Below are 72,089 nucleotides of genomic sequence, written 5' to 3' on the forward strand. Positions count from 1 at the left end.
CAGTGTGGGAGAGCCCACCACCTTCCTAGGTAATTGGTTCCATTGTCGTGTTGCTCTAACAGTCAGGAAGTTTTTACTGATGTTCAGCTGGAATCTGGCTTCCTGTAACTTGAGCCCATTATTTCGTGTCCTGCACTCTGGGATGACTGAGGAGAGATCCCGGCCTTCCTCTCTGTGACCACCTTTCAAGTACTTGAAGAGCGCTCTCATATCTCCCCTCAGTCTTCTCTTCTCAAGGCTAAACATGCCCAGTTCTTTCAATCTCTCTTCATAGGGCTTTGTTTCTAGTCCCCTGATCATCTTTGTTGCCCTCCTCTGAACGCTCTCCAGCTTGTCTGCATCCTTGTTAAAGTGCAGTGCCCAGAACTGGACACAGTACTCCAGATGAGGCCTAACCAGTGCTGAGTAGGGGGGAACTAGTACTTCCCGGGATTTGGAAGCTATGCTTCTATTAATGCAGCCACAAATAGCATTGGCCTTTTTTGCAGCCACATCACATTGTTGGCTCATATTCAGCTTGTGATCTTCCACAATTCCAAGATCCTGCTCGCTTGTAGTGCTGTTGAGCCATCTTGTAACTGTGCATTTAGTTTCTTTTTCCTAGGTGCAGAACTTGGCATTCATCCCTATTAAATGTCATTCTGTTGTTTTCAGCCCAGCGCTCCAGTCTATCAAGATCACTTTGAATTTTGTTTCTGTCTTCCAAGGTATTAGCTTTCCTGCCCAGTTTTGTGTCATCTGCAAATCTGATCAGCATTCCTTGCACCTCCTCCTCCTCCAAGTCATTCATAAAAATGTTGAAGGGCACTGGGCCCAGGACTGAGCTCTGCGGTACCCCACTCATTACCTCTCCCCAGTTTGAGAAGGTCCCATTGACAAGCACTCTTTGAGTCTGATTCTGTAGCCAACTGTGGATCCACTGGATCATTGTTTCATCTAGCCCACTTTCTAGTTTGCTCATCAGGATATCATGGGGCACTTTGTCGAAAGCTTTGCTGAAGTTGAGGTTCACAGCATTCCCAGAGTCCACAAGGGAGGTGACCTGATCAAAAAATGAGATCAGATTCATCTGGCAAGATTTGTTCTTGACAAATCCATGTTGGCTTCGAGTAATCACTGAATTGTTTTCAAGGTGCTTACAGACTGATTGCTTTATCATCTGCTCCAGAATTTTCCCAGGGATTGATGTCAGACTGACTGGTCTGTAGTTCCCAGGTTCCTCCTTTTTGCCCTTTTTGAAGATAGGGACAACATTAGCCCTCCTCCAGTCATCTGGCACTTCACCCATCCTCCATAATTTCTCAAAGAGAATAGACAGTGGTTCTGACAGTTCTTCAGCCAGTTTCTTTATTACTGTAGGATGCAATTCATCTGGCCCTGGAGATTTGAATTCATTCAAAGTAATTAGGTGTTCCTTGACCATATGCCTATCAATCTCAAGCTGCAATCTTGCCCCTTCAGCCTGTACTTAGCCTTTGCCAGGGGGCTCATAGACCCTATTTTGGGAGAAGATTGAGCCAAAGTAGGAATTGAGCACTTCTGCCTTTTCTTTGTCATCTGTTCTCATTTTGCCATCCTTATTTAATAGTTGAACCACCATTTCTTTCCTCTGTCTTTAACTATGCATGTAGCTGAAGAAAGCCTTTTTGTTGCTTTTAGCATCCCTTGCTAACCTCAGCTTGTTCTCAGCTTTAGCCTTCCGGACGCCATCCCTGCAATTCTGTGCTATCTGCCTGTACTCTTCCTTTGTTGCTTGTCCTTCCTTCCACTTCCTATATGTGTGCTTTTTTTGTTTTCAGGTCATCTCTAAGCTTTTTGTGAAGCCACATTGGCTTCTTCTGTTGTCTTCCACCTTTTTTTTCTTGTTGGAATTGTTTGTCATTGTGCCTTGAGAATTTCCTTTTTTAAAACTCCCACCCATCTTGGACCCCTTTTCTGATTAGAGTTGCTTGCTATGGGGCCTTACTTATCATTGGTCTGAATTTAGTAAAATTGGCTTTCCTAAAATCCAGGGTATGAGTTTGGCTGCACTTGGCTTTTGCTTCCTTTAGAACCAAGGACTCAAGTATAACATGGTCGCTTTCTCCCAGAGTTCCTGTAACCGCTACTTTATCCACTAAGTCATCTCTGTTGGTTAGGATCAAGTCAAGGATGGCCGATCTTCTAGTTCCTTCCTCTACTTTCTGTAGGAGGAAATTATCTGCCCCACAAGTCAGGAATTTCCTAGAGGGGCCATGTTTTGCAGAATTTGTCTCCCAACAAATATCGGGGAAATTGAAGTCCCCCATTACTACCACATCATGCTTCCTTGAAACATTGGCTATTTGCTTTTCAAAAGTTTCATCCTCATCTTCTCTTGGGTGGCTGGTAGTAAGACTCTGACCACCAGGTTCTATCTATCTATCTATCTATCTATCTATCTATCTATCTATCATCTCGCAATTGCCCATCTGGCCAGTCACCCAGCCACTCTGGGCTATGTACAACAATAAAAACAGTTAAAAACAGTCAATAAAAACAATAAAAATGCAATAACATTCAACATTAAAAACATCACATTTCTAAGATTACCCTAGCCCACCCCAAATGCCTGCCTGAACAACCACGTTTTTAATGTGTGGCAGAAGCTCATTAAAGAGGGGGCATGGCGGAGTTCCCTAGAGAGGGAGTTCCACAGAGTAGGGGCCACCACAGAGAAGGCCCTCTCCCTCATCCTCACCAGCCTAGCTGTCCTGGCTGATGGGACAGAGAGAAGGCCATCCGAGGCTGATCTTGTTGAGTGGCCCATCTGGTGTTGCTGGAGGCGCTCCTCGAGGTAAGCTGGGCCGGAACCGTATAGGGTTTTAAAGGTCAAAACCAACACCTTGAATTTGGCCCAGAAAACAACTGGTAGCCAGTGCAGCTCCTTCAGCACTGGAGTGATGTGATCTTGCCGGCGGCTGCCTTTAATCAGGCGAGCTGCCGCGTTCTGTAGCAGCTGCAGCTTCCAAACCGTCTTCAAGGGTAACCCCACGTAGAGCGCATTACAGTAGTCTAAACTAGAGGAGACCAGGGCATGTACTACCGATGGGAGCAGATGATCGGGAAGGTAGGGGTGCAGCTGCCGTATCGGATGGAGTTGGTACAGCACTTTTATTCTTTGCTCCATTTATTTTATCCCAGATGCTCTCGATGGGGCTCCCAAGCTCATCCTCCTGTATATTTCTGTGCAGAGATGTATTTTTAACATATAGTGCTACCCCACCTCCCTTTCTGTTCCTCCTGTTCCTTTTGAACAAGTTATACCCTTCAATTGCTGTATTCCAGTCATGAGAGTCATCCCACCAAGTCTCAGTTACACCTATCAAGTCATAATTTCCCTCCTGTATTAAGAGTTCAAATTTGTTCTGTTTGTTTCCCATACTCTGGGCATTAGTATAGAGACATCGAAGATGATTACTCTTATCCACCTCCTGTCCTCTATTTCTACAGACCGCCAAATGATTGGTATTACAGTTACTTAGGTGTATGTGTGCTCAGAGCTTCATTCAGTCCAATCTTTCCAATATTTTAATTAAAAAATTCCCAGAAACATATTGTCCACAACCTAATGCAGACTTAAGAACCTGCAAGTGCATTGATTTCAACTTAGCACAATTAACACTGTGTTAGATTTGAAAATCTTCCACAAGTTATACACATTAATATTTCTGCATATCTCCAATACTGCTTGGCAGTACACATGCTCTAAAACTGAAACTGGATTTGGAACTTGAACAAATGGAATTTTTAAAATCAGGTTTGTTATCCACTCAATTCATCATTCCCTTTTATATACGTATTCTTTAATCTATTGCCTGACTCATAGGCATTATTCGACTCATCCATTAATTTCCTAAGCACACTGGGAAGTTATAAAAAACACCTACATATGTGGATGTATACAAAAGAGGCTTTATCTAGGAGGACTAAAAAAACAATAATCAGAAAATTTCAAACAGTTGGATTCTTTCCTTCTAGTTATGGAATGCAGATTGGGTAGTCATTGGTAATACTTTTAAAGTACTGGACTGTTTGTGAAACTGTTGACTTACTCATGGCAGTGACTTGGAACTCATTTGCAGCTGCAGTGCTATAATCTGGATTGTAAATTAGATTACATTCCTATACTCATGTACCATTGAATTCAACAGGGCCTAATTCTGAGTAGACATGTATAGGATTGCACTGTTAAAGTGGTATTCTTGAATGTTATGTACAAAACCTGTAATTACTTTTTAATGTTTTTAAAAAACCTGGGGGAATATAATATCATTTCAAACACAGATTCTGTATTTTACAGTGGTAAATAATGCCCCTTTTTTACTAGCCTCTGAACTCCAACTTCTTACTATATCAGTCAGTTGGTGCAATGTTGTTATATTTATTTATATCCTGCCTTTTCCTCAATACTGGGACTCAAGGTGGCTTTACAAGATTAAAAATGTATACAGTTAAAACCTATTAAGGGAGCAATCCTATGGCCACTAGACACTGTCTAGAGGGCCATAGGATATGCTTCTTTCCAGGAACCAACTTTGGAGTTGGCGCTCCGAGGTTGCTTCCCAGAAATCCGGCCTCTCCCCTCGTCCGTGCTGCCTCCGAGGCAGTGCGGGGAAGCCCCATCCTCCACACTCGGAAGATGAGCGTGGAGCAACTGAAAAGGGGCGGGGCTCGGGGATGTTCCGGGGTGGGGAGAGCAGAGCTGCACGTACGACACATCCTATGTGTCATACGGCAACTTCCTCTCCCAGTCGTCCCTCCCCCGCTACGCTGTTTTAGACAGAAAACAGCTGTCTAGTGAAAAAAAGCAAGGCAGGAGAGGCACAGAGGGAACGATCCCCCTGTGGCTCTCCTGCCTTGCTTTGGATAGTGGTCGCCTCCGAGGTCAGAGGTGGCTGCCTATCTACTTAGGATTGTGCCCTAATAGAAATATACAAAAGTTAAAAATATAATTAAATCATCCATAATATTAAAATTATATAAACTATCAAAATTTTAAAAACAAGAAATAGAAACCATAGTATCCATCATATTATTCTCACAGGTCCAGACTAGCTATCTCCAAAGGCCTGCTGGAACAAAAAAGTTTTTACCTGCCTCTGAAAGCATACCAAGGAGGGTGCCACGCTTGCCTCCCTGGGAAGGGAGTTCTGGAGCCTAGGGGCAGCCACTGAGAAGGCCGTCTCCCACGTTCCCACCAGACGTGCCTGTGATGGTGGCAGGACCGCAAGAAGGGCCCCCCCTGAAGATCTCAGGGCACAAGTAGGCTCATAGGGGAATATACAGTCTTTCAGATAACCTGGACCTGAGCCGTATAGGGATTCATAGGACATGACCAGGACTTTGAATTGTGCCTGGAAACAGACCGGGAGCCAGTGAAGCTGTTTTAGCAAGGGAGTTGTATGCCCCTTCCAACAGTCTAGCAGCAGCTCTTTGAACCAGCTGAAGTTTCCGAACACTCTTCTGAAACAGCCCTACTTAGAGTGCATTACAGTAATCCAAATGGGATGTAGTTAAGGCATATGTTACTGTGGCCAAGTCAGACATCTCAAGGAACGGGTGCAGCTGGTGCACTAGCTACTGTGTATCTTTAATAATAGCCTCTCTCTCTCTCTCTCTCTCTCTCTCTCTTTCTGTGTGTGTGTGTGTGTGTTCACAGAAGACTCCTATCTGATCAGAGTAACTTGTCAAATCACTATGAAGTGATGAGAAAAGGCTAGGAAAGAGACAACATATGTTGATTCTTACAGTTTTCCAGATGTGTGTGGTGTGCTTACAGTTTTCCAAGGACAGCTTTTAAAGAAGTATGCCATTTTTGTACTAGGTGTTTAGCACAGGTTGATACCAAGAGCGATCTGCACTAGACTTGCCAAATCTATCTTATAATGTGGCCTTGCCTTTTATTATACACAGTCAAGAACAGAGTAATCACTGTCAGTGCAGAGACGAAACAGTGACCTGGTTCGCACTGTTAATTCACCCATGGGGGCTCAGCTACCATTTTGCATATGTAAGCCGCAGCATGGGTGTGCTGAGGTTTGTCGTGTTGTCTGAACCCAGCAAGGTTGGAGTGGTTAATAAACCACCCAGAACCCATGACCTGTTTTAGGGTTGTGGGTGGTTTGTTAACCATGATAACAACCCACTGTCACTGGGTTTGCACGACATGACAAGTCACCATGTGCCCCTGGCACAGCCTGCATATGCAACGTGGCAGCCAGCATGTGTCATGGAGCCCCATGGGTGAATTAACCCACTGTAGCTTGTTGTGATATGCAAACAGACCCAACATGATATTGCTCTAAGATTAAGTTCACACTTCAGCTGTTCTCTATTTGGAAGGGTGTCAATTTGGGGTGTTCGTGGTTCAAACTGGGAGGAATTGGCAACAGATATATTGACACAAGGGGCCAGTTCACACAATCAAGCAGCCTGCGGTGGGTCGCAGCCACACTGCAACATGTGTGAGTGGCCATTTTGAATATTCAGGCCACGACTGCAGCTTGTTGTGATGTCCAAACCTGGCGAGGGCAGGTTGTTGGCAGGGTTAACAAACTAACCACAACCCTAAGACATCTCATGGCTTCGGGGTGGTTTGTTAACCCTGCCAACAACCCACGCTCACCATGTTTGGTTGTCATGACAAGGTTCGGTCATGGCCTGAATATTCACAAGTCACCTGGTATGTGCCCAAACCCACCATGGTTTAAATAAGCCACAGTGGGCGATCATGCAAACTGGGTCCGTGTATGTATGGCACTGTGAATTATTCTTGTACAACTGAGAAGTTCACACAAGCATATTCTTCATTCAGTGACCTCAATATTCTTATTGCTGACCATTAGTAAATTGCTGGTCAATAATCCAGCATGGTTGATCATGAATGTGAGTGACCAGTTAGGCAATGGTGTCCTGATAGCTTTGTGTTTTTGAATGAGAAACCCAATCCCATGGGAGCTTGAAGAAGGTGATAGCTTTCCAGCTGAGGAAGGACCTTCCACAGAAAGACAGCATTTGGCAATTTGGCAAAGACAGAATCAAAGAGAGAGAGAGAGAGAGAGAGAGAGGAGAAAATGGGAGTGCAGCCTAATAGCAGATTGCTCAAGTCTATCTCTAGGGGATCTGCTGCCTTGTCTTTTTGCCTCCACTTATTCTTTTTACCAATATACAAGCAGAGCATATTACCTAAGACATCTTAAGTCTCCAGTGTGGTTCCTTCCAAAGGACACTAAACCTGATAGCATTGTCCCTCGAATTTCTCATTGCTTGGGAAAGTGGGGAATGTGTAACAATATCATGAGATTTATTTATTTTTATTTGTTTATTTAAAACATTAGTATCCCACCCCCTATCATTAAGATCTCAGGGTGACATACAGATAAAAACAATCCAAACCATATAAAAAAGTAGATAATATAAACAGCTAAAAACATAAACCATTAAACAAGCTAATACCAATTAAAATCTAAAACAATCAAACAATTAAAACAGTGTGCTACTTTAGGAAATGCATTTAGTCCTCAAAGGCTTTGGTAAAAAGCCATGTTTTTACTTGGCACTGAAATGAAACGTACGCACCAATTGGGTTTCCAAGGGGAGGGCATTCCACAACCGGGGTGCCACAGCAGAGAAGCCCTCTCTCACATCCCACCATGGTTAGGGGTGGACGAAAGTCCCTTACCTGTCGTCGAAGGACGTTCGCGGTGGGGGGGAGGCGCTTCGCTGCTCCCCCCGTGAAGTTCAGGTGGGGGGGAGGCTTCCCGCCTCGCCCCAGCTGAAATTCAGGCTGGGGGGGAGGCTTCCCGCCTCACCCCGGCCGAAATTCAGGCCGAGGAGGAGGCTTCCCGCCTCGCCCGGCCGCGAACGCAAAAGTTTTTTAAAAAAACAAACGCCCCCTGATAGGCTACGTGACGATTCACGTAGCCTATCACGGCTAGATCTGCAAAGTCAGCCGTGATAGGCTACGTCAATCGTCACGTAGCCTATCACGGGTGACTTTAAAAAAAAAAAAAAGCGCGTACGCTAACGGCGGCCCCCATAGGGAGCCGCCATTCGCGTTCCTTATTTAGTCGCTGTAGTCTACGTAAATGTTTACGTAGACTACGGCGAAAATAAGGGCAACGCAAATAGCGTTGCCCTTATTTTCGCCGTAGTCTACATAAATCTTTACGTAGACTACAGCGACCAAATAAGGAACGGGAATGGCGGCTCCCTATGGGGGCCGCCATTATCCATACGCGCTTTTTTTTTTTTTAAAGTCACCCGTGATAGGCTACGTGACGATTGACGTAGCCTATCACGGCTGACTTTGCAGATCTAGCTGTGATAGGCTACGTGAATCGTCACGTAGCCTATCAGGGGGCGTTTTTTCTTTTTTTTCTTTTATTGCAATGGCGGCGGCGGCAGCCGGTCGAAAGACCAGCTGCCGCTCCTGCCCCGCTCGAACACCCGCCGAACCCCCGGCCGGACCCGCCGCCGGGAGGGACATTCGGCGAAGGTAAGTCCCGTCCCGGGGGGGTGCGGGGGGTGGGGTGGGGTTCGGAGGATTTCTCCCCGAAACTTGTTTGGGGGGCCGAACACGTTGGCACTCAGCCCCCCGAAGTTTCGGGGAGAAATTCTCCGCCATCCCTAACCATGGTATATGTCTCGCACTGGTGGGATGCAGAGGAGGGCCCCTCCAACAGCTCTCAGTCCTCGGGCAGGCATACATAGGGAGAGGCAGTCCCTCATATATCGAGGTCCGAAGCCTCTCAGGGCTTTAAATGTCATCACCAGATCCTTGAATTCCAACTGGAGGCATATTGGAAGCCAGTGCGATTCCTAATAAAATCAGTGTTATTGGATCTTTATGAGATGGTCTGGTCAACAGTCTAGCTGCTGCATTTTGCACTAGCTGCAACTTCCGAGTCATCTTCAAGGTCAGCCCCACAGCAGATCACCACTCAAACTTCACAGCAGGTAGTAGTTTCATTCCATCTCCTATGATTTCAGTTCAGCCATGTTTTTTAAGTGGAAACCCTCCACATATTCATTTGTGAATCACTGAACAAAGGGCCTTCAGTGATGTACATAAGTCTGCAAATCAGCCCTGGCCTGTCCCTTTCCATGTGCCAGTTTCTAGGAACAACAGTTTTTGACTGAGTACCATATAGAGATTACCCAGTGACTCTGGCTTGTTAATTGTCTTCCCCTGCATCTACCTTCTGTCCAGCCTTGCTATACATTATGTAAGGAGTCAATTGCTCCAGCAATGTAGGAACAAAGAAACAAGGTGAGAAGAGCCATAATAACCTCAGAAGCCCAGTTGAGGAAGAGGTCTGGTAGTGATATGGTTCCCTCCCATCAGATCATACCCCTCTCACTTAGTTTCTGTATCCCGATTTCCTACATTTCCAGGGTGGTAGGGATTGGAGCCATAGCAACCATACAACCACACACACAGGTCTCACACATGAATATGCAGGACATTAACTATGTTATTTAATGACAGGCATAATTCCCTCCCTCCACCATCTCACTTACTTAATTAAGTATTACTGTAGAGGGTCCCTTAGGTCCTCTTGTTATTTCAATCTATTAAATGCCAGCATGTCACTCTGAGATAGGTTTTCTGGCTCTCACTTGCTTCAGGAATGTACAGGTTAGAAGATGAGCTTGGTGACTCAAATGATGACTTCCTGGGGCTAAGCACACAGACAGCTGCCTTACCTCTAATGGGAGCGTTAGCCACCCTGAAGTCATCAGATGGAAGTTATTAGCTCCTTGGTAACTCCTGCTGGGTAAAATCTCCAGTCAGCCTGGAAGATTTAATCACCTCTGGTTGAGTAAGTATTAACAGTTAATTTGCATAAGCACTTGTCATTACCATTAAGCGCATTTGCTTTCTGATCACTTTTTATGTCCTTCTTTACAGTTTCATTCTTGATTTTAATGCTGGAAATTCTTCTGCTTCTGAAGAGATGGCACATGTCTAGCTCAGTTACTACCGGTGCTAAAAAGAAAGCCATGCTCATCTAAACAGATACTTCAGTTTAACATGCCATTTACTTAGTTTAAGTCCTGTTTCACTCTCACTGAAGCCCAGGTCATAATCTTTCATGCTCTCTACTTCTTAAACCATTCTAGGGATAGCATTTTATAGGGACATTTATACTCCTTTAAAAAATATCTTTATTTAGAAATATACTACTTGAGATTGGCTGCAATGGGAAAAGGAAGCACCCTATCAGACAATGCTTACCTCAAAGCAGCATCAGTTTCCCCAAAGCAAACCACCTATACTTGGAGCCTTACAAGGCTGTGTTTTGCCAGCAGTGGCAAACTTTTCAGATTCCTCTCTACATCACTGGCCAAAACTGCTTGGCTCCATACTCCAACCAAACAGGGGATGTTGTATCTACTAGCTAGGAGTAATCAATTCTCATTTAAGGAAGCATTATCTAACCATCTGTTCCTATTTCCAAAGTTCTTCTGGGGGTTCTAAATGTGGCACTCTTGAATGCCAGGTCAGTAAATGGGAAGAGCACGACCACGTAGGATTTGATCCTGGACGAAGGAAATAACGTGGCATGTATTACAGAGACCTGATTGGATGAAGGGAGTGAATTGGCCTCAACTCTGTCCGCTAGGATTCCCTGCATAGCAACAAGACTGGATGGGATGAGGAGATAGACTTGCTGTGATCTGTTGTAGTTCCAGTGACTGCCCCTGACCAGATGCCCTGTTTAGCCATCTTTCAGTTTTGAGTGTTTCTTCTTGAGGATAAGTGACCAGGAAATAATGGATATTCTATTGGTGTACTGCCTGCCCCACGGCCCAAGTTTCCTTTGCCTGAGCTAGCTAGGGAAGTCTCAGGCATGGTGTTGGAATCCCTGAGACTAGTGGTGCTGGGAGACATAAGCATCCATGTGGAGGCCTCCCTGTTGGGAGTGGCTCAGGACCATGGCCTCTAAGGCAACTGCGCGGCTGTCCAAAATAATATTAGGCTCCACCCATATAGCAGGACATACCCTTGACTTGGTGTTTTGTTCTGGGCAGGATGATGGTGAGGCCATGGGTGTGGGTGGTTACTTAACCAAAGCAACAGCCCAGCCTTCACCTTTTAGACTGGGGAAAATCTCCACAGACCTGGGAAAACACAAATGATAGGTGGTTGGGGAAAAAGGGGAAGGGGGCGCAGATATCTGGGGAACTCTGGAAGGCCATACAGGGACCCCTAGAAGGCCTGAGGTTCACCACCCTGGAACAGAGTCTCCAACTTCAGATGGAAAGCCTGGCTAGAAATCAAAACATTGGATTGACAGAGGGAGATCAGGGGATGGATCATAGCTCTGGTGGTAAGAGCACATGCTTTGCATGTAGGACATTCCAGGTTCAATCGCTCAATAGTTAAAGGCAACTCCTAAAAGAATCAGATAGCAGGCATGCTAAATACTTCTTCCTGAGACCCTGGATGGACACTGCCAGTCAGAGTAGACAATACTAGTCTAGATGAATAAATATTCTGATCTGGTATAAGGCAGCTTCCTACATTCCCTAAAATTTGCACTGGCAATCAGTAATGTAGGTCTAGAAATGGCACAAATCTGACATGCTACATAATGTGGAATAGCTAAGAATGGCTATTCACTGAATCCACATCCAGCACCACTAGCGTTGACAGGGAAGGAGAAACCAACCAAGACGGAGATGTGTTTCTTTCTGACTTCCTGGTGGAAGGCAAGGGAGTAGCAATGCTGTTTGTAAGGGGGGAAGAGGAATCTAACCCAAAGCTCCATAGCCTAGGGCCAGTAGCTCTGATTGGTTACTTTAAACCAGGGTTAGGCAACCTGGTGTCCTCCAGAGGTTTTAGATTACAACTCTAACAATCCCTGACCACTGGCCATGCTGCCTAGGACTTAGGGGTGTTGTAGTCCAAAGCATCTGGAGGGCACCAAGTTGCTGATCCCTACTCTAAACAACTTCTGCTTTGAGTGAGTCCCCACTAGTAATATGGCCTCTTTGTTATTTCAGGAGGGGAGAGCCAGTGTGGTGGTTAGAGTGTTGCACTGGGACACAGGAGACCTGGGTTCTAGTCCCCACTCAGCCATGAAACTCACTGGGTGGCTTTGGGACAGCCACTGAGTCTCAGCCTAACCTACCTCACAGGGATGTTGTGAGGAAAAAATGGAGGAGGATCATGTACGCTGACTTGAGCTCCTTGGAGAAAAGGTGGGATATAAATGTAATAAATAAATAAATAAATAAATAAATAAATAAATAAATAAATAAATAGACATCATCTGCCAGGTTCATCTAGTTTACAGAATGCAAGCTGAATTTACAAATACCTTAGTATGTTTTCTGAATTGGTTATTTAGAGCCTATGCTCCTACATAACACCATATTTATTTTCAAACATTATGGGAGGCTCTTTTAAAAGAGTATTTCTGTAGTATTTCTGTGATTTCAGTTAGTGAATGTACATGTTTGTTCATAATATTTACCAAACCAGACACTTTTCCCAAAGTGTTAAAATGCTATATTCTATTTTGTTACTTGAAGAAGTTGGTGAACAAGACTGATAAAATCTTATTTGCATTTTCTAGTACAGGTACCAATGTGAGAAGAATAATATCATCTGTTACTATTTTTATGTGACTTACATGTTAACATTACCTTATATTTGATTTAACATACACTAAAGTACCCACTTTCATTATTTATTTAGGAAACAACATATGTATTGTTCCCCTTATTTCACAACTAGGATTTTGTTGTATGCACATGTGTCCTGGGAACGAATGCTTTGAATAGTAAATATTAACATTTAGCAATTTGCAATCCATTGTTTTCCATGTCTTTAATCCAAAAAATCTATTTTGGTTGGGAATAGAGTGGTTGTACAAAGAGGCCTAAAGCTTTATTAGCTGGGTAGCCTCTATTTCCATTCAGAAAAAACTGAGATAGGCATCACCACGAAGACCAAAGTCAGAGGGTAAAGAGAAACATGATTGGAGAAAATGAAGAATACTAACTGGAGGAAATATATTGATTATAATCTATGAACAAGATAAGAGATAAACTCATATTTCTTTCAAAGAGAAGAGATTTGTCAGTGACCATGTTAAAGAAAACCACTTATACTGACATTCCTAATTTTAGAAAATGAGAGGACTGAAGTCAGTGCTGTTAAGTATGATGACTGTTTCAAAGTTCTTCTGAGAATTTCTATTTACAGAGCAATCCTACACGTAGAGGAGGGAAAGCCCTGCAGGGCAGAAGGGAAGGAGGAGCAGTGGTTGGTTCTACATTGGTTCCAATGACTTTCTTTGCTTTGGGTAGAATCCAACAAAAGTTCTATGTAGAGTAGACCCGTTGAAATTAATAGGACTTAAGTTAATTCTAACTTAAGTCCCAGTCATTTCAATGGGTCTACTCCACATAGGACTTTAGTTGGATTCTACCCATTGGACCCACTATAGGGAGGAATTAGGCACACCAGCTCCTCCTGGGCCAGTTTACATTTCCCCCCTGTACCAGGGGCATGTCTGAGAACCAGGATGGCTTTGGATTCTGTGGATCCATAGCCTCCCCCGGTCAGTCAGCCCACAACACACCTCCTGATCTGACCCCTTTTTGCCTCTAGCAACACTAGAGCTCCGATGTTGGAGAGCCTTGGAGGTTTCTGTAGGGTATTTGGGATTACATCACCACTTGTGAGCAGACCTCTCTCTCCAGCCTTGTCAGGGGAGAGCCAAGCCATCCAATGACCCCTGGGCTGGGGCATACCCATTTGACAAAGAAGGAGTCTGTTGATAGTTGCTTCCTGTTGCAGTATGCTCATGTTAACGTTAAAAATCTGGACATGTCTTTGCTTAACTTAGTTTATTTTACAGACATGAGTAAATGCAGCCTGTAAATATATATCTGATTCTAAAGAAACCGTACAGTCTGAAAATCAGGCAATACATTTTAAATGTTAACATGGATTAAGCCGCAAAATACTAATGATGCAACACTTTTGGAAGCTTTCCATATTGCTGTATGTTTTAGATCTAGAACAGTGTAAAGGTGAACATGTATAATTTGCTTTATCTACTATTTGCCTTTACAAGTGAAATTTCTCACTGGGCTTGAGCTAAACACAACTGAAAACGGAAGTAAATAGAGACACTTTTGATGCAGACCAAAGTGCCTCTTATGTAAGTTTCTGCAAATGTGCTAAAAAGGCTACCAGCTGAGTCACTTCCACAACAATTGGGATTACTAATACCCTACAGGGAAGCATGTACCAAATGGTGCCAGGTAGCAAAGATTATAACCAAACCCCAAACCCTGTGATGTTATTAAAATACCTCAAAGTGGAGTTCTGGGTCCTAAGTTACTGCTTTCCAGTTTGAAGCAATGTGACTCATTAAATGACTGGAGTGTGCCAAAGGAATGATATGTGCAAAAATACAGTTGTTCTGATTGCTGTAGGTACTCACTGTCAAACATCTTATATGCTGCTGCTGATCAACACATAAATTTTATGTCATGCTTTAAAAATTCTCATGATATTTCAGCCACTATGAGAGAGAAGTTAAGAGATTAAAACAGAATGAGAAAAAGAAGTCATGGTTGTAATACTGCTTTCAAAAATTGTATCCAAATGACTTTACATTTTTTTGCTTAGATTTTGGATGATATCCTCAAGCTAACTATATATATAATCCAGATTTAGTCATACTTAGAATAGAACCATTGAAATAAACAAGACCTAATTTAGTCATGATTAAATTAAGTCCAATTTATTTTAACAGGTTTACTCTAAATATGACTAAGTTTGGATCCAACCCATATGTACATACGTACAGTCAGGGCCAGAAATATTGGAACAAGGATAACTGTTTTGGAAGTTGGCCTCTGTACACCACCACATTGAAGTTGAAAGGAAACACACCCAGATGGGAGTGAAGTCAGCACTTTCAGCTGTAATTCAAGGGGTTTGACAAAAGTGGGGCACTAACCATTCAGGAAGTACAGCCAGTGGCATACACTGCCCCCATCATTGGTGGCTCATAGGTAATGGAACGAATGGCTGACAAGCAGCTGCATGGCCAGGTGGGGCCTGTTTCCTGGGTACCCCATGACCAATCAAGCAGAGAAAAGGCCTGGAGGTATTTCTGAGTGTTACATTTGCATTTGGTAGCTGTTCACTGGAACCCCCAACATGAGGTCCAGAGAGGTGTCCATGTGAGTGAAGGAGGCCATCATTAGGCTGAGGAAACAAAATAAACCCATCAGAGAGATAGCAAAAACAGTGGGAGTGGCCAATACAACAGTTTGGAACATCCTGAAAAAGAAGGAATTAATTTGCAAGCTCAGCAACAGCAAAAGGCCTGGAAGACCACGGAAGACAACTAAAATGGATGACCACAGAATTCTGCTCATGGTGAAGAGGAACCCTTTCACAACATCTAACCAGGTCAAGAATGCTATTGCAGAGTTAGGCATGTCATTGTCAACATCTACAGTCAAGAGACGGCTTTATGAATGTAAATACAGAGGCTTCACAACAAGGTGCAAACCATTGGTAATGCTCAAGAACAGACAGGCCAGATTAGCCTTTGCTAGCAAACACCTAAGAAAGCCTGCCCAGTTCTGGAATAAGATTCTTTGGACTGATGAAACCAAGATGAACTTGTACCAGAATGATGGGAAGAGAAAAGTATGGAGAAGGAAAGGAACAGCTCATGATCCTACCACATCATCTGTCAAACATGGTGGAGGCAGTGTTATGGCATGGGCATGTATGGCTGCCAATGGAACCGGGTCACTAGTGTTTATGGATGACCTGACTGCTGATAAAAGCAGCAGGACGAATTCTGAAGTGTACAGGGCTATACTTTCTGTTCAGATTTAGCTGAATGCTGCCAAACTGATAGGATGCCGTTTCATATTACAGATGGATAATGGCCCAAAACATACAGCAAAAGCTACTCAAGAGTTTCTCCAGGCAAAGAAGTGGGATGTTCTTCAATGGCCAAGTCAGTCACTTGATCTCCACCCAATAGAGGTTGGGTTTCACTTACTGAAGGCAAGACTGAAGGCAGAAAGACCCACAAACAAGCAGCAGCTGAAGGCAGCTGCAGTAAAGGCCTGGCAAAGCATCTCGAGGGAGGAAACTCAGCATTTGGTCATGTCCATGGGTTCCAGACTTCAGGCAGTTATTGACTGCAAAGGATTTTCATCCAGGTATTAATGGCGATCCTTAAGTTTGAAATGATGTTGGTTTGTTCCATTACTTATGAGCCATCAAAGATGGGTGTGTGTGTATGCCACTGGCTGTCCTTCCTGAATGGTTAGTGCCTCACTTTTGTCGAACCCCTTGAATTACAGCTGAAAGTCCCGACTTCGCTCCCATCTGGGTGTATTTCCTTTCAACTACAATGTGGTGGTGTACAGAGGCCAACTTCCAAAACAGTTATCCTTGTTCCAATATTTCTGGCCCTGACTGTATGTGTGTGTGTGTGTGTGTGTGTATGGTATTCCATCAGTGTAAGCAAAGGCAGGCCCCACTGCAAGGAATTTATAGTATACATTTTGAGATTGGGGTGAATGTCCAAGAGCAGGAAAAGACAAGGATAAAAGGATGAATTTGTGCAAATGCAGATATACATACCTAGGCTTTGTTTCTGCTGAAAATAAGTTTCTGTTGGAGATAAGGAATGAGAGCCAAATTCCACTGGTGTGAATGGGAGCTTTCCTTGCAAATAGGAAGTGTAGGCTCCCCAATCTGGATGGGACCACAGAGGGGGGAGTCAAAGTGTTAAAGCCTCTGCCCTCTCCCATCATGGTCCTAATCCACATCAGACACTCTATGCCTGCTACTTACACTTAAAAAATCATACACCTAATTTAACTGGGTGAATGATGCTACCTTTAGCTTGCCCTAAGAAAGGTGGCTTGTAAGGAGAGATTTGATAGTAGTCATGGATAGTGCCTTCACATAGCTGTATACTCCACCACAGTGTCAGTACTAGGGTTGCATCAAATTCTCCTTATTTCTATTTTCAAGCCAAAAATAGAACTTTTGTAATTACTTCCCACAAAACCCTTAATATACTCACTTTGACTAAACCTGTTTTCTGAAGCAGAAGGAATGGTTTGACTGACCCTGTTCTAGACATAGAACACAGCATAGCAGAACAGGAATAGAGAGAGTGGGGAGATGAACTTAAGAATCTCCTAGCCTACCTCCTTATTCCAAGAAATGTGTTTTTCATTTGTAGGCTGAGCTGGCCACAGAGTACTTGAACTAGCTTGCTTGCTTGCTTGTCTGCTTGAGAGATGGTGGGAATGTTACTACCAAGTTCTTTAATTAATTCATGTAGTTCCACATTGGAGACTAATGTAAAAACAGCTGTCCATATTACGTTTATATTACGTGGTGTCCCCCTACCCCACGCCCCACACAGTTGTCATAAATAGTCTATAATATTAGAAGCTGTTAATATGAATCATTTTCATCATGTTCTTATTTTACATCACAATAATGGATACTTGTTCAGCTCTAAACAGTGAAATGCATTAATATTTTATAGTGCAAAATATTAAAAGACAGTTGGAAGATAAGGATTTGGATACCTTGAAAGATATTGGTCACCATGCAGAATCCAGATAAAGTTACTCCCATTGAAACAAACTGAAAAAGTTAGTCATACTCATAACTAACTCCACTGCCATTGCTTTTAATGAAAAATGCAGCCTAGCCCCTACTTATTTGGAAGTAAGTCCCACTGACTTTCAGTGGACCATATTTCCAGAGAGGTATGCATTGGATTGCATCCTTGGTAGTAACTAACTTGAACTGGATCAGGGCCATGCCTTGAAATTATTTGTTTTCAGTAGGTTTGTTTGTTATATGCTGCAGGCAAATGGCTGCCCTCCACTGTATTTTACTGTAGCCTTTTCATACAATACTTTCAATGCTCCAACGAACTACCCAGAATCTTTTTATGAAGGCAATCTACTGCATTAGTACATTGGGTCCATTAATTTCAAAGCCTTCTGTTCCTTAATGGACTTTGTATAAATATTTTATTACGGTAAGGAATCTTACTTGGCTATGATCTTTCTGTTATTTTATCTTACTTTTTTATTAAATGCATCCTATGTAATTCAAGTAGTCCAGCAAAGATCTTTTAGATTTATGTTTTAAAAGTAAAACTTTGAATGAGAGCCACTTACCATCCTTTTTGTTCAGATGAGTTCCTTACATAAATGGAACAAATAGAAAATGAAAGAACTGCTGATTTTGAATAAAAAAATGTATGTTAGAATTTCCTTTGGAATTTTCCCAACAGTTTGCAGTCAGTGTCACTGGTTAGAATTGATCATGACAAGATCTTTATGAATGGTGGAGTATCCCAGAGAAGTTTGTTCATAAAGTAATAACACTTTCTATATATGCAACAATACAGAGCCAGCTTGGCTGGTAGCTTGTGGCATTTATCACAAAATCGTACTACCCAAACACACACACACAGTCACAAAGTAAAGAAATCTATACCTAAAAATGCCTATCTATGCCCCTTAGATCTATATACCAAAATAGATCTTACCAGTCTAAAGCTAATGGTCTTGAACAGTTGGCCAGAGCTCTAACAGAGCTTGAGGTCAATGGTCATCAGTGGGCAATATGCACCTTGTCTTTGAACAGGCACATTCTTCTCTTTTCAAGGACCCATAATCAAGGGTTTTTACAGCCATTAGCCAAAGTCCAGGAGGACTCATGGACCTTCTGCTATCTCAAGACAAGCATTGCTGTGGTAAATAACCTCGTATTCAGGAATTATAACATGCTTTATGCTGTGCCCAAATGCCCATATAAGTCCTAGGATTCTGAACTTTCCAGTTCATTATTTGAAATCTATTACTAACAGTCCTCCACTGAAACCAGCTTGATTCACAGCCAGGGCCTGTGCCAGATTCTAGTGAGCCTTTGGCGTAGTGCTGCCAATGGGTCCCTGCCACTAGTGTGCCCCCCCCAAGCATCCCGCCCACACAGTGAAGCTGCTTGCCTACTTGTTGATGGCCCCCACCTGCTTGCTCACCTGCCCAAACCGCCCACTGGCTGGCTGAAGCTCGCCATAGATATAATTTTCATATTACCTTGAACACACTGGGTTGGATCCAAAGGTTCACTTCTAGCAGCAGGAGTCCCTCTGACCAAAGAAGTCTTTCTATCAGACTGTGATTCATTCTGCTGAAGGAAGGGAAACTTTGGATCCTGTCGACTGGCTTTCAGTGGAGTCAGTTAATACGTTCAGCTGCCGGTCATTAAGTGCTGTGTAATCATGACAATAAATGAAGTGATGTATACAAATGTGTGAATCAGCACAAAGCGGACTGAACTGAACTTACCATGGTGTGATTTTTGCACACAGAACACACGCACACAAGTTTATGAAGACATTGGTGAAGAAGTGAAAAGTGTGCTTTGTAAAAAAAAGTGCACTAAAAGTACACTGAAAAGTACACTAAGGGACCACTCCACTTCTGCTGGTTCTGTTGCACTCGCAGGAGCGGCCACTCATGCAATAGGGCTTTCACCCTTCAAAAATAACCTGGGAAATGAGTGGAAACCTCTGCAAGCTCCGGTGATCTGCCCCGTTCTGGAAAAATGGTTTCTGCTTGTGTTGGGTTATTTTTAGAAGCACGAAAAACTCATTGGGTGAGTGGTCACTCCCGTGAGCATGTGGGTACATTAGGATACTACCCTAAAAAAAAGCCCACTAAACAAGTGTACTTAAAAAAAAGTATATCCATTTATTTGTTTCAATAACTGGATAGGCCTGTTCTCTATCACTTTACTAGATAGGGGAAGACAAGAATATTTTAATTTACCTAAGAGAAAAGATAGGTTTGGTTAGACTGTGGTTGTCATACTTAGTAGTCTTCAACTCTATTTTCCCAGGCATGTTCAGAAGGGAAAAAGGGAAGCATTAACAATATCCACCATTCAGTCCCCCTTGCCCCCTGGGGTAACTTTTATAAGTCAGGATGGACATGGGTCTAAGGAGCATGTGGTTAGCTTGACACTTTTAAGCAACTTGTCCACCTCCTCAAGCTGAACAAACTAAAATTCATCCACCAGACAAAACATTGCTGGTAGCCTGTGGGACAGTGCCACACCAGACACACCGTGAACATGATGTTTGTCTGTGATCTTTACTGTCATGGAAAATAACCCCTCAACAGATGGGATTCTTCAAACATATATAAGTATCATATTTTCATTAATGTACTTTTCTTTCTACTAAGTCAGACTATTTGTCTATCTAATGCAATATTTTTACTGGAGACACCAGGATTGAACCCAGGGTTTTCTGTATGCAACCCATTTGTTCTACTGAGCTGTGGAGCTATGACTGCTGCTGTGTCCTTTATGAAACACTCAGGTTACTTGAAAAGAAAGACGCAAGTCCACCCCAACACATCTCTGCCAGACCACTGATCCTTGCAGTGAGGATCTGTCATTTTGGGGACATTTCATATGAGGCACTTGCAAATGACAGGAACTGTTTGAAATTCACTGGACACTATAACGGATTCATAGCTGCTCAATTCTACAACAGTTTACTACAATAGATTACAAGATATTAGGAATGCAGAGCTTCACTAATGCAACCAATTCCATGGAAGCCCATGGAGAATGTTAATAGCAATGGACCATGCTTGTACATTGTATATAGACTAGTTAAACTCAAAAGAGAATTATTGTAGTACTGCATTCAGTACTCATTAGAACTGTTGTCAGAGACACCCCCCACCCCCTGCAATTGATAGAAAAAAACAGCCTGTAAGCATCAGGGGAGACATGCCGTGCAATAGATGGAAATATTCCCTACTTCAAGGGACTGGCCTTGTTCATTGCTATCACACACATGCATAAATATATGAGTAATCATGATTTTGCTCAGCTACTTATCTTGTAGTGCTGCACTCTAGCGAATATTCACCGTTAAGTCCATATGCATTATACAGTCAAAATACAACAACACTACAAAGCATTGAAGGCTGAATTCTTACTTGGAATGCTATCATAAACACTTAATATTACACTGATTCCCCTTAAAGATGATTTAATTTAGTTACACTAAATATTAATGCCAAATAATTCAGGACTGAATCATGATTTAAAAAGTTAACCCATGAAAGTTCAGTGTGTGTTTAACATATATCCTATAGCTTGATGCATTTTATATCTCCTACTGAAAATCAGAATAAGCAATACCACAGGGAATTTAACAAATATTTATAATTCAGAAGCTATTTATGGGGCATGGTCAGAAATCCAACTAACCTACCAAAGCAGGAAAATGCCAAATGAGTCTTGACTACTGGATTATAGAGGGTTTTTTTTTTTAAAAAAGCACATACAATATTAAATTCTATTCCTGATAAACTATGTCACCTTTTAACCTCTTCAGAACTGAAAAGTTAAATCCATTATTGTATCACCTTGAACAATACGGAGTCTTCGGGCACCTTAACATATCATCTTGAAAATGTACTTCATACTCACACTACCACAGTTTACACAAACACCCGTAGATTACTGATTACACCAAAAATTCTTCCTTCCCCAATCCAAGGATTGTTAAAGCATGATACCACACATGCGTAGCTTGTCCTATTTTCACATGGAGGGTGCAATCCTATCTTGATAGTTGGAGGCTGCTGAGTATCCAATGCAGGGTGTCCAGAGCATGGAGGCAATCCTCACCTTCATGCTCTGACCACCCTACATTTCCTCAATTTTCCCATCTAGGCATTTTCCTGTCTGGGTATGTTTTTGGGGAGGGGGAGGGAAGGAGGCTAGGATGTACATAGGAAGCTGTGTAAAGCAGCTTCCACAGTCTCCTCCCCTCCCCACCCCTGGGACCTCTTCCTTTTCACTGTCTCCATGCTTGATTTCTGAGCATGGAGGCATAGGTGGTGCAGTGAGAACTGTGCCAGCTATAAGGGGATGGACGGGGCAGGGAGCACAGTTTCTGAGCTCTGAGGTCAGAGCCCTGGTTCCAACCTTGGATCCCAGAAACCGAAATATCCTATGTCCCCCAGATGCTGTCTAGGGGACATAGGATTGCACCCTTAAGTACCTGTTGCATTTAAGTTCCTAATCTGAAGACTTCCGGTTGGAACCGATGTCGCTCTGGCAGCTTCTCCATGGGTTCTCCATGGGAGCTTTCTCAAACAGCTTTTTAAAAGGTTGAAAAACCTTTTCATCTCCCCCCTGGAATTAAAAGGGGGGGAAGGCAGCTCTGGATAACATCTTGGAGAAAAGTATCCTGCACGAGATAGTGGGGGGGCTGGATTCCAGGATTATCTCTCCAGAGCTTTACCAATGCAAAAAGCTGTACTGAGACTCCTATTTCAAAGGAGAAACCAGTAGGGATGTCAGAGAATTCCGCCATGGATCTCGGGGAGGCCGAATGCCAGCACATTCGGCCCCCCGAAATCGGTGGCGGAACGGTCTGCCCCCCCTGCGCCCCTGGGACGGGACTTACCTTGGGCGGATCCTCCCGGCGGCAGCGGCTCTGGCAGCGGCTCCGGCGGCGGCGGCCGGTCTTCCAACCAGCTGCCGCTGCCGCCATTTCCAGTTAAAAACAAAACAAAACAAAAAAAGTGATAGGCTACGTAAAGATTTACGTAGCCTATCACGGCTAGATTTTTAAAAAACACTGTGATAGGCTACGCAAATGTTTACGTAGCCTATCACAGCTGATTTTTAAAAAAATCCGCGTACGCAAATGGCGGCGCCCATGCGTTCCTTATTTTGGCACGTCTTAGTCTACATAAACATTTACGTAGACTAAGACAGCGAAAATAAGGGGAACTCAAATAGCGTAGATGCTACGCTATTTGCGTTCCCCTTATTTTTGCCGTCTTAGTCTATGTAAATGTTTACTTAGACTAAGACGTGCCAAAATAAGGAACTCAAATGGCGGCGCCCATGGGTGCCGCCATTTGTGTACGCGCGTTTTTTTCTTTTAAATCAGCTGTGATAGGCTACGTAAACATTTACGTAGCCTATCACGGCTGACTGCAGGGACGCAAAAGGCGGTGGCTACGGCCACCGCCATTTGCATCCCTGCTAGCCAGCGGCTGGATGTCCGGCCACTGGCGGAGCTGGCCGGCCAGGATTCGGGGGGGAGGGACGGAGCGCCTCCCCTCCCGGGCAGAATTTCATGGGGAGGGACAGAGCACCTCCCCCCCACCGCGAATGTCACCCTTCGAAAAGGTAAGTGACTTTCGTACATCTCTAGAAAACAGGGCTGACGTGTTCCATAATAATATATGCTTTAAGAAATATCAACAAATTCTGAGGGATGATTTAAGGAATGTTAACAATATTTGAGAACATCTGAGGACCTGTAAGATCTGTTTGGCGTAGCAGCTGCCATTTGCATCCCTGCTCTTTGCTGTGATAGGCTATGTAAATATTTACATAGCCTATCACGGCTCAGAGAAGGGATGCAAATGGCAGCTGCTATGCTGGCTGCCATTTGTGTCCGCAGACCTGCTGCAGCCGGATGTCCAGCTGCAAATGCACCCAGCCGGCAGCTCCATGGAATTGCCGTGGAACGGAGCTGGCTGGGGAGGATTCCGGGGGGAGGGACGGAGCGCCTCCCCCCCCACCGCGGATGCCACTTACGAAACAGGTAAGTGGTTTCGTACGTCCGTACCAAAGAGAAGAAAGGAGCTGGCATCAACTGCCCCCGTACCCCATGTGTCAAAAGTTTCGAGAACAGAAGATATAGGGGAATTATTTACTCTGATAAAGACTTTATCATCACAATTAAGGATCAAGCCAAAAGGTCGGATGTAATCCAAATTCCATCACTGCCTTGCAAGGAGCTATAGATTTAATTAATGCGTCATGGCAAAAAATGAGATAAAAATTAATGAGCTAGAAGACCGAGTGGCAGGAAGTGAAACTACGACACAAATTTGTTTTAAAAATAATAGAATTCCTCAACTGGAGGCCTTCACGAGGAGATCCAATGTACATATTATTGGGATTAAAAATCTGTCTAATGATATAACATCACCTATTTTTGTGGATAAACTTTTGCATGAGATACTCCCTATCCCATCTGATTATTTACTAGACATTGAGCAGCCATTTTGTTAGGGGTGTACGAAACCCTGCTTACCTGGCTCCGCTGGGTTCCGCAGGTGGGGGGAGGTGATCTGTTCCTCCCCCCGGAATCCTCGATGGGGGGGAGGCGATCCGTTCCTCCCCCCCAGAATCCTGCCCGGCTGGCTCTGCTGTGTGGCCAGGCTGTGGAGCCACTGGCCAGGCCAACCCACAGCAGGGCCTCCAGCCGCTGCTGGGCTGCTGCGGACGCAAATGGCATCCTGTGTAGGGGACGCCATTTGCGTCCCTATGCTGGCCCATGATAGGCTACATAAATATTTACATAGCCTATCACGGCTAAAGTGGGGACGCAAATGGCGTCCCCTACACCATTTGTGTTCCCGCTTTAGCTGTGATAAGCTACGTAAATATTTATGTAGCCTATCACAGCAAAAAAAAAAGGGAACGCAAATGGCGGCCAACGTAGCCACAGCCATTTGCGTTCCCTTTTTTATTTTGCCGTGATAGGCTATGTAAATATTTACGTAGCCTATCACAGACTCTACAGGGATGCAAATGGCGTAATTTATGTGAATTTATGTAGCCTATCACAGAAATTTACGGAGCCTATCACGGCCATTCGAAAGACGCGAATGGTGGCTGCAGATGTGGCTACCATTCGAGAAGCACTGGAATGGCCGACAAAGGTAGGCTCCATTCTGGGCCCATTTTGCGGTGGGGTGGTGGGCTTCGTTCCACCACAGATTTTGGGGGGCCGAATGCCCTGGCATTCAGCCTCACCGAGATCCGTGGCAGAATTCTCTGCCATGCCTTCATTTCCTGTGCCAAATAGGGATGTATGAAAGTCACTTACCTGTTTATGGATTATGCTGATGCTGGGGGGGAGGCACTCCGTCCCTCGCCCCAAAATTCTGGCCGGGGGGGGGAGGCGCTCCGTCCCTCCCCCCCCGAATCCTGGCCGGCTGGCTCTGCTCCGCAGGGATTCTGCGGAGCCACCGGCTGGCTCCACCAGCGGCCGGACATCCAGCCGCTGGCTAACAGGGACGCAAAATGGCAGCAGCCATAGCCGCTGCCATTTGCGTCCCTGCAGTCAGCCATGAGAAGCAATGTAAATGTTTACATAGCCTATCACGGCTGATTAAAAAAACCAAAAAATGCACATACGCAAATGGCGGTGTCCATGGGCGCCACCATTTGCGTTCCTTATTTTGGCACGTCTTAGTCTACGTAAACATTTACGTAGACTACGGTGAAAATAAGGGGAACGCAAATAGCGTTGCCCTTATTTTCGCCGTAGTCTACGTAAATCTTTACGTAGACTACAGGGACCAAATAAGGAACGCGAATGGCGGCTCCCTATGGGGGCCGCCATTAGCGTACGCGCTTTTTTTTTTTTAAAGTCACCCGTGATAGGCTACGTGACGATTAACATAGCCTATCATGGCTGACTTTGCAGATCTAGCCATGATAGGCTACGCAAATCGTCATGTAGCCTATCACGGGGGCGGTTTTTTTTTGTTAGTTTTATTGGAATGGAGGTGGCAGCAGCCGGTCGAAAGATCGGCTGCCGCTCCTGCCCCTGACGAAGACCCGACGAACCGCTGCCGGGACCCGCCGCCGGGAGGGACATTCAGGAAAGGTAAGTCCCATCCGGGGGGGGTGCGGGGTGTGGGGGGGTGCGGAGAATTTCTCCCCGAAACTTCTTCGGGGGGCTGAACACGTTGGTGCTCGGCCCCCCGAAGTTTCAGGGAGAAATTCTCCGCCAACCCTATTAACATCCCTATATTGTTTCTGAAGGTCAGATGAAGAAATTTCAAAATCATGCAATGGCGGAGGCATGGCTGAATGTAAAGATGCATGAGAATTCTGTTACAACCCCATGAACTGGAATCTTTAAATAAGCTTTGTTAACAGTTTGTGTTTAGTCTACATGATCCAGGCTAGCTCAGTAGATAAATGATTATACATATATTCGTTTACTGTCTTTCATCTTTCATTTTTCTTGCTTTTCTTCATATTTTTTATTTCAAAATAGATAATATATCTAGTATAAAATATATTACTGACTGTTGAAGGTTTATATTGAGTTTTATGATTATATAACACTATATTATTATTATTATTATTATTATTATTATTAATAATAATAATATAGGTTTCTGGGAATGAATTGTAGACCTGTCTCTTTGATATAAGATTGATTATATGATATTGAAATGTAAGATTGTTTATTAAACTGTAAGTTTGTTAGGTTATAGACATAGTTTTAAAAATAAAATGGCATTGGAGGCTGGGGGGTATTGAAGTTTACACTTAATTCTTTAAAGGGGAGGGAGAGGGAGAGGGGCAGGGAAGGGGAAAGAATCTTCTTTTTTCTTTACTTCCTTTTCTCTTCTCTTTTCCTCCCCCCCCCCCTTTCCTTCTCTCTTTGTTACTGTGGTGTCCTCATCAGAATATTGTATTGTTGGGAAATTATAGTATTGATCAGGTTGCTGGTAATTTTAGTATTGTTTATTTCATTTATAAAGATAAAATTAATAAAAATATATTTTTTAAAAACATATTTCAGATTCTAGTGTAAGGTGGAGGTGGTTCAGTATAGCAGAGATTTTTTTTTTTTAAAAAAACATTAACTGATTATGTTGTTGTTCAGTCGTTCAGTCGTGTCCGACTCTTCGTGACCCCATGGACCATAGCACACCAGGCCTTCCTGTCCTGCGCTCTCTCCCGGAGCGTGCTCAAGTTCATATTCATTGCATCCGTGATGCTATCTAGCCATCTCATCCTCTGCCGTCCCCTTCTCCTTTTGCCTTCAGTCTTTCCCAGCGTCAGGGTCTTTTCCAGGGAGTTTTCTCTTCGCATTAGGTGGCCAAAATATTGGAGCTTCAGCTTCAGTATCTGTCCTTCCAATGAGCACTCAGGGTTGATTTCCTTTAGGATGGACTGATTTGACCTCCTTGCAGTCCAGGGGACTCGTAAGAGTCTTCTCCAGCACCACAGTTCGAAAGCATCAATTCTTCGGCGCTCAGCCTTCCTTATAGTCCAGCTCTCACAGCCATACATTACTACTGGGAAAACCATAGCTTTGATTATACGGACCTTTGTCGGCAAGGTGATGTCTCTGCTTCTTACTATGCTGTCTAGGTTTGCCATAGCTTTCCTCCCAAGGAGCAAGCGTCTTTTAATTTCATGGCTACAGTCACCGTCTGCGGTGATCTTGGAGCCCAAGAAAGTAAAATCTGTCACTGCTTCCATTTCTTCCCCTTCTATATGCCAGGAAGTGATAGGGCCAGATGACATGATCTTAGTTTTTTTAATGTTGAGTTTCAAACCAGCTTTTGCACTCTCCTCTTTCACCCTCAACAAGAGGCTCTTGAGATCCTCTTCGCTTTCTGCCATTAGGGTGGTATCGTCTGCATATCGGAGGTTGTTGATAATTCTCCCGGCAATCTTAATTCCGACCTGTGATTCATCCAACCCGGCATTTCTCATGATGTACTCTGCATATAAGTTAAATAAGCAGGGTGACAATATGCAGCCTTGTCGTACTCCTTTCCCAATTTTGAACCAATCGGTTATGAGTTTCTGTTAAATAAAACCTGGAGATTTTTTTGAAAAAGTTCTTAATCTGAGGTTGCTTTAAGTGAGTGGGGAACAGGGGAGTTATACAATATCTGGCAGCTTGTGGGTGTGGGGTTTGCTATTCATGAGGGCAGTTCTGATGATGATATCATCAGAAGATTGTGACTTTTGAATTTGAAATGGGGCTCAGAAAAACAGCTGTTTCCCCAGTCCTTGGGGAAAACAGTTTGGTTTCTTGACCCCAATTTGGAATCCCTAAACTGAGCCCAGAGTTTCACCCCTTACTATTGGTAGATTGGTATCTAATGTGTACATGTTGTGTCTGGAGAGCTTTGTTAAACATTTAAAACATATTCTAAGTTGTCTTTCTAGCTAGTTATAGAGAAACTAATTATGCAATTATAAAGCTAGTTATACAAACAGCTATTCTGTTCCTAAACTCAATAACAGAGGTAAAGTCCACTGAAAATTGCAGTGGAGGTAGTTGTAAATGAAAAGTCTTTCAAAATGAAATTAATAGATAGAAGATCCTGTAAAATAATTGCTGCTAAGAAAATATGGTGTATAGGATCTCTTTCTGCAGTTTAAATATTTGCATCAGTGCATACCTACATACCAAGGAATCACGAGCGTTACATAATATTTAGGAGAAGAATATTCTATACCTTAATTTAACCACAATGTCATATGATTATTCATAAAGAGAGTAAGTAGCATTTCTGTGTCTCCATATCAAATTCTAGTAGATATGAAAATCCTAGCATGTTACTAGGTAGAACTGGCACCCAGAAAAGCCTTCCTGAAAGATTTTCTAGATACCCACCTCCTCTCAAGCATGTGCCATTAAGTTATTAATTAATTAATACTGTAATTGACATGCAACCGAACTATTAATTCCAAAAAGTTGTTGAGTCCAACAACTTAGGCCTCTCTGCCACTCCTCTTACACCCTGCCAATTCCTGCCTGCAAGTGGTGCCCACTGCTTGTGAAATGAAGATTTCACAATTTCTGAGCAGCCAGAAAGAGTGAAAACATGCATTTCTGGAACTGAGCAAGTCAGATAAGGGAGCTCTGCTGACCTGTTCCAATTGAGAAACGAGTATTTATGCTTGTTTCTAGGGATGGACGAAAGTCCCCTACCTGGTCCCGCAGCTGTTTTCAGGGGGGTGCTCCGTTTCTCCCCCCGAAATTCTTGGCGGGTGGGGAGGCGCCCTGTCCCTCCCCACCGAAATTTTGGCCGGGGGGGAGCACCCCGCCTCTCCAGCCGCGAAAGAAAAAAGTTATGTAAAAAAAAAGAAAAAGTGATAGGCTAGGTAAAGATTTACGTAGCCTATCATGGCTGACTTTGACAATCTAGCCGTGATAGGCTATGTAAATCTTTACGTAGCCTATCACTTTTTTTCTTTTTTTTTACTTTACTTGGAAATGGTGGAGAAATGGCGGCTGCTGCCGCACCGCCGCCGGGACCCGCCGCCGAAAGGGACATTCGCACGAGGTAAGTCCCATCCCGGGGGAGGTGGGGGGTGTCGGAGAATTTCCCCACCAATTTCAGGGGGCCGAATGCATTGGCATTCGGCCTCCTGGAGATTCGTGGAGAAATTCCCCGACATCCCTACCTGTTTCAGGGCTTCCTCTGTGAAGCACTAAATCTCTGTTGCACAAGTGGTGGGTCCCGCTCGCATAATGGAATCAGCTGGACCCACCACTTGTGCAACAGAATCTGCGTGGTGCAAGAGAATTGGCAGGGGCATAAGTGCCCCGTTGGATTCCGCCCCTAGAGCATGAAAGAAGCTTACTATGAAATCCATCAGAAATACACTAGAAAAACAATCCACTGGAATGTTTTCCAGAACTGTCATTGATTTCAGTTAGATTGTGCAGGAGAATTTTCTGGTGCATTGTGCTGTGTCTTAGCTTTGGCCATACATAGCCCACTGCAAGCTATATAAACTATGCAGTCAAATAAACACCAATATCTATGAAGAGGAAAACACAATACGAGGGACAGTCTGGCTTTGGAATGCTAAAATAATCACACAACGTAATAGACACACCGACTTAGATTTATGTGGATCACTCTTCTTATGTTAGTCATAACAGAATCTGACTGTAAACTTCAGCTTTACTTTCTGGCAATGTCATTTCACCTTAGTAACACCCAGTATTGTAAAAAACCAAAACCCTGTATTGGCAATAATATCAAACAGGAAATGAGAGAGGCTAATTTTTAGCATATCACATAGATTAAAAGGCAGTAATAGAGAGACTAAGGGTGCAATCTCATGCTTGGCTGGAGCATGCTGGGAGTTGTAGGTCTTTTTTCTGTCTAAACATGCATAGGATTGTGCCCTAAATAGTTTAAACCTATTTGCTTACTTCTCCTAAGAGTATGAAATTGTCTTTCTTGGATCCTTTGGGAATATGTACTTACTCATTTGCTTTATGTTGCTCAGAATTGTTGAATTTTCCCATGACATTTCTGCCTTTAAGGCACATTTTTAAAGGCTTTCTAAGCATCAGCAGAAAGTACCTATGTATGACATCCCACTTTTATTCTCTAAACTGAAAATTGCACTGATGGGACCATAAAAATTAAAACTTATTTTTCTTTATTCAAGTTACAGGGAAATTTTCTTCACCTTTATTTTAATTGCATGTAGCTAAAAGATTCACAAGGTTGTGATTTCAAAACTTATCAATAAGCCAGTTTCAATTGCCCCTTCCCAATCTATTTTGCAGTATACAAAACAATGGCCAGTAAAACAAAGATATGTGGATTATAATATTATATACCCTTTTAATATGGCCTTTTTATACCATTTGGAAAATAAGTCACACTGATTTCCATCTAAGAGAACAATCCTATGGCCCCTAGACAGTGTCTGACTCTGAGGGGCTAAGGATGCTGCGTGTCTCGTCCAAGGTCAGAGCTCTGACCTTGAAAGAGATCTGATTGTATATCTCCCTCTGCCCTTCCCAGCCACTCTAGAAAGCTCTTCAGCAACTCTCATTCCTAAGGTTGGGTGGGGATGGAGAGGCTGTGGATCCCAGCAAGTGAGTGAGTTAGATGAGCTCAGAGGCCTGTCCAACATCAAACACACTTTTAGAGGATGGAGAGGCTTAAAAAGTGTCTGCTGTTCCTCCTGCCCTACCAGGCTCTTGCTGGCAGGGCTTGGGATGGATAGAGCATCCTATAGCTGTCTATAACATAGGATTGCGCCATATGTGTATACATATGTGTGTGTATGCATCTGTCTGTCCGTCCATCCATGCTTAAGTTTGTGGCCTTGAGCATATTCCTCATATACAAGGCACAGCAATCCATCCCCAGTTAAATTGCTTTATGTTCCATTGGTTTTCAACTGGACAGAGTTAAGCACATGACTGACTGTGAATAAATCACTGTGATAACATACTAGATCAGTATGATAACAACAGCCCTGAAGAGACCATAAGGGGGCCAAGCTTCCATCCTACCAATCTCCAGCTCTGGCTGATTTGCAGCAGTTTGCATCGCTGCACAGTGGTGCTGTCATGTTCCCCAGCCTTGACCATCTTCTGGCTTTGAAGAGGACTCAGAGGCAGAGGAGACTCCCTCCATTAATCCCACTCCTGCTATGCCAGGGCCTTTGAGGCCAGAGGATATGTCTCTACCTGACTCCTCAGATGCAGAGGACACTCCCCCATTACAGCCTTCACTATCCTCACCCCACAGGAGCCAGCGGCTACAAATCAGGCAGTCCTTTCAGAAACAAACTAGTTCTCCGAGGGGGTGTAGCTAACTGCAGGTCTTGAACTGCTGGCCTTTATAAGGCTTCAGAAAGCCTTTGTTGCTGGGTGAACAGCTCACCTTGACTTAGTCTCAAGCTAACGGAGTTGGCCAAGGTCCTGAAAGACTCTGCCTGGTCTAACCTTGCCTGGCTATTTAGCACACCAAACCTGACTTGATCTGATGCCATGGGATTTGACCCCACTTGACCTGACCTGGTTGGATGTGACCAGACTTGCCCTGAGTGGGGTCCTGCATTGACCCTCCTTTCTTGTATGTGCCTTGCTGGTTTCAGCACCTCTGGGCACCTTGAACCAAATTAGACAGGACAGGTGCAATCGAAGGGGAGCTCAGCTCCAGGCCTTTTTTCGGAGCAGGGGTGGTGAGGTCATCTGCCAGAAGGACTCTTCTTGCTCTGGCAAGTGAATGAACTAATAAGGCTTTCATGTTTTACTATTGTCTGTGACAGATGAGCATAGAAAAAATCAGAAAATGAAAACAATCAAGCAGAGGTAGTATACGCCTCTCCTTTTCTTTTATGGAGCTTCTACTTCATGCTAGCATCTTAAATGGTCTTTGCAAGATTGATTGCATTGCTGATTAAAAGCTAAAGGTTGCATTTAATTTGGCTGAAGAAGCGCATTTGTTCAAGCTCAGTGTGTTTTACAAGTTGACCCTATGCAGTCAGAAGTAAGCACTGTTAGGTTCAATTGACATTACTGCCAGGTAACTATGCATAGGATGGCAGTCATGCTGATCCGTATAAATAGGGTATTGTGCTGTGTACTGCTACTCTGGGGGTAGAGTCACATGCACACACACAGACTGTCATGATAAGCTCCTACACTTCAAAAGTTACACCACTGTCATGGCATCAATTTTCTAATCTAGTTGTTACATAAACCTAAGGCACAATCCTATGCATGTTTAGACAGAAAAAAATCCTACAATTCCCAGCATGTCCTAGCCAGCCATTCTGGATGGGGCATGTTGGAAGTTGTAGTGCTTTTCTTCTGTCCAAACATGCATAGGATTGTGCCCTTAAGTGATAGAATTGGCTTTGTTCAGGTAGGGACAACTTGTGGAATTGTTGGGACAGGGGTGGGGTGGGATAAGGTTACCAATAGCCTCTTGATCAAGTTCCATACATGTTGCTATACTTTCTTATCATAGAAGGAGCCAGGAAATGTTAATAGGGCTTGCCTACCATGAGATGCCTTTTCACTGCAACTAGGATGTCCATTGCTTGGAAATCAATTTCTGTTTTTGCTCGATGGAGTTCTGCAGCGTGCCTGACTCATTTGCATTTGCAGGCCAAACTGCAGCTTTCCCCCTGAGTTTCAGGAACTTCTTACATATTTTTCTGTGGTGAGCCAAAATTTGCACAGATTTGTGCAAATCGCAGCCAAAATTTGCACAATTTGTGCAAGTTTTGCAAATTTTCACAAAATTCAGCAGTAATTTGCACAATTTAAAAAGAAGGAAAATCCATGAACTTGCCTGATTTGCTGCAGATACAGTCAGGCTCTGCAGCAGAAAACAGACTGAAGTCCAGGGGCAGGGGCAAAGTAATGAAAGCTCATTGAGGTCCACCCTTCGAATGGATTGCTCTGATATTCCTAACTGCAACACATGCAGCACATAATATGCTTATGGGTTCCACAAGATGTTGTGACTGCTTTAAAGAAAAATTGGACAAATTCATGAAGAATGAGGCTGCAATCCCATACTCACTTGCCTGGGAGTGGGGCCCATTAAATTCAATTGGACTGACTTCTGAGCAGATATATAGAGAATTTGTGCTGTTTGTCTAGCAGTAGTCCAAATAGTTAAGAATAGAACCTTCATGGGGAGAAACTGTATACCTCTGGACATCATACGATGGGTATTTATTTATTTAATTTGTAGCTGGCCTTTCTACCAAAAATGGCACTCAAGGTGTATCCACAGCTATTTCTGTCACATTTTGCTTGAGAGATTTGAAGTGGCATCATGCTGGACTAAGATGGAACTTTAGTGTGATCTAGAAAGGTGGCCATTGTGTACTATGGCACAGCACAAACCTTTCCTTGGCCTATAGCAGATGAACAGTATGGTTAGGATCATGTATTTGTTAACTTTCCAATCGATGTGCAGTTCTGCCCAGTCTTTCCACTAACAGTTTGGATGTGAAACTAGTTAGGTCTAAAGATTTTTAAAAGTCAGGAATAAATATCCCAGTATGATGTTATCCATCTTCCAGAAATCTGGTTTTGACATTTCAAGTTTTAATTGCAAATATTTATTGCTTCTAACCTAATCTCACATCAGAAACTCTAGGCATCATAGCTGATGGACCAAGATTAGCACAACTGCAAATGTCTGTGTGGCATACAATAAACAGGCAATCCACACTTTCTTACTGCTCACAGTTAATCATGTTTTATAGATATATGTGCTTGCCTGCTGGAGTGGAACATTCATTCATTTAAGGTAGAAAGTTTCACAGGTGGGGCTATTTCAAAACACTGCATGTTTTTCTCTTGAATGTGTTATTTTCCAAGAGCCCAAACAAAGAATAGTCACATGATTTGGGCACATACAGATCATTAATTTGGCCTTCAGTTAGAGTGGACTGAATTGTGTATACTGTGTTTCAAGTGGGCCTATCTTTGGGTGGGATGGACATAGGGCTGTCGGGGCTGTACATAGCATTATATTTACTGCTTCCTTGGTGAAAAAAAAATACACAGGCTAGTAAAAAGAAGACTAACTGGTTGTACATTATATTCTCAGATTGTTGCTTGTTTTCTCTCTCTTCTCTGAACACACTGCTATTACTGAGTATAGCAGAGATGGTATAATACTTTAATTTTCAGTAATAATAATATTTATATAGGTGTGACTACTAATTTCTACTGTTGTATTTCTCTTTTTCAATACTTTATTTGGTACAGTTTGCCGGTTGAAAACTTTTGTTTCAGCCCAGAATGCTAATTTATTTAACTATGTTATTGTAATTATCTTTCCATTTATTTTACAGTTCCACCTTAAGACAGGAAGAGGCACTGTTTTCGAATGTGGGTTTGTTTGTTTTTTAAATGCCTTTTGTAGCCAGTATAATATTATGTACGATGAAAACCCAGTGAATGACCCACAGGAAATGAAAGATAAAAATAGAAACAAGTGGTATGGCTCAGACAGAGAGTGCTTCATGCAGTAGAACTAGGCATATTTTCTTCAGCTGTCCACTGCTTCCACTGACTGAATGATGTGCGGTTGGTCTGTCTCCCAGGAGGTACAAGAATCAGAAAACAGCAAGGAGATATCTGCCACCTGACAAATTTGCCACCTGGAATCAGGTCTTCTCCAAGAAAGGGTGGGAGTGGGCTATATAAACAACTAGTGTTTCTGGAGGACCAGTTTGAAACAGCAGTGAATGGTGGAGGACTAGCACCGTATTCCCCCTTAAAGTGCCTGCCAGCAAGTTCTGTTGCCACAGATGCCATTTTTCCCTAGCCTAAGTTGGCAACTAGAGCTCGTTAGAATGCTGTTTGTACCCTACAAAATACCAGAAGGATGCTTAGTCCAGATTCAGAATAAACATATATTTCCAGCACCATATAATGTCACTTAGTAACTAATCATCTCCTGTCCTGAGGACTCTGCTAATTAGATGACTAAGGAGCAAAGACATTTGTAGTTTATTCGTTTAGGCATTGTGTCAAAATCCATTGGGTTTGGATACTACATTCCTAATTTTGACAGCACTACTTTTACACTGATAACTGTAGAGAAATAGAAATAGAAAGTTGCTTGTCGCCACTTGTTACGCTACAAGTAGTTCTATTTTTTCAAAGTAAATTGTTTCCTTTCTATGTGTGCAGAAAAATGCTGAGACCTCTGTGAAGAACACACACACTCACATCCATAATCCCTAAGATAATGACATATTTGAACATTTAGTTAATATAATTCATTTGCTATTCCCACCACATACACCCAATTTTTTCAACATAACCCTGTGCTCTACCTTTGCTTATATCCTCAGATGATGGCTCTCAAAGTGGGAGGCCAGGTGAACTCTGTCCTGTACCCTTGTGCCTTTAATGGTATTCAGGATCCTTTCAAGGGTTCTGGCTGCTGTTTTGATCTGCTGGTGTGCTGGCTTTATTTTCCTATTTTACTCTTGTTATGACACCATGCTTTTACACCTACGGAAACAGACATGTTCTCTTAGGGCAATATACAATGTGGTCTGTATGCTAGTGGGGCCTGATGCTAGTGCAGTGGGAAGCTAGCAGATCCTGCAACCATTGCAAACAAGCTGAAACACTAATTTCCAGAATGGGACTGGTCAGTGGAGCTTGGAGAAAGGAGGACCTTTCCTGTTCAGGAAATGAGGGTTTGGAAGAATACTAGTTCCTGTTGCGCTTACAGTGAGTCCTACTAGCGCAACTGAAAGGGTGGGAGTGCAGTGGCAGTACTGGATACTGCCCTTAGTATTTAAATGCTTTTACTAGACAAATAGGCAATGGTACCGTTATGGCAACCCCAGACTGAGGGATGTAATGTACCTAAAATACACCTGGTGGTAAGGATTCCTTCCCATTGTTAAAGTACTATACACCTTTAGGCAAGGGTGATTTTGCAAGAAAAGTAAGTCAGTCCACCTAACTAGTCATATATCATCCACACAAAAATAGTACCCATGCTGGGCTTCTCTTGGAATAGCAGCTTTCAAGTAGTAGATTTTTCTGCAAGAATATGTTAGGATGATTGCTGTTGGTAGCACCTCCATTCGTTTGAATTAGAGTCTGTATTTTCTTTTCTTAATCCAAGCCACACTCCCCATCAAGAGATGAGGGAATGTTATGTTTACAGTATCAAGAGCAGACAGACTATTTTTTACTGATGTTGATCATTGGCTAGTGGCAGGGAATGTTGTAACAGCTGTCTACTGTCTACTTATTCTATCCTTATCAGAGGCAGTTTAAAGCCTCAACCCTCTATTTGCGTGGCTGGAGGTTACCCGAGACTTTCTCTGGCAGACATAATAAATCAAAAATGTAGTCTTCCACAGCATTCTTGGGATTTAGTTATTTCAGCCTTATTAGCTGTATATGTAGTGAATGATAAGATCTGCAATTCCTAATTTTAGCCAGGAGGTGTCTCAAAAAATCAAATTGTCTGAGATACATAGGAATATTTTCAATCAAATGGAATTGATCAACTTTGACCATTTCGTACCTACACAAGCAGACTGTCCAACCCCAACTCTGATGCCTGGGTATTTGCAAGATCATTTAACCCCCTCCCCGCCTGCCCCATGTTTTATTATAAAATGTGGAAAGCATTAGAGAATACCCCCACACACACCACCACAATACTTCCTGTGAAATACATGCTTTCACCCAACCACATTACTTGAGACTTGAGAAAAGTAAAGGGACCCGCCCCACTCCTGAGATTATCAAGATGTATATTTGCTTCAGCATCTATATTCTGAACTTGGCTAGCAAATGCTTTTAAAAAGAGAAAGTGTAATTAAAAATAGCTGCACATTTTTCAGTATGATAAAGTGCAGCCAGGTTTTTAAAAACCAACTTTCCTAAGTAAATTTAAGGCCACTGACAATAATTTGGTAGTCGATAAATACATAGCAATACTGGCCATAAAGATATGAGGTAGATGGTAGCAAATCAGGAACAAAGCCAATGTAATGCTAGTAAAAAGCACATCTTTACAGTAAATAATGCAATATATAAGCAGACACAGAAAGTCTCTGTGCAACATTTATAAGATTAATAGATGGCAAAGGCAGTTCAGTGCAGACAAATGTATTACCATGATGGCTTTGAGGAGTCCCTATCACATAGCTCTGTGCACCATAAAATATAAAGAATACAGAAGTGTATGAAATCATTATTAGCTTATATGTATCACTTATGATGAACAGGAAATAGAAAGATTAAAGACAAACTGCAATACATTTGCGAAACTCTTTCTGCACTGTCTGTACTTTATGGAATACGATGAATGAATAAGTACTGCAGAGAATTGGATGAGACAAGGACCAAGCTATGGTGTTTTGTTTTTTTTTAATATAAGAAACTTTCTACTGAAATATCATAGTTGTACCTGACAAATGAAAAACTGATAGGAGTGCCACACCTCCTCTGGAGAAAACAGCTCATGTTCTGGGCAGCGGAGTGCAAAAATGTACCCCAACAATTGCACCCAATCTGAATGTTTCTCCTGCTCCTTTTTTCCTACTGTATATTTAAACTGAAGACAATAGGCCAAGACAAGAAATGCAGGAGGCAGAAAGGCACACTGTTTACTGTATAATTTAAAATATGGCTATTTTAAACTCATGTGCATGCATTTAATTTATACTAAAATTTTGTGCCTTGTGATCTTTGTGTGGTGCAGCATCTAATTGTGTCAGTGCAGCAGATGAAATGGGTTATTAAATTGGCCACAACTTGATTAATTTTGAATAGGATGGTGGAGGCATAGGGCGTGGATCCCACCATCAGGCAACCTGACTGCTGTCTGATATTCCTTCCTTGCCCACCTGCCAGGAGTGTTGGTGGTGGGTGGAAGGGTCAGAGGCCCACCACAGCGCAGACCGCTAACGTGAACCCCTTTCCCTCCACCATGGATGTTTCAGCCACCATGCTGGCCTGGCCTTGGTGTCACACCCACCCAGATCCCTTAAGGGGATCCCACCGCAGGGAAGCAGGGAGCCCAACCCTGCTCTCCCTCCCAAATTGATCCAGCCCAATGCCTATCACACCCCACAAAGTTGTGACGTTAACAATACAGTTCCACCAAGATAGCACACAAGTAGTTCAACTTATTTACACATGGACTAATCTTGCAATGAGGAAGGTGAAAATCCTGCCCCCTCTTTCTTGCCAATTAGAAGGCAGGTAAAATTCCTTCCCAACCCTGTTAACTGGTGAGTGACTTCTGTTCACTGCAAGATCTACTATTACCAGGTGTACATGGTGGAGAAGCTGGCAATGGCACCAGCTGACCCATGAAGCCCTGCTCTTTTGTGTGCTAGGCGGACCAGAGAGGGAATCGCCTGCAGCTGCTCCCATTCTGTTTGTCTCCTCACAGCCCCATCCCAGCCAAGCCAATCAGCCTTTTGATTGGCTCGATGCTATTGGGCTGTAGGGAGGTGCCAGCGCCGCTATGCAGGCTCCTGCTGGCTCCTTCCTTTCTCGCCACTGGACTTGCCTGTGCCCACAATGGCAGCTCCCTGGTAAGCAGGGAACTCAATGTACCATTATTGTGTTGTATTGAAATTTTTCATTTTGATAGAAAGACCCATCCTAATTTTTAGTTAGTATGAATCTCAGAATCAGTCTTGATTTGGGCTGTTGCTTTTAGTTTGCCTTTGTTCAATACATTCCCACATACACAGACAGGTTCAAGAGATGTAGTTTGCTTCCTACTGATCTCTTGCTATGCAGTGCAATCTTTGGAATACATGTCCTGGACAATATATCCAACCATGCAGACTGGAGATATGTACTTGGGGGCTGGGAAGTGAGAAGAACAATTTGATGTGATGGTACAGGCACGGAGCAATATTTGGGGGGCATTATGGCAATGGCATTTCCAGAGAAACAGCATGGAGACTTATTCTCACAAGACCAATGGACTACACCAAAACCAGTGGAAAAGAACAGAGTATGTGGGGCTATTTCAGCTGAGAATAGAGGTGCAGCTGGACAGGATGCTCATGGACGTCTGGGCCAAACATGGGCCCAGTGGAAGAGGGGAAGAGCCACAGGTATTATGACTGCCAGACACTGAAGAAAGGTAGTTAACACAGGGTTGTGTTAACTTTCTTCCCTTCTGTGGCTCTGTCAGCACACCCAGACCCCCACAACAATATCCATGGGATGGATGGAAAACTGATAGGAGTGCCACATCTCAGCTTCAGAAAAAATACAAAAGAATTTGTGGCGAAGTGTGCTTCACACCACTTTCCTGGGAAATGTAATGTGTCCATTGATTGCTGTAAGCCAATACAAAGTCTGAAACCATATCGATATTTCTGCACTTTAAAATACAAAACAAATATGGAACAAATGCTTATGGGCATATAAAAGGTGTTAAGAAGAAGGGGAAAACCCCCCTGAAAAGAACATTTATGTTACTGTGAAAAGTATTTGACAAGCATTAAAAAAAAAATGCAAATACATACTTATTTACACACTGATAAAAATGCATGTTTTAACATGTCTATCTCTAATGGAATCAGCAAATTGTAATATTCATAGTTTTTAGTAAACAGCCTGGGACTAAGAGAGGTATCTACACCAAGTCTGTATGCAAAATATGAATACATCTGAGCTATTTTAGGCCATACTCAATATGAATAAAGAATACATTATGGATACCAAAGCAAGGGTGAGTCTTGAGAAGAAGCAAAGTGCCATCTTTTCTCCCTGGCAGGAAATAAAACTCCTGAACAAGCTATTAGGGTGGCCATGTGTCAGCTTTAGAGAAGACAGTCCTTACAGTCGTCTATTTAAAGATGTCCTCTATTTGCAGGGCTATCCAGTCCAAGTCTGGTTTAAAGATAAAGAACCTTAAGAAGGGAGCGTGGGGCCTTGAAATTGCCCATCAACTGTTAGCACCTGGACAGCAGGTTGATGGAGCAGGCACACAGGTCACCAGGTCACAGTCTTCCTCATGCTGGTGAGACATATTGTATTTCTTTAGTATTATTTCTAAATTTGCACCCATGCCTATGAATTAGCATATGCAAATTTTATGCAAATCAATGTCCTCATTCTTTGGTAATATATAAGTGGTCACCCTAAACTTTCTTTCCTGTTACGGATAAGTCCTGCTCGGCCTCTCCTATCCCTATCAACTTTTTTTTGCTGCAAGTTAAGCGCCTTCCAAAAGGCTTTTGGCTAAGTCCCTGTCCCTCACCAAAGACTCCTGAGCAAACTTAGCGGTCATGGAATAAGAGGACAGGTCCTCTTACGGATCAGTAACTGGTTAAAGAACAAAAAACAGAGTAAGAATAAATGGTAAATTCTAGCAATGGAGGGAAGTAAATAGTGGGGTCCCACAGGGATCTGTATTAGGACCAATGCTTTTCAACATGTTCATAAATGATCTGGAATTAGGAGTGAGCAGTGAAGTGGCCAAGTTTGCAGATGACACCAAATTATTTTGGGTGGTTAAAACAAAAGGGGATTGTGAAGAGCTCCAGAAGGATTTCTCCAAACTGGGAGAATGGGCATCTAAATGGCAAATGTGGTTCAGTGTAAGCAAGTGTAAAGTGATTCACATTGGGGTAAATCAGTCACCAGAGCTAGTGGTGACCGACCAGGAAAGAGATCTTGGAGTTGTGGTGGACAGCTCAATGAAGATGTCAGCCCAGTGTGCAGCCACTGTAAAAAAGGCAAAAATGCTATGTCAGGCATAATTAGAAAAGCAATTGAGAATAAAATAAAATAAAACTACCAATATCATACTGCCCCTATACAAATCTATGCTGCGATCACACTTGGAATACTGTGTACAGTTTTGGGTGGGAGGTGCTGTTGTGCTCATGCCCTGCTTGTGGGTTCCTGGTCAACAGCTGGTTGGTTGGGAGTTGTACCGACTTCTGTCTAAACATGCATAGGATTGCATCCTAAGCTACGAAACAATGTCCTCCGCCAAGAACTCACTAGGCTGCCTTCAGCAAGTCACTCTCAGCCTTAGTCTGTCTATCTTTATTATGGGAGATAATAATGCTAACTTACCTTACAGGGTTATTGTAAGAATTACAACTGTAAGCCACTTTGGACTTTTGAAAGTGCTATACAAATGCTAACTATTAAGTTTCCTATTAAAATGTATAGCACCATATGAATAAGGCACAAACTGCAAGCGGCTACTAGCAACTGTTTAATCATCACCTGCTGATCAGAGGTGAGCACCTTTTCCTCTGTGGCTGAGAGGATGGGGCCATGCGAAGAAGCTGCCTGGCCAGGCAGGGAACCCCTGCAGGCATTATTGGGCCCATGGGCCAGAGGTTCCCTGTCCTGTTTTAATCTATCTACCATAGCTTTTTTTTTTTTAATTGAAGCTCATCACAGTAAATGTCAATTAGTCCTAAGTTTAGTACAGTGTAATTGAAATGGTCATCTCAATGACCCCAACAGTTCTGGAAGAGTGCCTCCTTGAACTCTGGGAACCTACTTCTACATCAACATTTTCTGTGTGTGTGCATGCACACACACAGATAGCTGTAATATCTAGTCTAATTACAGTGTAGAAGTTTATTAATGGTGATTTACAGATGGCTTTTTTGCTATGGTAAACATGGCAAAATAAACACAGGCTTTCAGCTGGCTGAAAACAATTGCTGATGAGCTGTTCAAATGACCCTAAACAGCCACTCCAGAAAAATATAGGGCAGCTGCTCACAGCCAGTTGAGAGGCCATCATGTGGCAATTATTTTTATATAGCTGAAGTCCCATATTTATAGAAAAGGATCTGATAAAACAGTGAATTCCACTGGAGGGTAGCTGAAGAATAGTTGCAGTCAGATAGCATAAAATATAGGATTGTACAGCAAAACACACCACTTAAAAATATGACTGCTACTTTATGGTAATATTGTGCAATACTAAGGCATTTAATGTAGCTAAACAATTCTAAGCCTTCCTAAACAATGATTGGTAGCACAGCAGAGACATATGAGATCAAAGATCAGAAAACTCGGTTCAAGCTTTTCTGAATCCGTTGATCCTTACCAAGTGTCATTTCAAAGGTCAGTTGTGTCCAAGGAAACTGCCAGTAGAATATATGTATTTAATTTAAAAATGGCTACAATTTACAAGGTGAGGCTGGAGTTTAGTTTTTCCGGTATAGGCAGACAGTAATATGAAGCCTTTATTGCTTTGCCATGATGGTTTGTTAATCTTCATTTTGCTCTTTCATCAATGCAAGCATTATTATAATGAACCAGTTCCTTAAACCAACAGCCACAGAAAAGGAAAATATAAATATGCTCATACATAAAAGTTCCAAAGCAGACAAGAACTTTTCAGAACTTCTCTCTCTCTCTCTGTCTAATCAGAAATATGCTTAGTGAACAATATTAAAAAATATTTACAAATATAAGCAAGATTGAAAGTCAGAATAAACTCTGCTAAGTTTTTAAAAATATTTCTTTTGGCTGATAGTAGTTAAAAGATGACATAATTATCAGTGCTAGTGCCCACAGTCAGTTCCAGAATATTTACATACATATATATAAATATATATATACACACACACACACACTGTGTGTGTGTGTGTGTGTGTGTATATATATATATATATAATCATGAGGCACCCCCCTGATATAGTAAATATATTTGAATTATCCAGTGACAATATGGTAGAAAGTACAAACATGTATTTTAAGGTATATGCCATGATTTTAAAGCCCATGTTGCTGACAAGTTGGGCAAGCTCAGGGATGCACGATCATGTAGTAGTTCTCATTAGTGCTAAAACTGCTAATACACTGGAATGTCTGTGTGTGCGCAACACACACACATTTCGGTCTTTATCATATAGTAATTTCTATTAGTGCTAATGCACTGGAACACACATACAGACACACACATACTTTTGAGCCCTATACAGCATACTTCATCTCAGAGGCTCTGAATTTTTTTAAAATGCACATTTTCGATAACTAGGGTGACAATCGAGGGGAAATCCTGTTCACTTGGACTCGATGGATTCCCATGGCACCCCTGACTTGGCACACATTTGCAAGCTGAGCAGCAGTTCAGTCTCCGTAACTCGGGAACTTTGCCAATTTTTTAAATATGCGCAAATCCCGATGTGCACAAAATCATGGGTATAACTAGTTACAGAAATCGCGATTTGTGAAAAATTGTGGCTGCAAATAACGTGATTTGCACAAAAATACAGGTGTAAATGGCAAATTGTGCTATTTACAGCTGCGATTTTGGGCGAATCACGATTTCCGTAAATAGTTATACCCATGATTTTCGTGATTTGCGCACCTTTAAAAAAAGTGGAAAACCATGAGCAGGCCCAACTCATCACCTGACAAGTTGGGCAAGCTCAGGGATACACGAGCTGGAGTCCATGGGGCCGAGCTGGTGAAAACCCACTGAGCTCTACCCCCCCAAACAGAATCCTCCAACATCCCTATCAATAACTTTATATAAATCTATGGTTCAACCACATTTCGAATACTGTGTGGAGTTCTAATTGCTGCATCTCAAAAATAATATCATAGAGCTGGAAAAGGGCAACCAAAATGATCAAGGGGCTAAAGCAACTTCCCTGTGAGGAAAAGGTATAATCTTTGGTGCTTTTTAGCTTAGAAAAATGGTGAGGTGGGAATGGACAAAAGTGCATAAAATTATGCATAGTGTGGAGAAAGTAGATGGAGAGAAGTCCCCCATGCTCAGAATATTAGAACCTGGGGTCACTCAACTAAGTTGAATGGTGGGAGGTTCAGGAGAGATAAAAGGAAGTATTTCTTCACACAGTGCATTGTTAAACTATGGAATTTGCTACCACAAGATGTTGTGATGGCTGCCTGGATGGCTTTAAAAGGGAATTAGACATGTTCATGGAGAATAAGAGTATCAATGGCTACTAGTCATGATGGCTATATATTACATCCAGTACCAGAGGTAGTATGCCTGTGAATACCAGTTACAGGGGAATACAAATGGGAGTGCTATTGCTTCCATGTCTTGTCTATGGGCTTCCCATATGCATCTGATTGGCCACTGTGGGAACAGAATGCTGGACTAGATAGACCTTTGGTATGATCCAACAGGGCTCTTTTTATCTTCTTAAGTTCTTGATTTCTTGGATGAAAACTTGATGAAATATTAATGCAATGTGATAAGGTGCAGCTAACTTTCAAAGGAGTTCTCCACTAAGGAGGCCAGTAATGTAATGCTGGAGAGGTGTAATGTGTGAGAGGGAAACCTCTGACTTGTGGATCCTTCTGGCCTGTTGAGTTTCCCCATTTGGCCCATGGAGCCTTAAAGGATTCCTCTAGGGAATGTGGCTTGGCCTCCAAGCTCTGCCCCTGGCAGGAATCCCCACTGTTATCTCCAGGCTGTGACTGGAGATAACAGCGGAGATTCCCATGTGCACAAGTGCTTCACAGGGAAATCCCCACTTTGTCTCCATTTACAAATCAGAGATAACAGCGGGGGATGAGGATGGGGGACTTGGCAAGTGCTGGGAGGAGCTATTTATAGAACCATGCAAACAATGTTTGTTAGCGATGGCAATGCCAAAGAGTTAGCGATGGCAATGCCAAAGCCATGCACCAGCCCACCTTTCAATGGCCTAGGGGTGGCGCTGGAGGAGAAGTGTTGCTTCCAGGCCTCAGGTAAGCCCTAGGCTGGTGCACGAACCAGAAAGCATGCCACAATATAACTGAGGCAGAGGGGGTTTCATACAGCACTGGCGCTAAACAGCTTGAGGCCAGGGTATCTGAAGGGCTGTTTTCTCCCATCTGATACTGCTCTGTCCCTAAGATCAGCTTTAGAAGTTTGCTCCAGGCACCCCAGTCTTCAAAGGTTTGGTGTGCAGTGATTGGAGACAGGCGGTTTTTCTTTGTGTGTTTTTTAAGTGCTGGAGCTTTTCTGAAACATCTCTGTTGTCCTCCTGACTTTGTTGTCCTTTCAGCAACAGATAAAACAGTTTAATACTTCAGTGCCTTTGGTGGCAGATCTGAAGGGATAATTCTTCTGTTCCTAGTTCCAAATTCCACTGGAAGTCCAAATGTTACTGGATTTCTTTCTTTTGTCTTTCATATCATATTGGATTTCATTGCTAGCTTTAATAATTCATTAGCATCCTTGAATGTTTAATGACAGAAATGTGGAATATAAATTTCACAAATACAAGCATACTTCATATCGTAATGGTATTTACTTAAAAATAGACCCCATTGATTTCAGCAGCATGTATGCCTAGGTAGTTTGACTTAGAATCACTACCAAAGACTGGGAGAAATGAGACAGAAAAGCAGGCAAGTGGGCATAGATTAAATGCTATAACAAATAACACAACCACAGATAATTAGGGATTTAGTTTCAATTGTAATATTTAATAGTATCATTATTCTAAGCACAATACATCATCAGGTATTTTCATCATGGTAGTAATTTAATGTCCCTAAATTATAGTCTATGGGCCAGAATTTAGGATTTGGGCTAAGCGGTAAAATGGCAACTGTGGGAAATGTTGTGATAGATGTCAGGTATTACACAGTTTCTATTGTCAATTGAAACAGCACAACGCCACTGCTTTTCTTAGGTTTTACTTTTTATCCACCCACCACCTACTATTTGGAAGTGAACAACCCATGCTGCTTCCATTATAGTTGTCTGTTAATAATAGGAGCACCGGCTTCCAAAATAGACAATAATAATAATAATAATAATAATAATAATAATAATAATATCAAATGTTACCAGCTGGATGGCAGGTTATTGACTACTATAGAAACACAACAGGGGAATTTTGCGAAATTCAGTGGAGACAATATTAGATGTCTTAATAATTTGCATTTGTCTTTAGCCACCTGTTAGGGTGCTCAGACTCGCAGAGGAATTACTTGGCATTTCTTGACAGTAGAGCAATATGCTGTATTTTGCAAAAAGAAAGGGCTAAGCTCTGTTGGCTTTCATTCAGAGAGTGGCAGAGCCCCACAGATAGAGATCATGTTTTGCTGTGTTTTTGCAAATGGTTCCAGCTAAATAGACATACTATTCAGATCTTATGAAACCATGGCAGAATTTTTTTTAAAGTTCCAGAATTTGGAAAAGGTGATTTGTTTGAAATTTGATTTAATTTCATGTCCCATTACCATGTCTTCTGTGTGGACCTGGAGTCTCCAACATGGTGTCAATAGGAACTAATATGCCTGCAGATCCCTCTCTTGGTGCCTGCCAGCCTTCCTGCTCCTCCTGGCATTTAAAAAAAAAATATCTTAAGATTTGTTTTAATTTAAAAAAAAAAAATTTAACTGGGGGGCTAGTAAGTGGCAAAGCAAAGGTCTGTCCTCCGCTGCCATTTTTATTTAGGTTAAAAGGCTGATTTTATGTTTTGGAGCTCAGATTCCACTTCTGCCTTGTAATTAGGTTCTTGAGCAAGTTTCTGTTCTTATAGGGCACAATCCTAGGCAAGTTTCGGCAGAAAAAAGTCCTACAACTCCCAGCATTCCCCAGCCAGCTGCTGGCTGGGGAATGCTGGGAGTTGTAGGACTGTTTTCTGTCAAAACCTGCATAGGATTGCACCGTCTCACCAGTTTACTTTCTGAGAAATGAGTGTTTTGTGACTGGCCATCATGGCCATAGCGTTGCCCTTATTTTCGCTGTAGTCTACGTAATCTTTACGTAGAATACAGCGACCAAATAAGGAACGGGAATGGTGGCTCCCTATGGGGGCCGCCATTATCCGTACGCGCTTTTTTTTTTTTAAAGTCACCCGTGATAGGCTACGTGACGATTGACGTAGCCTATCATGGCTGACTTTGCAAATCTAGCCGTGATAGGCTATGTTAATCGTCACGTAGCCTATCATGGGGGTGTGATTTTTTTTTTAGTTTTATTGGAATGGCGGCGGCAGCAGCTGGTCAAAAGATCGGCTGCTGCCCCCGCCCCTGACGAAGACCCGACGAACTGCCGCCGGGACCCGCCACCGGGAGGGACATTCGGGAAAGGTAAGTCCCGTCCCGGGGGTGTGTGCGGTGGGCGGGGGGTTGCGGAGAATTTATCCCCGAAACTTGTTCGGGGGGCCGAACACGTTGGCGCTCGGCCCCCCGAAGTTTCGGGGAGAAATTCTCCGCCAACCCTAGGCTAGGCCAGAGCTGTTCGCAGCCGGATTTCCGACCGCGGAGGGCTCTGGGTAAAAAAACAACAACAACCGGGTATGCAAATTTGCGTTCCTTCTTTTTACCGTCTTAATCTATGTAAATATTTACGTAGACTATGATGGTGAAAATAAAGGGGAATGCAAATAGCGTAGCAGGCGCTATTTGTGTCCCTTTTTCATTCACCGTTTTAGCCTACGTAAATCTTTACGTAGCCTAAAACGTCTGGGTAAAAAAAAAAAAAAAGGCATATGCAAATTTGCGTTCCTTATTTTGGGCCGTCTTGGTCTACGTAAATAATTACATAGACTAAGACGGTGAAAATAAGGGGAACGCAAATCGCGCCCGCTACACTATTTGTGTTCCCCTTTATTTTCACCATCATAGTCTACGTAAATATTTACGTAGATTAAGACGATAAAAAGAAGGAATGCAAATGGCGGCGGCCGTAGCTGCCGCCATTTGGGTACGCGTTTTTTTTTTTTAACCCACCCCAACCATGATAGGCTACGTAAAGATTTACGTAGCCTATCACGTCTTTTTTTTTCTTTTTTTTTAAACCTAGCCATGATAGGCTATGTAAATCTTTACGTAGCCTATCACATCTTTTTCTTTTTTTTCCCCACAAGCCTGGAAATGGCGGCGGTGGCAGCCGGTTGGAAGACCGGCCGCCGCCGCCGCCACCGGAGCCGCTGCCACCCGGAAGATCCACCCCAGGTAAGTCTCGTCCCGGGGGGAATCCGCGGGGTGGCGGGGGGTGGCAGGCCGTTCCGCCACAGATTTCGGGGGGCTGAATGCACTGGCATTCGGCCTCACCGAGATCCGTGGTGGAATTTTCTGACATCGCTACTGCATTGACATTGCATTCAATGCTCCGAAATCTGCTTTAGATATGGAGCAGTATACAAATATTGTAAGTGAATAAATAGCTTGGGAGAGATCACAGAGAGCTGCCACTGGCCAGCCTAACAGTCTATCTGGCTTGCTGTCAACCCACCTAATTTTTTTGATCTGCTGCTAGCCTACAAAAGAGAGGTAAAAAGCATGTCTGGGTCCTGTCCTGTGTCCATGTGTCTATCCTAAGACAGATGTCAGTGTACGTTTGTGCAGCATGCATTGGATTTGTATTGGGCAAGTTGGGAAGAGTAATTTTTCATCCCCTTGAAGATGTTCAAACATTTGGGTAGGGATGTACGAAAGTGACTTACCTTTCACAGATTATGTTGATGGGGAGGGGGGAGGCATTCCGTCCCTCCCCCCGGAATCCTGGATGGGGGGGTGGCACTCCGTTCCTCCCCCCCGGAATCCTCTATAGCCGGCTGTGCTCCGCGGCAGCTCCGCGGAGCAGCCGGCCAGGCCCAGCCCAGCCCAGAGACATCCGCAGCCGGATTTCCAGCCGCAGAGGGCTCTGGGGAAAAAAAGAAAAAACCATGTACGCAAATGGTGGCAGCTACGCTATTTGCGTTCCCCTTTATTTTCGCCGTCATAGTCTACATAAATATTTACGTAGACTAAAATGGCCAAAAATAAGGAATGCAAATGGCGGCGGCCGTAGCCACCATTTGCGTATGCATTTTTTTTTTTTAACCCACCCAGCCATGATAGGCTACATAAAGATTTATGTAGCCTATCACGTCGTGTTTTTTTTTTTAAACCCAGCCATGATAGGCTATGTAAATCTTTACGTAGCCTATCACATCTTTTTTTTTTTTTTAACAAGACTGGAAATGGCAACGGCGGCGGCCGGTCGGAAGACCAGCCGCCGCAGCCGCCACCGTCATAGCTGCCGCCGCTGCCTGGAAGATCCGCCCCAGGTAAGTCTCGTCCCGGGGGGGATCCGTGGGGGGGCAGGGGGGGCAGGCTGTTCCGCCATGGAGTTTGGGGGGCCGAATGCACTGGCATTCAGCCTCACCGAGATCCGTGGCGGAATTCTCTGACATCCCTACATTTGAGGGAAGTCTGCCTCATTCTTAAATCTTCAGTAAACTTGGCCCTAGTCTGCATTTGATTCTTTTTATGTTATTTTTAAATGGGCAGGTATTGCGCTGAATTCATATGTTAACACCACTGCATAGTAAAATATCTGATCTGCCCAGCTGTGCCCTGTATACACTGGGGAGCTATTCATATATACCTGCCTGAACAGACAGGCACAGTACTTCCAATGCATATGATTGATCCAGGTCCTTCCATGTCAGTCAGAGGGCAACATGATATTGTATTATGCTTTCCCCAAAGACAGCAAAACTGGATCAGCCATACACACCGCAAGTTATACAGCAATGTCCTAGGAGAGCTTTTGATAGTAGCTTTCAAAGCTTTCAGTGTGACATGCACTGTAGCATGGACCATTTGAAATACTTTGCAAATTGTGTTGTAAACCTACATAGCCTAAATTCCTTTCAATGGAATATGAAATTATGCTTCAGTATTTACATCCTATTCAAAGAAGTCTGGAATAAACTGAAATGGTCTCAAATATAGTTTCTGGCTATTTTATCATATACTAAATTTTAACCTATGATACACCAAATCAGAACTACTACCCTAGTCTGATGGGTCATGTTCCATTTTGTATGCTGCAATAAATGTCAGAACCTGACCCTCACAATGTCTGATAAAATAAATGGCAGTGAGTACAAATTGGTTAATATTGAAAAGGAATCTGATTCTTTGAAAAAAGTGGATTTCTCCTCATCCCCCCACCCTCATTTTGTGGAGACATTCAAATTTGGAAACTGATAAAATATTTAAGGGCTGCCTAGTGTCATTTACAGTGTCATGTCTATTCAGAAGTAAATCTAACTGTGTTCAATGGGACTTGCTTCCGAGTAAGTATTTTTATGCATGCACTCTGTTTCTCTGAGCAACGAGCAGTTTAGGACTTCCAGCACTTAAACCCATTCCAACAGACACTGCTCCCCTATCAGATTTCTTGTAGGGGGCAGTACCTTCAGAGCTCCCAAGAAATGCCCAGACTGGAAAATGTCTTTCCTTAGTCTGATCTGGTTCACACATCATGAGAAGGTACCATGGGTGAATTTTGCCATGGGGCTTCTTGTTGTGGTAGCAGCCGCCATTTTGAATATTTGAGCCTCAGTGGGGGCATGCCATAGTGTACTGTTATATGTGAACCTGGTATGGGTGGGTTGTTGGGTTGCTTGAAAAGCCACCCAGAATCCCTGGGCTGTTTTAAGGTTTCAGGTGGCTTGTCAAGCACCCCAACAATGCATCCTTTCCAGGTTTGCACATAATGACATGCTATGGTGTGCCACCACTGCAATTTGAATATTCAAAATGGTAGCCACCACCATGACAAGGAGCCCCATTGGGAAATTCACTCATGATGGCTTCTCGTTACATGTGAACCAGGCCCCTTTCAGCTGCAGCATGCAGCTATCAAGCTGCTTTCTTTGTTCATGAAGACTGAATTAGCATATACCACAGCTGGGAGGAGGGAGGGGGAAAGATAAGTGCTGATTCCCAAATGGCTCTTTGAAGGTTTGATGCCTACAGGGGCAAAGGGAAAAGAGGTCAGGCTTTGAGGCCTGGGAGCTTTTGTTGGGAGGGGGTATCCCTGAGAGGAGTAGTTTCATTTCCCCATTTAAGTTTCATTTCTTCAGGTTTGAAACAGTACTTTTGGTTTTGAGGGAGGAGGGTATATAAAGAGGGCAAGAGAGCCAGTAAGGTCAGAGTCGGGAAGACCAGAGCCTGAAGAGAAAGCAGGAAAGAAGTAGCCTGGAAAAGTCTAAGTACAGCTAGGGTAAAGAAACTTGCATTTTCTCTTAATGTCTTTTGTATCACTCGGCTCTATTGTGTACCTTTAGTTGTGGTTTGCTTGCTTTAATTTACCAGTAAATGGTTGTGATTAACCCCTGTGTCTAGAGTGTCAATCATCCCATGCTTACAGCCTAAACCCCACGGTATTGGAAAGGGGAAGGTGAGAAGGTGGGACTCTTAAGGTGGCAAGAGATTCCTAAGGAGTGACTTAGGGGATCCAGGTCACAAGGAGAACCCTGACAGGCTCTTTCCTGCCAGTAGAGAAGAGACCAAGTATTGAGGGCAATCTCCATAACAAAGAAAAAATACTTGACCACTCTACCAGGGACATTAAGGTAATCTTTAGTAGTCCTACTGCGTTGACCAGTTTGGCATACCCCACTCTTGCATCCAAAAATCAGTGAGTTGGAAAGGACCCCTAAAAAGCCATTTAGTCCAACCCAATCTCATGACAGTATGTATAGGATTGCAGACTTAATTAAAAAAACACAGAGAAGCCAAAATGAAGGCATTTCAAAACTGAGGCTTTTACTGAGATTCAGGTGAAAATTCTGTTGCCTTAAAAACATTAAAATGCCATTGGCAGATGCCAACACAAATCATAAGTAAATTGCTGCTAAGGATTAAACTCTTCGTAAAGTACAATGGTTCCAATAAATGTCAGGACACATCTGCTCTCTTAAAAATTTAACCATGCCATTAAAATATATATTTACGGTTAATTTCAGAAAAATTTTAATTATTAGAGAGTTATCTGTCTAGTTTCCAGGAAAGGATTAGAAGCATTACTCTGCCTCTATGCTTCGATCTTCAGTCCTGCAGACATTTTAAATTTTAAGAGGATTATATTTCTAATTATTTGGGTGATATAAGCATAATATCTTTCGTTGTTATGAATGAGAAGTCACTGAACTTAATGTCAAGATGGATTGTGCCCTATCTTACTACTTTAAACAGTTTTTCCCTTTAAAAGGCTGATACAAATGGTCTTGTGCCAACTTCCGACAGCAGAAATCTGTTTCAGAACATTTCTTGAAAATGTCAGCATGTGCAATTAAATCTCTTTTAGAGGTCTGCAGCCAAAGTTTTTGCTGGTAAATTCCATTGCACACAATTCTCCCCCTGCCCACAATGTAAACAGGAGACTCTGACTTCCTTTCCTGCATCTTTTTGCACCCCATTTGTGATGTGTCCATGATAGTTTTAGTACAAGGGGACTTACTTTCAGGTAACTATTCACAGGGCTTCTCTCTCTCTCTCCGCCCCTCTCTTAAGTCTTTCTCTTTCTCTTACATTCCACCCACTTCTGGTTCTCTCATCCTCCAAAGCTGATGGATATGTGTTCATGGTTGGCTTCACAGACACAAGCACAATAGATGATTGTTCACATCCCTTTTTATTTCAGAAAAGAAGACCAAAGACTGCTACAAGCTATTACTGGCTACATATTAATCCAAACTCTCTATAGAGTAACTCTCTTGATCCCTATGAGGGTCCCTTTATATGTGGAAATGCATTAAATAAGTCTAAAACATTATCCAATTTATGGTGTGCCAACAACATACAAGAGCAAACAAGGAACATCAAATGTATCTGCTGCAGGCAAGGTACACTTAAGTAAAATAATCCAGATGGACCAAACAAATTTGTATAGCACATACAGCTGAAAAGGACTACATTTCCGTTCTCTTTGGGAGGGAATTGCTTCTTACTTTCTCTTGGGAAAGAATTTCTTCCAAATTTCTTCTGACTTTAAATATGGAAATCAGAGGATAAAAGAGAAACGCAAAGACATTTTGCACTGTGATGTTTCTCAGTTTAATTGAACCACTCTCTTTTAAAAATATATTCCACTAAATAGAGTCTCCCATACAGAGTATTTGAGGTATTGGATGAGCTCAGTGCATTCAATTCCACAAAAAGTCATAGGAACATAGGAAGCTGCCTTATACTGGGTCAGACCATTGGTTCATCTAGCCCAGTATTGTCAACACTGACTGGCAGCAGCTCTCCAGTTTCAGACAAGATTCCTTCCTGGGCCTTCCTGGAGATGCCAGGGATGGAAACTGGGACCTTCTGCATGCAAAACATATACTCTGCCACTGAGCTATGGCCCTTCACCTGTAAGTCCATAAACACAACTTGTAGAATACTTCCCTATGTGGGTGCAACACCTGCACATGGAGGGATATGTAGTACTCAGTGCAGCTCTGTTTTCCCCTTCCCCATTGCCAAAGCTTGACTGAGAAAACTGAGCAGAAGGGGGTGGTTGGATACAAATGTGGCAGGTATTTGTGCTTTCTTGTCAACTTTTGTGCTGGGAATTATTTATTTGTTTATTACATGTATATCCCACCATTTTTCCTCCTCAAAGAACACAAGGCGGCGAGGAACCCATTGTGCCCAGAGTCCCAACTAAGTTATGCTGATGTTATGCTGGCATCAGCTGGCCACCAGCTTGCCTGGACTATAGCACTGCATAGCCCATCAAATAATCAGGAGATTTGTACAACAGAGGTTCATTTCCCATGTGTGAATTCAGAATATGATGAAGAGCTTCTATATAGTTTTCCTAAACTATGCTAACGTTGTCTAAATTCCTTTCAAAGCCAGTTCCATTCTGTTTTACACCTTTTTTGTTTCATGTGGGTGGATAAGTACATACTGAATTCACAAGATGTTTATACACAGTTACACAAAATATATTCAGCTTTAGAGAAAAGCTTTTCAAGATTGCACCCTCAAAGACGCCTCCTCTGTCAAGGATAATTAACATCATCTGTTACGTTTTCACACTTGAAACTTATTTTAAGATGTTTCTAGCTTATTGTTTCCATATTAGAAACATATTGTTTCATACTCCCATTTCCTTAGCTTTGGGAAGTTTCAAAAGCAGACTTTTAAAGAGTTGGCTTCTCTATGAGGACAAAGTAATGAAAACTTAAGCAGTTAAATATTTGTACATACAGAGGCAATGCAAAACACTGGCATGGAGAAGAGAAGCACCCAAACAGACAGCGCTGGTCTTAACACCAGCAGCAGTCTCCCCTAACAGCAAACAGAATGCAGATCTTTCAGGTTTTCTCAGTCTCCGTTTGCCAGCTTCAAAATTTGGACCTTGGTCTCTTTTTGTTTCTACATTACAACTCTAAACTGTTTCTCCAGCCACATACAAGCAGACTCTTACCTTAGCCCTGACCCTGGCTGGTACCTATGCACAGTAGCTAGTAATCTTCAGCTATCAAAAGCCATTAAACAGCAATTTATTATTCATTAAAGAAAGACTAGAAAATGGTAATGTCTCTGCCTGGCTATAACAGTATGTATGACCTGATTTCACAACAGTAATTGCTTTTGTTATCCATCGTTAGCTTTGTCTGTATAAACACTTATGGTACTTGAATTGGCAGTGACAGAACAAGAAAGAGCGATCTTGGTGGAGAGTTCAATAAAAATGTCAAATGCTGTGGTAGTGAAGAAGGCAAATTTCTTGTTGGGATTATTAAGAAAGCAACTGAAAATAAAATGTCCAATATGATAATGCTTTTATATAACTCCAAGTACAGCCACATCTGTATTACTGTGTTCTACCCATCTCAAAAGGAGCTGGAAAAGGTGCAGAAAGGAGCAAGCAAAGGTTGCTGCAGTCAAGGTTGGAGTATCTTCCCTATTATGAAAGGCTAAATCATTTGTAACTATTTAGCTTAGAAAAAAGATATTGGGGGTATGGTTGGAGTCAAAGGTAGGTGTGGTTGGGCACCTGCCAAGGGGCCACACCTCAGCAGGGGCCCACTGACAAGAGCACCCTTGGAGTTTCTTCTCCTCTTCACCATTGCAACCTGCTTGTTCACCTGCCTCTTACTCTGGTCCAGACAACAGTGTTGGTAGAAGGAAGAGCTGCAGATGCCACTGCAGATGCTCACCAGCTCTCTGCATGTCAAGCAAGCAAAGGGGCAGCAATGATGAGAAAGAGGATGAGAAGCAATAGCAGATGGTGACAGTGGTAGTGAGAAGATAGATTCACTGAAGGAGAGGGCCGATGGAGGTGTCTTGTCCAAAGGCCCTCAAAAACCTGGAGCCAGCACTGGTTGGGGGTGGATATGACAGAGGTTTTTAAAATTATGCATGGTATGGAGAAAACAGATATAGTTATTTCTTTTCTCCCTCTCTCATAATACTACAACTTGAGGTCACCCATTGAAAGTGATAGGCAGTAGATTCAGGATAAACTTTGCACAATGCATCATCAAACATGCTGAAGATATGATGATGTCCACAGGTTTAGATGGCTTTAAAATGAGATTAGACACAAATCTGGTGGACTGTTCTATCAATGGGTATTACCCATTATAGGTAAATGGCCAAAACCATTTAGGTAAATTCCACCTCCAGGTTCGGAGGTGGTATTCCTCTGAATACCAGTTGCTTAAGGGAGAGGGGCAAGCAGTGGGAAAGGGCTCTTGTGCCTTCATGTTTTGCCAGAAGTATGTGGAAACTGGATGTTGGGCTAGATAGATCCTTAGTCTGATCCAGCAGGGCTTTTCTTATGTTTTATATTCTAATATTCCAAATCACTTCTTGCTCTGCTGATGCAGATAGGTAAGAGATGAGTAGATGAATCCTTTCCATTGCTGTTTGTATTCCAGTAGCATGATGAAAGGCATCAGAAGCAAAATGCCATCATCCTCCAATCATCCTGACAATTCCTCCATGAATGTACCTGGCCGCTTGCTTTGCAAATGGTGATGGTGAGCGATATGAACAATCCCAGTTATGCTATTTGCTGTCAACATTGGCAAAGCAAAGGGTTCATTTCTCAGTCACAGATTGTTTTCTGTATGATGATTTTTTACTGAGAGCTGAAACATTCTGGTGTAAGGAATGCTTGTCTCTAAGCATGGTCCAAAGCCTTGATGGTGCCTCATACAAGCCTGCACTCTGGAAAATCTGGGGCATGTCAACATATATGTAAATCAGGTCAGTCCTGAACAGAAACTGTCTGCAGCTGTTCCTGAAGTAGACAGGAAGTCCCTCCCAGAGCTGCTCAATCATTCATCCTCTAAATTCTGTGAGGAAGTTTAGGCTGTCAGTAGGGATGTATGGACTGTGTAAAATCCACTCCGTTGGTGTTTTGCAGATTGTCAGATGCCTTTTGTTCCATCGTCGGCTCACAGACGAATGCAATTTTCCCCCCCGTCATGTGGAAAAAATACGTAAATAATTACATGAGTATTTACCTAAGTATTTATATAATTTACCTTAGTACATAACATTTAGCATATTGTCCCCCACTCCATTCAATGTTGCTTCATCAGAAACTTACTCATTTTCCTACGAATTTATATGTGTAAATTTCAGGAAATTAAAAAATATCATTCGAAAGTCCAAGGACTCTGTGTGGCCTGAAGGGGTCATTCCACAATGGATTCTGCTAGGGATGTATGAAAGTCACTTACCTTTCGCAGGTGTGATTCGCGGTAGGGTGAGGCGCTCCGTCCCTCCCCCTGGAATCCTCCCTGGCCGGCTCTGCTCCGTGGCGGCTCCGTGGAGCCGCCGCCCAGGGCCATCCACAGCCGGAGTTCCGGCTGTGGCAGGGCTGCTGCGGACGCAAACGGCGGTCGCCCTTTGCGTCCTGCCAGGATGCTGTGATAGGCTACGTAAGTATTTACGTAGCCTATCATGGCAAAGAGCAGGGATGCAAATGGCAGCAGCAACGCCGTTTGCGCCGCTGCTCCTTTTGTGATAGGCTACGTAAATACTTACATAGCCTATCACGGTAAAGGCAGCCATGCAAATGGCGTAGTGGCCACCATTTGCATGGCTGCCTTTACCGTGATAGGCTACGTAAATACTTACGTAGCCTATCACGGAAATAGCAGAGGCACAAACGGCGTAGCGGCCGCCATTTGCGTCCCTGCTCTTTGCCATGATGGGCTACGTAAATACTTACGTAGCCTATCACAGCAGCCTGGCAGGACGCAAATGGCGGCCACTATGGCAGCTGACATTTGTGGCCGCAGCAGCCGGCTGAAAGACCAGCCGCTGCCGCCAAAGCCGCCACCGCCTCCGCCCCAGGTAAGTTTCATTCCAGGGGGATTCCGTGGGGTGGCGGGGGGTGGGAGGCCGTTCCACCATGGGTTTCGGGGTCCGAATGCCAGTGCATTTGACCTGACTGAAATCCGTGGTGGAATTCTCCGCCATCCCTAGATTCCGCAGGTCAGATTCTTAGAAATCCGAGCTCATTTTAGTCTTTCTCGAATTTCTCCAGCATCCCTAGCTGTGAGGAAATAAGAGGTACTTCATTGTCTAATACAGTGCAGTTGGTGGTTAAAGGATGCTTAGGTGCAATCCTATGCATGTTTAAATAAGTCCTACAGCTCCCAGCATCTCCCAGCCAGCCATGCCATCTGGGGGATGCTGGGAGTTATAGGATTTATTTTTGCAAATCCATGCATATGAATGCGGCCTTAATTATAAAAGGGGTCTATTACCCAGATTCATTGTTTGATGGTTTAGTTGTGGGGACACCATCCTAAGGAAGTGTTAAAGGGGTCCATCCATCCACTTTTTTGTCTTGATCATGATCGTTGAGGTACTTGAGACTGGATACATTTGAGAGTCTTCATTGTGAATTTCTCTTTGCAGAAATTGGTACAAAGATGTGCTGATGTGATTTGTGCTTTTTAATTTTTTATCTGCATTTTTATTTTTGTATAAACACAGATTTGTGCTACCCAAAGTTTATTTTCAATAACTCAGAAATTATGGGGAAAGTAATAGAGTTGTCTGCTCTGTTCAATAACTGGGGCAAGTATCCCGCTAGGAAAAGTTGATAACTCTTAGTAATAGTCAGCTATTACATTATTAATCTCCTTCTCCATAAAAATGTGTTATTCCTTTTATTACCTCTGTCAGCACACGGCACATCTTCCTTGCTTTGGCTGGCGAGCTAACATCAAGGTCTCTTTAATAATGTTTAAATGCAATGGATTTAGTTTACACTACTTAGTCTGTCAAATTCCCTTCTATGTACACCACCCTCCTTCTCCCCATTTCCTGCCATGCTTCGAAGAGCCTGTTTTAAATCTTGACAATTTATTTAAAATAAACATGTCTAGCTCAGTGTCAGATGAGCTGAGCTACATCAAGCCTTTTAAGACAATCAGCTCCTCCTAAGCACTAGGTCAGACATCATCAGCACAGTAAGGCTTAACTCGATAGCTGGAACAACTCACAAAGACGATTCATCCTTTGAATAACTTAATTTTGGGCAGATTCTCGTAAAGTACAGGTCACACTCTTATGAGCTAATAAGCATGATAACTGAAATGCTAGGACAGATTGAACAACGTTGCAAGGTCTGGGTGGGTGGAGGGAAAGAGGATGCAAGGAGCTGCTGACTCAGCCCATTTGTCAACATGTGCTAGAACTGGCACACCCGACTGGCAGCAGCTCTACTCATCTCCTCTCAGTGCTTCCATAATACCTCGAGCTACCCTTAGGCAGAGGATTTCCCCAGCTGTCAAAGCCAGGATCTTTTATTTGCAAAGTATGTGCTCTACTAGTGAACTATCGACCTTCCCTTTCTGTCTAACCATCATGAAGGATATTGACATCCACTTGCTAGCAACCAAGGGAGGGATGGGGAGGAACATAAACAGTGACTTGTCCTGTTTAGTTCACTCTTTGGTAAGGGAGATACTGTATTGCATGGAGCACAGTTCTGTGTGTTTGGCTTGCTTTTGTCTGCAAAACACAGCTCATTGTCTTGTTCAATTCTGTTTGCATGTAACATGTTTATTTTCTAGATTTACTTGAGATTTACTTGATTCATGCACTATAGGTTTGTAGGGCTTTTATGTGAATAATGGGAAGCAGGTCTGCTGCTCCGCCCCCATGCCTGATGTAATGAGCTTCACTAGCCCTGCTCCTTCGATGTTTCATGGATTGTCTACAAAGGGTGCTTTCGTAAGTAGGTGAACAAGTGTAGGCACAAATGTCACAAACTCAGAATGCTCATGCGGAGAGCCTGAGTATGTGGAACCTGTATGCATAGGTAGCTCCACTTTCCCTACCAGCAACCATGAGACCTGGGTTCACATAGTAGTGGGATGGGTGAGGCAGAAAAATGTCCACCGCAAAGTAGCATGCGGTGCCTCCAGCCCACCAGGGCCCCTATGCTTCTGAAAAGGACCATGAGAAAAAACCAATGAGCAACTTACTGGGATATTTTTTTAAAAAAGGAGAGAACTAGGATGTATTTAACAGAAAAGGGAGAGAAGAAGCAAAACAAATGGATAAAAATTTTAGTCTCCAATTGCATGAGCATCCTGAACTTGTGAAATGTGTGCCTATGCATGTTCACCTACTTATACATATGTACCCTTTGTAGACAATCCATGCAACATTAAAGGCATGGGGCTATGAAGCTCATAACATCAAGGGGGGGGGGGAGGCCTGCTTACCATTATTCACAAAGTAGCCCTACATGCATATAACACATGAATAGGTCTTAAGTAACAAAACATGTCGTTTGATCCTTTGTGACTAAGGCCTAGTACAGCTACCTCTGAGTCCTGGATTGCAAGGTTAGAGACATGTTCCATGGATGTTGAGGGGGATGCAGACAACAATGTTCACAATATCTATATATAGTGGATCTAAAATTATACAGACTATAAAGAAATAAGGAATATTTTATACTAGCTTGGCTTCACTTTTCTAGGAAAGTGATATACTGTTATCTATAAACTCACATGTAAATAATATATATAGAAGTTGCAGGTATCTTTATTGCTCATTTTAATATGTTTTTTCCTTTCATATAGCAACTCCACTTCTTTCTCAAACCATGCAGCATTTGGCAAAGGAAGTTGCTTAGTTATCACCACAAATAAGCTGTGAAATTTATTTTTAATTACAGCTGACATTTCTGAGCATACAGCCTGAAGCACTTGTCTTAGTGCAAAAAGATGTCATTTGATGGCTCCTGAGAAGGAACGTACATAAATTCCAGCCTTGCAAGTAGTGAAGTTGGGCTTGGTTCAAGTTTAAACCTATTTCTGCCATATCTAGACATGATCATATTTTTGTAAATTATGTGCAACTGTGTGTATTGTAAGGAAACCATTTTGTTACAGATGCATCATGAGCAGGTGGGAGCAGTATAGTCAACTACAAGAGCATAGCCATGACCGAAGACCAATTCCTGTAGCTATTTCATATAGAATAGTAGGGATGGAAGGGGCCTACAAGGCCATCGAATCCAACAATGATGGTTACATAAATGGCTCAAGATGTGTGAAATGCATTGTGAAGAGCACATTTCCGAAATACAATTATTACCTTGCCTGCATTTAGGGATGGGAGAATCGGAGAGGCTTGAGCTCACTGAGGTTCTCTGAGTTCTACCTCAAAGCTCTGTCCTCTTCGTCCCTGAATGCAACCTTTTATTTTTTGAATGGGAATTGGGAAAGGTTCACATTTAGGTGCACATTTTTAAAAGCATGCACCCAAAGACATACTTCCTCCCATTGACTAAAGCATGAAAATGTCTTATTTTTTCATATTGTCCATTTTTAAAGTGTGCATATGTCTAATGAATGCATTTTGCAAACGTGATCGCAAGCTTAGGAATATGTGAGCTGTGACCAAAACATGCAATCTAGGGATGTACGAAAGTCACTTACCTTGCGCGGATTATGTTGATGGGGGGGGGAGGCATGCCGTCCCTCCCCCCGGAATCTTTGCCAGGGGGGAGGCGCTCCATTCCTCCCCCCTGGAATCCTCCATGGAGCAGCCGGCCAGGCCAGAGCCATTCGCAGCCAGATTTCCGGCCGCGGAGGGCTCTGGGTAAAAAAACAAATAAACCGCGTATGCAAATGGCGGCAGCTACAGCCGCCGCCATTTGCGTTCCTTATTTTTGCCCTCTTAGTCTACGTAAATATTTATGTAGACTATGATGGTGAAAATAAAGGGGAACGCAAATAGCGTAGCGGGCGCTATTTGTGTCCCTTTTTGATTCCCCATTTTAGCCTATGTAAATATTTACGTAAGCTAAAACGGGGAATCAAAAAGGGACGCAAATAGCGCCCACTACGCTATTTGCGTTCCCCTTTATTTTCGCTGTCATAGTCTACGTAAATACTTACGTAGACTAAGACGGCCAAAAATAAGGAATGCAAACGGCGGCAGCTACGGCCGCCGCCATTTGTGTACGTGGTTTGTTTTTTAAACCCACCCAGCCATGATACACTATGTAAAGATTTACGTAGCCTATCACGTCATGTTTTTTTTTTAAACCTAGCCATGATAGGCTATGTAAATCTTTACGTAGCCTATCACGTCTTTTTTTTTTTTTACAGGAGTGGAAATGGCGGCGGCAGCCGGTTGGAACACCAGCCGCCGCCATCGCCCGGAAGATCCGCCCCAGGTAAGTCTCATCCTGGGGGGGATCTGCAGGGGGGGGCGGGGGGGCAGGCCATTTCACCACAGAGTTTGGAGGGCCGAATGCACTGGCATTCGGCCTCACCGAGATCCGTGGCGGAATTCTCTGACATCCCTAATGCAATCACATTCACATTCAGGGGTAAGAATAGTCCACGTTCTGGTGTTTAAGGAACTGAAACAATATTCTTGTACCCTACCTGCATTTAGGATGTTTGCAGGACAGACCATTTGGTAACCATGGGAAGGGAGTAGCAAAGTACTGGTAAGTTTCTTTAGGATAAGAGTCAAAAGGAAAAACAAGGTCAGAGGAAATCCTTGAAGGGTGATAATGGGAAGAAAGAAGGATAGTGGGCAGTAGGTAAAAGAAGAAGAGAGATGATCAGAGATCTGAGAGTGTCAAAAGGCTACAAGAAGCTAGAGCGAGGCAGTAGCAGCTCTGGAAGACAGCGATGATAAGGTGGGAACATGAAAGCAAACCTAATGGGCTGACTCACACTTGAAGATGGTCCCCTCACAATCTTCCTAAGAATTAGGGATGTATGAAAGTCACTTACCTTTTCAAAGGGTGACATTCGCGTTGGGGGGGAGGTGCTCTGTCCCTTCCCCCGAAATTCTGTCCGGCCGGCTCCACTCCGCAGCAATTCTGCGGAGCTGCCGGCCGGGGCCGCCCGCAGCCGGACATCCGGCTGCTGGGCAGCCTGCACAGGGATGCAAATGGCGGCTGCCATAGCCGCTGCCATTTGTGTACCTGTATTTTGCCGTGATAGTATTTGCTATCACGGCAAAAAACCCACAAAAACAGCGAACACAAATGGCAGCGGCTATGGTGGCTGCCATTTGCGTTCCCTTTTGTTTGCCGTGATAGGGTACATAAATACTTACGCAGCCTATCACGGCTTCCGCAGGGATGCAAATGGTGTCCCTGCGTTAGTCGTGCTAAGCTATGTAAGTATTTACGTAGCCTATCACGGCTATAATGAAGAAGTGAATGGCGGCCGCGGCCACCATTCACAAAGCAGCGCAAACGGCAGCAGGTAGGTGTTCTGTTTTGCACGCCTTTTGCAGGTCCAGGGCAAGGTGCTCTTGGGAGGGAGCACACTCTTGGGTGCTCCACCCAGTTTTGCTCTCCCTGTGCTCTTCTGTGCTCTTCCTTCCCCCCACCCTGCCATGATCTCTCTCTCTCTCTCTGCTCTTCCTCTTTCCCTTTCACCCCACTGCTCTTTCTCCTTCCCCTCTGAACCCACTGCCACTCTTTCTCTTTGCTCTCTCCACCCCCTCCATGTTCACCCTCCCCCATACCAGGCACCTCTCTCTTTTTCTTTCTTTTAACTTTAGAAAGGTTTGAGTGTGCTGGAGAGCATAGTTGTGTCCAGCATGTTGATTCCCCAAGAGTGCCTCTGGGCCTACATGGCCATCTGCAGGCCATATGGAGAAACAAAGATGTTTGGCGTCACTGCAGCTTCCTCCGCAGTATGCCTGAACTTTACTAAGAGTTAAAAGACAAAAAAAGAAAGGACAAAAGAAAAGGAAAGAAAAAGGTACTACTGCAGGGCGGGGGACAGGGAGGAATAAGCAGGAGAGAGGGAACAGAGTGCCAGAAGGAGGAGGTAACGCAAGTGGAGTATGAGTGGGGAGAATGGAGCCCAATGGGGGAGGAGAGACTGCATTTTGGGGCCCTAAGGGATGAAGGGCCCTGGACCTCTGCTCACTAGTCCAGCCCTAGTGGTGCTACTGTTCCCCTGGATACTGTACTGGGAAGAATGCATTCAGACATCAGGAAATCCTATAATGCCCTCAGTAATAAAAAAGCTGCTTCCATCCAGTTCCCGAAGGGATTAACAATAGAAAACTTGCATTGTGAACCACACGTGCTAAGGCTGAAGGTATAACTTGGTTCCTTCCTTTGTTACTTTAGATAAATCTGGCTATGAATATTTCACTTTCTAGCATGTCGTATAAAAAGAGTCACCTCCACCAAGCTCTCCTACTGCCTGTGTCACAAAGCATAATTCTTCAGCATGTCGGCTGCCTCCAGCATTGGGTTTTGAAATGCCAAATGCAATTTAAAACTTAGGAAATGAACCGCCAAAAATGTTCAGGGTGTGTTTCTGGTGTCAAGTACTATTCTACCTGGAGAAACATTTGAGGAGAAAACATGCACACATGCACACCTGCTTTTCTTTCCTTGTATATAACATTGCCTATCCCTCAACTCACCTTAACTTCTCTCCCCCAAATAATAATATTTAAATTAAGTAACACATTTGGAAATCAGTTCTTCATGTTCTCTTAGTATGTGTCACACTAATTTGCTCCTTGGGAATAGTTTTCTAGCCTTTTGTATTAATTTCCCATAAAGCTAAATTAGGCCCTGAATGCCTTTGTTCTGCAGCTGACTGTATTGATAATTGTGAAAACGTCTGAACACATCAAGCCATTTAGCAGCACTTCTACATTTGAAACGCACTGCTTTTCCCCTCCTCAGTACAACTAGAAAGAGTTTCCTTTCAATTTATGATGGTTTCCTCATTAAACCCTAAATTGTTTTGGCAGCTAATGGCTCAAACAGTGACCTGGCAAGGACAGGCATTGTGTCATGTCATAGAAGGGTACATATCATGAGAACAAGAAGATAAAGAATGACCTTCCAGTTGTAGGCCCAAAACTAGGGATGTACGAAAGTTCCGCAACGGATCTCGGGGAGGCCGAATGCCAGCACATTCGGCCCCCCGAAATCGGTGGCGGAACGGCCCGCCCCCCGCCCCCCCCGGAACGGGACTTACCTTGGGCGGATCTTCCTGGTGGCGGCGGCTCCAGCGGCAGTGTGGCGGCGGCTGCGGCGGCCGGTCTTCCGACCGGCTGCCGCCGCCGCCATTTCCAGTGAAAAAAAACAAAAAAAGTGATAGGCTACGTAAAGATTTACGTAGCCTATCACGGCTAGATTTTAAAAGAACACCGTGATAGGCTATGTAAATGTTTACATAGCCTATCACAGCTGACTTAAAAAAAACACACACAAAAAGTGCATATGCAAATGGCGGTGGCCATGGTCACCGCCATTTGCATTCCTTATTTTGGCACGTCTTAGTCTACGTAAACATTTATGTAGACTAAGACGGCAAAAATAAGGGGAACGCAAATAGCGTAGATGCTACGCTATTTGCGTTCCCCTTATTTTCGCCGTCTTAGTCTACGTAAATGTTTACGTAGACTAAGACATGCCAAAATAAAGAACGCAAATGGCGGCGGCCATGGCCACCACCATTTGCATACGCGCGTTTTTTTAAAAAAAATCAGCTGTGATAGGCTACATAAACATTTACGTAGCCTATCATGGCTGACTGCAGGGACGCAAACAGCGGCGGCTATGGCCGCCGCCATTTGCATCCCTGCTAGCCAGCGGCCGGATGTCCGGCTGCTGGCAGAGCCAGCCGGCGGCTCCGCAGAATCCCTGCAGAGTGGAGCTGGCCAGCCAGGATTCCGGGGGGGAGGAACGGAGCACCTCCCCCCCCGGCCAGGATCCCGGGGGGAGGGACGGAATGCCTCCCCCCCAGCATCAACATAATCCGCGGAAAGGTAAGTCACTTTTGTACATCCCTACCTAAAACAGAAGCAGAAACAGGCACTTTGGTGATGTGGGCTGATATTCCTCGCCACACTCTCCCACAGTTATGGTGGCCAGCAAAAGATGGATAGCTGTCCTATAGATTAACCACCAGCAATTGCTGGATGTTGGGACAAGAGACAGGGGCGTTTAGACCACCAAGGGCTCTAGTAGCCAACATCAACCAACAATGCGCCAGTTTGGATGATGTTCATCCCAACCTCTGATCCAGTTATTGCATGCCTGCTCTCCTCACCTGCCTGGCAGGTTGACCCCACCTATGCTGATCATATGAAGACAGAATGTGTGAATCACATTCCCTTGTTGTTTAGATGGGGAGGCTTTGCCCCACCCTCTCTGAAGCCAGGATAGGAATGCATGATGCAGGCATACTAGCATCACAAACAGGTAATGTCTGAGTAATCTGGGGACTACTCTGCCATCCCCTCTACTTCCTCTTTCCAGTGCATGCCACATCACACACATGCATGCACGTGCACACACACGTAGGTAGCAGCATGGGGTTAGCCAGTGACTCTTGTGGGGCTCAGTAGAAATTGTTTGGGTGTTTCCATAGACTGGCCATCAGGTGCACCTTTTCTCACCTACTCCATCCTGCTTAGGTCAACTAGGCTGTGGTTTTATCTGGGCAGTATTCAGCTGTATCATTCCATTAGCACAAATGACATTCTGCTAGTGGAAATTAGGTTCCAAACTATGCTCAAGAGGAGAATCCAGCTAAAGTCACCTTTGCGCAAGTGCAGTTGTGCATTCTGCTTGTGCAACACATTGAGCAACCTGTTGTGCATTCCGCTTGCACAACCGGTTCCACAAGCATAATAGGCAACCACTTGCACAGTAGAGCTTCGCTAGACATATTTGAGTTTGCGAATGTCACCATTGGATACTGCCCTCTGATCTGGCTAATTGGCGAAGGCTTTTCTTGGTCATAGCTGCCAGGAAGTCCAGGCAGGAAAGAAAGTAGGAAGGATCCTGTCATTCCTGCTATGAAGGACATGTCTTTGGAGGATAACCTGGAGCATCCCCTGAAGTGAACATCATGGAGGAGCTACCTGGGTAAAGGGAGCTTGAGGCAGATCAGGGGGATCCTTGGGGGAGATGGTCATCAGCCTTCCCCTTCAAAGATGTAGTCATCCCCCGCTCAGACTCAAAGGCAGGTGCTGCGAGGCCATCTAGCCCCAGGGACCCAGGTGCCTAGGTTCAGGCTTGACCAACTGCTGATGTGTCTGCCTGAGGAATAAGGGCTCCTCATGAGAAAAGGGATACTCATAAGCAAGATTCCTCATGAGTAGAATATTCTGCAGTTGACACTGATGGCCTGAAGCTGTGCTCTGGGTGGGGCTCTGAAGGCTCAAGCTTAAAAGCCTTCAGTTTTAGGCACAGACTGTTGAGATGTTTGAATACTAGCTTGTTCTTTTTCTTCATAATTCAGTTCATATCTGGAGCTACCTCTGTGTGGACTTCTTACTTAATTTGCTTTTGGTACTGATCCTGATTAAATTTTTGGAGCTCTGTCCTCACACCACTGTAATTGCTTAGAACAGTTGGGAAATGTAAAAGCTGATGGATAATGAAGTTTCAGTCCACACATTTGTCTGATATGGTCAAGTTACTTCAGAGCAGCATTCTCAACATTCCTCAAGCATCCCTGGTGCTTTCGGCCTTTCCTAATACTATTAAAATCTTTTTCTCTACCCTCCAACATGATGGATCCCCTCCATACACAGCACACTGCTCATGCAGGAATTGCCTTATTCTGGTCAATGGTGGGGAATGTGCTATATGGCAATTACTGATGTGGCTCACTCTGTGTAAACCCTTGCATGCTCATGCTACATATTGTGTTGGTGTCATTAACATGCAACAAATCCTCTTCCAAATGTACAACAATGATACTATTTTGCTGATCCAACTCCTCTGGTAATACTATGCCAAGTGAAGAAGGGAGCTCTAGCAGGGATTGGGCTAGTTGAGCTAATAGATTTGAGCCAATGTTTACAAGCACAACAAGATAATTCAATCTCATTTATTCTGTTAAATAACAGTCATTATAGGACTAGTTCAGAAGATTTTCTGGTGGTATACATCAACCCTGCATGAGAAGATTATGCAAGTCAGCCCTTTTCATTTGCCAGTTTTATGAAAGGGAGCTTATATTGGAATTCATTCCATATGCAAGTAGACTTGAATGAAACACTAATACTAGTCACTTTAAGGGCCCAATCCTATGGCTGCTAGACAGTGGCTAGATGGTCATAGGATTGTTCAGTTTCTGGGAACTGACCTCGGAGCCCATGCTCCGAGGTCAGTTCCTGGAAAACCACCTCCCTGCCTCCTGCCCCGCCCCCTTGTAGGCAGTGTGGATCACTTCTGGGCTCCGCGCTCAGAAGAGCAGCATGGAGTGGGGCAAAAGGGGGCATTCCCAGGGGTGGGGAGTGCACAGGTGCTGGTATGATGCTTTCTATGCTTCGTCTGGCCACCTCCTGCCCCTGCTCTGAAGTTCCATGGCTAGACAGCTGAAATTGGCCATCTAACCAGAAATGCAGGGCAGCTGGAGTGTGGAGGAGAAGATTCCCTCAGCGCTCCGCCCATCTTGCATTGGATAGGCGGTTGCCTCCAAGTTTGGAGGCAGCCACCTATCCTGATAGGATTGCTCCCTAAATGTCATTGCACACTTCACTATTAGGTATATACCTTAACATTTTCAGTTCATGAGAAAAGCAGCCACAACAACAAGGGACACCCTCAGCTAAGTACAGTTTTGTTTAGCTCTTGTGCCACTTTTAGATCTATTAAGGGGATTGAATGTTTGGGTCTGACTAGGGGTGTACTGATTCCCCACCATCTGTTCTGGTGGGGAATCCATGGGGCGGGAGGTGATCCGTTCCTCCCCCCAGAATCCTCTGGAGTGGCTCCACTCCACAAGGATTCCAGAGGGTGGAAACCGGCTTGGGGGCTGCTTACCTTCCCTCCTGCCAGCCAGAGTCGTTCACCTCCTCCCTGTCCCTGCCGATTGCCATGTCTTTTCTTAAAAAAAAAAAAAAAAGGTGATCGGCAGGATGTGCCCATAGACTTAGATGCAACTAGAGTCATGAATCTTGCATTTAAGTCTATATGTCCAGTCCATAGGCTTATACACAAGATTCACGGCTCTATTTTGCATATACGTCTATGGGCACATCCTGCCAATCACCTTTTTTTTTTTTTAAAGAAAAGACATGGCAATCTCAGGGACAGGGAGGAGGCAAACGGCTCTGGCTGGCAAGAAGCTGCCGAGTGCTGTTCTGTCTCCAGTCCTCCTGGAGCGGAGGTAAGTGGTCCCAATCTGCTGCAAATTCCTGAGGCCAGATTCCAAAGAATCCGGCCTCATTTGAATCTGCAGCAGATTTCTCTGACATCCCTAGGTCTGACTACACAAAGGAAGATCAAAAAATGGAACCACGCAACTGTTTTATATGGATGATTTTAAAAAAATATATCTCTGAATTCTTTAACAGGACATCCTCACAGCAATAATTTCAAAATAAATAAATCAAACCCCCTTTTCTTTGCTTGTAGGTAGTCCTGTATTTGTTTTTCTTTTGCTCATGTGTGCGTGTGTGTGTGTGTGTGTGTGTGTGCTTGCTTGTGTTGTGGTAAAACAAACAGTGTGTGGTAAAGCACTACACACAAGTCCACATTTGAAAATACAGTGGGCAAGCACTACACACATTAACATATACTATTTAAATTTAATACACTGTGTGGAAAAGCAAGCCCAGTATGAGGCATCTTCAGGGTCTTGACATGCGGGCTGCCTGTTGCCTAGATTTTATGCACTTCTGTGCAACCAGTGCAAAGTTACAGCTCTTTGCTTTGAGAGTTTTTGTTGAAAAAACTTAGCACATAGCACAAAAACTACTCTGCCAGCCTGCCTGCCTGCCAGCCTGTTTTCCCAGGTAATTCAGCCAAAGAGAGCCTGAGGTCATCCACTGTTTCCATTTCAACCAAAGCATCCACTGTAAAGCTGAATAGGAAAGTAGTACTAGGACAGAGGGGTTATTTGCACTTCAAAGAAACCTGCAGCATAGATTAGGGATAGTGACCTCCTCCTAATCACCACTAAAACACCTAAGTTCTCTGATTATCCCTTTATGACCTTTGGTTTGAGTTTCTGAGAACAGCACATTTTATCTGTGCCTAGCACAAAAAACACTGGGCCAAACTGCCAGAAATTTGGCAGGTGGGGTAACCTCCATGGGGACTGCCAAGCCCCCCAATTTCATGTATTTATAATGAAAACCAAAAAAGTTATGGCCATTTTTATTTTCTAATGCATCAGTGGGAAAATGTCCAATCTGAATAATTCAGATATCCGAATTTCACTTCAGAACCAAATCCAAAGGAAGGAGGATTGGGTCTGAATTGGTCCAAAGTGGGGCTGCTTCAGAAGGTCTGAATCGGCATCTGAAGCAAAGCTGGGGGTCCAATCCATGCACAGCCCTAGCAAAGGGTGTAGTGCATGGATCAATAATATAATTGAATTAATTAAATGACTCTCAAGTATGCCAGTATGCCTTTCACATTCCATATTCTGAGATGTGCTTTGGGCTTTGGCCATTAGGCAGTATAGAAATGTAAAAAATAATAATAAAAAATAGTTCTTTTTGGAGAAGCTTTTGGGTGCATTCCAGAGGTGGATGGGGCAAAAGGCAAAGGGGGAGGTCCAGAATACAAAAAATATCAGCACATTTTAGCTTAAAGGTCTTACTGCCAGTAGCTAAATATTAGGAGTGTTGGGAATATTGCAACCTCATGTGTAAGTTACAGAAAGGGGGCAGTGTTGTGGTTAGCTAGTCAATGCATAGGAACTGTGGGCGTAGCTAGTCTTAGGATCTCTATAGCCTACAGCGTGGCTTCCTACTCCTCCCCTTCCTCCCTCCGCTGCCTTCCTCCATTGCTGGGAACACGCATGCATGTTCTCTCTCCTGCCGGTGTTGTAGAGCACAAAGAAATGGACTGAACAAACTTTTTTGGACCCTACTTTGTACCTGCATCTTTATGCAAGAATACTTGTGAACAAAGCTGTTTTTGTCCCTTCACTAAAGAAAGGTGTTGGCTCTTTTTAGCCTTTGTGCACATGTGGGACTGGTAAACATTCATTCTGTTTTGTATTTTTGTTTTTTCTCTGCTAACTGCCTTTGTAACAGGAGGCAGCAATACCAAATAACCCCATTATGGAGAAGCATTTCAACCTATTACAGTGGGGGAAAAACTGCACAAAGAGCTGGGAAACTGCCAAGTGATCATGGGTTGGGGGAAAGGGGTTGGGGTTGGGGTTGGGGAAAGGGCATGGCTATTTGGGATATCCCAGAGCACTTGACTGGGACCCCAGGCAGGCAAGATTTGCCCCCCCCCCCCAGGCCTAAGGTTCTGCACCCCTGATTTAGTTGATTGTCACTGTGCACATTAGTTATTGCCTAGCCCTCCTTGTTATCCATCACCTCTTCCCCCACTTTCCCCTTCATACTTATACAGCTCATCTGCGTAGGTTTACCACATAGGGATATTGTGAACTTTTAGGAACCTGCACCCTCTTCCTTGCTGGTGCTCACTGCTCAAGTAGCCAGAGGGTATTCTCAGACGCACAGAGAGAGGCTCTTCTGGGGTGTTTGACTCTGGGTGCTTGAACTGGAGTTCTTGTAATTATTTTGAAAAGAACAGAGTAAACAAAGTGCCCTGCCAATATTTGTTATTAGTCAGGTCTCTTGTTTGTGAGAAGTACTCCTTTCTTGTGCCAAGTTCCATTCAAGACGAGTGTGCCCTCCACCAAAGTTCCCACTCCAAACGTAAGGACCAAGTAATGTAGCTGCATGCCGTATTAACTAAGATATCTACTTCCTTGCTGGATTCATATACTACTCTTGGTGCCTGAGTTAATCAAATCCCTATGCTCTGTTTGAGGGAGTGGAGGTCGACCAGCAAGAGGTGGGGTTCTTCACTGTATGCAATGGGAAAGCTTTCAGTTACACCACAGCTCTTGCTTGTATAACATCACATTGTCTCCAGGAAAGGAGCAGCTCCTCTGGCCACACCCTGACACCATTTTTGCCCATGTGCCAGCATAGTTGCACCAGCTTCATGGTTATGCTAGTGTAATGTTACACCAGCATCACTGTGGTGCCATAACGCCATGGATGTTTGATGCTGTTGTATCTTTGGGGACATAGTGAGTATTGTATTGTATCCTCTTCCAACCAGCATAAGTTGAGGATAGGATTGCACTGACCATCAAGCTGCCAAAAAAAAAAAAAAAAAAAAATTGCCTCCAGCTAGATACACAGTTCTAAATAATCAGCTCATAACTTCCCCCATACTATAAATATAGTCCTGATCATGTATAATGATAATAATGATCTTATATATATTGGGATAAGCATAGATTAAGCAATAGATTACATTGCAGCCAATATAATCCTAATGAAAAAAATTAAAAACGGCTACAGTAATAGATGTTCCCATATCTGTCACAAATGATATTGAACAAACTGAGAATGAGAAAATATAGACCAAAAACTAGACTTCAAAATCAAGCATACCTCTGACCTCAGGACAATTCATATACTACCCCTCCCAGTATCAGCTGTAAAAGGAAAACTAAGAGAGACTAGATGTGCCATTGTTCCAGTTTCAGTACAAAAGCTGTCATTGTCCAAACTTCCATGTAACCAAGAAATACTTAAAAAAAAAATGATTGACACTTCTAAGAGAAACAGACTTGGAATATCAGATCACTACCTGTGTAAGCTCCGAAAATACTGAGAAGGTAAAGGACAATACTACTACTTCTACTAATAGACTGATGAATA

The sequence above is a fragment of the Heloderma suspectum genome, chromosome 3, assembly GCF_057233095.1.
Source record: "Heloderma suspectum isolate Gila_16-S chromosome 3, 16-S_ref, whole genome shotgun sequence".
Lineage (NCBI taxonomy): Eukaryota > Metazoa > Chordata > Lepidosauria > Squamata > Helodermatidae > Heloderma > Heloderma suspectum.